The sequence below is a fragment of the Ochlerotatus camptorhynchus genome, unplaced genomic scaffold (assembly GCF_037179485.1).
Source record: "Ochlerotatus camptorhynchus isolate MF236.1 unplaced genomic scaffold, CSIRO-AGI_Acam_v1.1 ptg000307l, whole genome shotgun sequence".
In the NCBI taxonomy this organism is placed as follows: domain Eukaryota; kingdom Metazoa; phylum Arthropoda; class Insecta; order Diptera; family Culicidae; genus Ochlerotatus; species Ochlerotatus camptorhynchus.
Genome location: NW_027040795.1, coordinates 1693085 through 1765173, shown reverse-complemented (window position 1 = coordinate 1765173; position 72089 = coordinate 1693085).

Here is a 72089-nt window from a genome sequence, read left to right as displayed (position 1 = left end):
GTGTATTTGGGCTCACTGGTGACCGCAGAAAATGATACCAGCAGAGAAATTCAAAGACGCATTATGACAGGGAATCGTGCCTGGACTATGCTCGTGAAGGACCAACGCGCCCCTTGGTGTTTGTTTGTTTGGTGGTGTGAACGGAAAATGTTGGTTACCATACACGTGGAGTGTAGATAGATGACGGAAAGTGGAGGAGGCGAATGAACCACGAATTGCACCAGCTGCTGGGAGAACCATCCATTGTCCACATTGCAAAAATTGGGCGACTATGGTGGGCTGGGCACGTCGTAAGAATGCCGCACGACGACCCAGTGAAAATAGTTCGAGTAGAGTGGAGACGACTTCTTCGGGCAGCAGAGGACAACAAGGCCTTAGCCTGATTGGTAAGGTAAGTATCAACAGGCTCGTGGCCCCAATGATGTTTAGTTTACACTACTGACTGTCATGTACATAAAAAGACATATAGGAAAATCTAAAAACTACTCATTACGATTTGTTCTCCAAGAAAATAGAGCGGTAAATTTCCGTCGCAGTGACGTGTGAAAGTCAAAAACAGATGCAACTCGGTTGAACAATCTTTGAAGACCGATGATAGCGCTATGCAAGCCGTAGTTACTTTTTTTTTATAATTACTTTATTTGTACAGGCTCAATCGAATAAACTTTACAGAGCCGAGTTATCCTTTGCGTTATACATTATTACTGTCTTAAATTTAAAGTTAAAGGAACTGGACCGAGTACTCGCGGTTGTCTCGAGGTTAGTGGAGATTTACAATTTTTTGGATGGGAAAAGGGAAGAAGGAGGTTTGAAATGTGGTTTACGATACAACTATTTAATTAATCCTAAAGCATGAAATTATTTCTATTCATCTTGAAAACAAACATTGAAAAAAAAACCCACACGTACAAAATACAAACTAAACACAAGGTTAATCAAACTTACAATCTAAGGTTAATATCCTTAAAGTAAACATATATGAGTTTCATAAACTCCAGATCGCGTCTAGCCAAAATATCCCGAACTGGAACATTAGGTTGTCTACCTCGAGCCCGAAGGGAATCATAAAAATGTGATCTGACTCCACGATACTCCGCACAAGACCAAAGGATGTGATCAGCGTCCTGGTAACCTTGTCCACATTCACAGAGATTGCTGTCTCCCAACCCCACACGGAACAAGTGAGCGTTTAGACAATAGTGATTGGACATGAGACGAGACATCACGCGTATGAAGTCTCGACTCAAGTCCAACCCTTTGAACCATGCAAACTTCGACACCTTAGGGATAATTGAATGTAGCCATCGTCCCAAGCTCCCTTCACTCCATTGATGTTGCCAGCTAACGACCGACTGCTGACGATAAATAGAGAAAAATTCACTATAGGCGATCTGTCGATCATAAATGTCGCCTTCCATAGCGCCCACCTTCGCAAGTGAATCCGCCTTCTCATTGCCCAAAATTGAGCAATGCGAAGGGACCCACGCGAAGGTGATGATGAAATAGCGCACGGATAAAGCACTAAGCAGTTCTCGTATTTTCAAGAGAAAATACGAGAAGTGCTTTACCGGCCTAATGGAACGGATAGCCTCGACAGAACTGAGACTATCCGTAAAAATAAAGTAGTGGGCTGGAAGAAGTGAAGCAATAGTTTCCAAAGTGTAGTGAATTGCTGCCAGTTCAGCCACATACACAGAACAAGGAGCTTCAAGTTTTCGAGAGGCGCTATGAAATTCATTAAATACACCAAAACCAGCGGACTCCTCTATTAGAGATCCATCTGTGAAAAACGTTCTTGCAGAATCAATATGGCCAAACTTTGCAGCGTATAATGACGGAGCAATCATAGGACGATGATGCTCTGGAATTCCGCGGATTTCCTGTGTCATAGATAAATCAAAATTCACTGAATTGCCGAAATCGGAGAAGATTACACGATTGGGAATATTTCTTGAAGGGCTGACATCCTGTGTTAAATATAGGTAGTATAAAGTCATAAAACATGTTTGAGGATTTAGCTCCAAAAGCTTCTCAAAATTTTCGATCACCAGTGGGTTCATTACTTCGCAACGGGTGAGGAGCCTCAGAGATAACTCTGAAAAACGGACGGTGGCAACATGCCCGCCAGCACTTCGAGACTCATAGTATGAGTCGAGTGCATGCATCCTAACGCGATACGAAGACAACGATACTGGATCCGTTCCAGCTTGATGATGTGCGTTTTAGCTGCCGACTGGAAGCAAAAACTACCGTACTCTAAAACCGATAAAATCGTTGTCCGGTACAACGTCAGAAGATCTTGTGGATGGGCTCCCCACCACGTTCCGGTAATTGATCGAATGAAATTGATCCTTAGTTGGCATTTTCGTCTCAGATACTCAATGTGGGATCTCCAGGTGCATTTGGAATCGAACCAGACCCCGAGATATTTAAAAGACATGGAATGAGTGATCGGTTTACCCAAAAGTTGAAGCTTCGGTTGTGCTGGGCTATGCTTCCTAGAAAAAACGACCAACTCAGTTTTCTCCGTGGAGAATTCGATACCTAGCTGAATAGCCCAAGTAGACAAATTGTCCAAGGTATCCTGTAAGGGTCCTTGCAGGTCAACCTCTTTTGGCCCTGTGATAGACACTACGCCGTCATCTGCAAGTTGTCTCAACGTGCAATTGTCACTAAGACAGACATCAATTTCTCTAACGTAGAAATTGTACAAAAGGGGGCTTAAACATGAGCCTTGGGGGAGACCCATGTAGCTAAATCGAAAAGCTGTAGAGTTTCCATGAGAAAAGCTCATATGTTTTTCTGACAGCAAATTGTACAAAAAATTATTCATTAATGGAGACAATCCACAAGCGTGGAGTTTCTCTGAAAGAACTTCAACGGATACTGAATCAAAAGCCCCCTTGATATCCAAGAACACAGAAGCCATTTGCTCTTTCTTAGCAAAAGCTAACTGAATTTCCGAGGAAAGCAACGCGAGACAGTCGTTCGTTCCCTTACCCCTACGGAAACCAAATTGAGTATCTGAAAGAAGGTGGTTCGTCTCAACCCATTTGTCGAGGCGAAAAAGGATCATTTTCTCCATCAATTTCCGAATACACGACAGCATCGCGATGGGCCGATACGAATTGTGATCTGACGCGGGTTTATCAGGCTTTTTAATGGCTATCACCCTCACTTGTCTCCAATCGTCGGGAACAATATTGAGCTCCAAGAACTGATTGTACAAGTTCAACATGCGCCTCTTAGCGACGTCTGGGAGGTTTTTCAGCAAGTTGAACTTGATTCTATCAGATCCCGGGGCAGAATTGCCACACGAAAGGAGAGCGAGTGAAAGTTCGACCATTGAAAAAGGGTGACTGATTTCGTCTACCGAATTCGCGGTTTCGCGAGGAATCAACTTCGACGACACGGAATCCGGACACACTTTTCGCGCGAATTTAAGAATCCATTGATCCGAGCATTCCTCGCTTTCGTTGTTAGTAGACCGGTTACGCATTCTTCGCGCCGTACTCCAAAGCGTATTCATAGACGTTTCGCGCGACAATCCGTCTACAAACTGCCGCCAGTAACCCCGTTTTTTGGCCTTGATGAGGCTCTTGAGTTCGCGTTCAAGAGATGTGTATGCGTTGAAATGCTCGCGTGTTCCGCGTTTCCGAAAAAGTTTAAACGCATCGGACTTTTTACGGTAAACCTCCGTGCATTGTTGATCCCACCAGAGCGATGGTGTTTTCTTACGAATAGACGATCGCGGCACCGGTCGTGTTTGAGCTTGAAGTGCGCTGTCGACGATGAGATTAGAGAGGAAATTATATTCCTCCAACGGCGGAAGCTCTTCCACTGACGATACTGTATCGTCTATCGCGGATTGGAACTTAGTCCAATCAATGTTACGGGTTAGATCATACGCGACGTTAACGGATTCTGACGAGTTGAACCCACTGGCAATCGAAATTTTGATCGGCAGATGATCACTACCGTGCGGATCCTGGATTACATGCCAAGTGCAATCCAACGATAGTGAATTAGAGCAAAAGGTGAGGTCTAATCTGCTACCATTCGAGGATGGACCAGCCAAACGTGTTACTTCTCCATTGTTAAGTATTGTCATGTTGAAGTTGTCGCAGAGATCATAAATCAAAGTAGAACGGTTATCATCGTACAGCTCCCCCCAGCCTGTACCGTGGGAGTTAAAATCTCCCATGATCAACCATGGAGCGGGAAGTACCGCACATATGTCGAAAAGTTGTTTGCGATTAACAGAGACTCTAGGAGCAATATATACAGAAGCAATACAAAGGCTCTTACCTTTAATGGTAGCCTGACATGCGACAACTTCAATACCGGGGAATTCGGGAAGATTCACTCTATAGAAGGAATGGCACTTTTTGATCCCCAAAAGTACCCCTCCTCCACGTGAATCCTCACGATCCAATCGAATAATGTTAAAATCAAAAAAAGGGAGATCAATTTCTGAAGAGAGCCATGTTTCACAGAGGGCAAATGCATCGCAATTATTGTTATGGACTAAATACTTGAACGAATCTAATTTCGGAATAAGACTTCGACAATTCCACTGTAGAACAGTGATCAAATCCCCGACCTCGTTTGGAAAATTATCCATCGAAGGAGATGATAGCTGCAAGAAGGGGCCATTTTGAAGTCAATTGCTTCAAGAAGGATTTCACAGTGGGAAGCAATGTGAGGACAATGCTTTTCAGAGGATCAGAAATGTTGAGGTATTTGAGAATACCGTCCACAATGTCATCAAATGAGAACAGCCCAGATGAAGAAGGGGTTTCTGTTCTTAAAATTGGGGCATCAGGGGTTTTGGATGTCCCCGGAAGAGGTGGAAAATCCTGGGTATAATCAGTTCTGCGGAATCCAGGAGGAGTAGAAGTCTCCTTTTTTCCACCACTCCTTGATTTGGGCAAGCTGATTTGGGGTTCTTGATCTGCAACTTTCCGCGAACGGATGCGTTTTCGTTTCCGGGCAGAACCTTCCGGAAAACTGAAAGAAACTCCCTCCTCAGCCAAGTCAGAGCCAGACTCGTCATCTGACAAAAGAGCGAAGGGATTTGTTTCGTTGGTCGATGGCTTGGCTGTCTTAAGCATTTCTGCAAAAGACCGCCTGGAACGTTCCTTAAGGGAGCGTTTCATTTTGTCCCCGAGCTGTTTGTACGCCGGGCACGACGAGAGAGCATGAGGAGGAGTTCCGTTGCAGTACACGCATTTTGGTGCAGTAGCTGCGCAGGCGCCATCCTCATGTTTCTCCCCGCATGTGGAGCAGCGTGCCTTGTTGCCGCAGTGGGAGGCCGTATGTCCCAACCGCTTACAATTCTGGCAGTTCATGACCCGAGGTACAAACAACCGCACAGGAAGACGAAGTTTTCCCAGCTCGATGTATTGAGGAAGGGCAGATCCAGAAAAGGTCACCCGAAACGAGTCTGTGGGGGTAAAACTCTTTTTACCCTCGCTGAGCGATACTGACTTCATTCTATGAACGGCCAGTATCTTTACCGGAGGAAGCAAGGGGTTCTTGAATCGGCCAACCGCTTGCTTCTCCAGTATCTCGGGGTTCAGGCTCGCCTCAGTGACCACGCCTTCGATCTCCACATCAGAGGCTGGAATGTACACCCTATATTCCAGTGTGAAAAACTGGGAAACAGCAATTTCATTAGCCTGTTTCAGGTTAGCGACGGTCACACGAAGTTTGTTGTGCCTAACCTTCGTTATTTCGGTCACGGCAGAGAATCGCTTTGTCAGATCATCAGATATCTGAACAACATTCAAGGGTTTGTTTTTGGGCTGAAAATAGACAACCCATGGGCCAGTCGAGTCATTCGGGTAGGCCCGCAATCTGGAGTTTTTCTCAGCCTGCCCATTGACAGACTGAGACGACGAACCAGGGATGACATCATCATTTTTCTTAGATGAATGGTCATCCATGTCGTCTTCTGATAAAACGTCCATTTTGTTCAACTAGTGGGAGCGCAAAACGCTCTCCCACTGAACGCACAGACACAATACACAATACAATGTGGTGCACTTGATCGAGGCTCGGTACTCAGCGCACACAGGCGCACGATGATTGATGAACGATGTAGATGTAGAAACGGGTGCTCACACTCGATGATGATGATACGTAAGCGGGTATGCGTGAGCGCGTATGCGTGACCACGCAACGATGATGCCGAAATTGGTTTGTGAATTACCAATAGCACGGATTAATCGTTCCGAAAATAACACTTTCTACTTAAAAAAAAAACTCACTTTTCGATCAATTTACCGGGAACTAGGCCAGGAGTCACTTAGTGAGAAAAAACTGATAATTTATATCAAGCGAATACCGAGAAAACTTCCAAAACAACGGAGCGCGAAACAAGTCGACCGTACTTCTTGCTAGGACGCAGTGGTATGATGTAGTTACTTTTAATAAGTGGCAATCGAAGCATCTGGTTGTTTCTCAAGGACCTAGGCTGCACATTGATGTTTATTTTTTCCAATAAAGCTGAACAATCAACTCGATACTGCAGAACATCAGCGACAAACATAGCTCTTAGAATGTCGCAACTGGTGTTGAGAGGTTCTAGGTGTTTTAATGAACAATGTTCCTTGTAGGGGTTGGATTAAAAGGATTACGCCATGGTAATCGCCGAAGTGCGTAGCGAATGAATCTGCGTTGAACTTACTCGATTCGCTAAACCCTATTGTAATAAAAAAGGGTTCCAAACAGCTACACCATATTCTAATGTAGATCGTACTCGGGAACAGTTTAACGATTTAAGGCAGTACGCGTCAGTGAAATCCTTAGCTGTCCTAAAGATAAACCCCAAAGATCTAGAGGCTTCGATTTTTCGATCTTTTCGTGAACAAAGAATTGATCCGAAAAATCGGAAATCTGGATGAAAAAGATCGATCTCCAAAGATAGATCAAAGATCGCCCAATCCTACATCGCACTCATGTTGCATCGTGAAGACTGGTAGAAACATAGCATCTGCATGCGTTTGAATCTTGAGAAAAATCTTAAGATCATCAGCGAATGACAAACCAGGTGTCTCTAGCACAAAGTTCACATCGTTGAAATAAATTAAGAAAATTATTGGCCCGAGTTGACTTCCTTGAGGAATACCTGAAGTTGCTGGTACTTCATCAGCTCGGTTAGTCTCAGTTCAATTGAGGCTATTCGGTCCATGAAGCCAGGTAGGCACTCATCTTATTTCCTTTCAAAGGTAAGGGAGTAGACAAAAGATCATATATGATTACCATTGTAAGGGTCTCAATCAATCCCAGGCGATGAGAAGGCGGACTCTCTCTCAAAGGTGGGTGCGCAGGAAGGAGAATTTTACCATTTAGTGCGTCTGAGTACCCTTTCGAGTTGGCAAACCGATTCAACTATTTCTTCGAGAGCGTGGTTTAAAGGCTTGGGCTTAAGTCGTGACTTCATTTGCGTGATGAGTAGACTTATGTCCAAGCACTACTCGCTACAACATCTGTCGGTATGGAAACGGTTACGATGACATCGATCACGCAGTTTGTCAATGTGTCCATCTTACCCTTCAAAGTGTCCGTCTTACTCATACGTTATGTCCATCTTTCCCGACCATGTGTAGAAACTACGATTTTGAGACATTTTTTAATTATCATAGAAAATAGAAAACTTGTTAAAAAATCACCGGTGTATGTGAGTATAATGACAAAATGTGACCTTAAATCTCGAATTGTACGATAAGTGCGAAAAATATATTATTATTTGAACAGATTTTGCAACTTAACCTTAAGGTGTCCGTCTTTACCTACTTTCCCCTACGCATAATGACGCCGCCAGAGAGCAACTTTTGAATACCCTTGAGGCCCAAGGAAGACAACCCTATATCTTCATCAGATACGTGTTGGGAACCCGCGATTCCTGCTATATGTAGTCGATTTATGTGTTTCTGCAAATGACTAGTATAAGAATTTAATTCCTTTGTCTTTTGTCTGTCTTTAATAGTTTCGTTTGTCTTGTCCCCCCGTCTCGACGAGTCTCATCGTCGCCCACTGATCATCATAGCCGGTTGAACTCCAGACGAGACTAGAACCGCACTACCGTTCATACTGGCGCCAACGCTCTGATGAGACAACGAAACCTTACCCCCAAGCTCCTTGCCTGATCCTATCCTTCAACAATGTACCTCTCTAACCTCGAGTAAGCCGCGAGTTTACGGCCTGCTACTAGACATAGAATTAAGTGAATTTTGTTGAACAATTAACAATGAATTATCGGCTCCGTAAAGCTAACGAACTAGGTAAAAAAAAAACTTTGTCGAAGACTACAATACGATATGATCTTTGTACAAAAAGTTACTGATATTTCACTTTAGACCACACGTAGCTACAAGCTTATATATACGAGGAGCAGTAGGTCTAAATTCATATCAACATATTTTTTTCAAGAAGTCTTATAGTTTTTCAGTCGTTGAAAAAGTTGTTCTGCAAATTTGAGAAATATTTGAATTTTTGACAAGCAAACATATATTTTCCCATGCAAAATTTAAAATTCTCCCACAAATCCAGATCATAAATAAATTCGTTCAAATTTGACACCTTTGTTCGGGACCGCAATACACATCGGACGAGCAGTAGAAAACAGGGGGTTGTGATCCACCATACAAACTTGACCCACCCTAGTTCCCGCGTATAATTTATTCAGCGATTTCAATTCAACATAGGCAGAAGCGCTAACTTCGTAAAATTATTAGAGGAGGCAAGATTTTTTTGATAATAGTTTATTTTATAAAACGGTTGAAGCTACACTACCGATGATAAGTTTAAGGACACCCCAAAAAACCATGCAAATATGTTTTGTTCAATTTTCGATCTCCAAAGGTTATTTGAATGGTATGAATGGCATAGCATAAGGGAAGGTCCATTAATTATGTCATGCAAATTGGGCCTATTTTCAACCCCCCCCCCCCGCTCCCCCTGTTGTCACATTTTTTATATGGACCTTAATTGTTTTTTGTAAGGCTCATCACAGTTTCCAAAACCCCCCTAATAGCGTGACATAATTAATGGACGATCCCTAAGTGTTCTACTACTACTTTTATTCCAAAATTTGGCCAACCCAATTCTGAGAAAATCAGTCACGATTCTTCAGAGTAAATTTTGAAAAATATTGTAATTTGGGTGAACTTTTAGCATACAAAATTCGAAAATTATATTGAACAATTTGCCTACGAGGAAATTTCCATTCAATACCTTTCAAATGATCTAAAGAGAACGAAAATTGGACGTAACATGACATAGATATGAACATAGCTAATTTGTCTTGTTTTTTTTTTTTTTTTTGAGGTGTGCTTAAACTTATGCTCGGGAGTGTAGTTAGAACCGATGATTGTGATGTTCTTGATCACTTTAAAAGGGTTACTACCTTTTTTTTCATTTCTGTAACTGAAAATCAGTTCGTGATTGACGTAGTGACTGAATTAGTAGAGTGAAGACATCTCATACTATCGTCGATGCGGGTTTCTTTGAATTCTTTTTAGGATAGTCGAAACAGCGGCGCCGGTGGTGTAGTGATAAGCGTGATTACCTCTCACCCCAGCAGGGTTCAATCCCAGTCGGCGCCGCCGGGATGATGTGAGGCATAACATCTCTGATCACGCCTTCCTTCCGAAGGGAAGTAAAGCCGTTGGTCCCCGGTTCATGAGTTGATAGGTCGATAGGTAGGGTCCAGGTGTGGGAGCTGCCTTCCTGGCGTCGGTAGCATTGGTGCTCAGCACGGAAAACAAGATCGACGGAAAACAAATCAAGGAAAAAAAAAGGATTATCGAAATAATCTATGTACTTATATTTTTATATAGTCGATATGTTAGGCAGTTATTATAAGCATAACTCTATAATGAGGAAATTTACATTTACTGCGTATGTACTCAGATTTACTGTCCCTTCCATTTTTTTTTAGTTAGAGGAGTGGAGCGACGGACAAGCGTCTATAATAAATTTCTGAAAAAAAGATTCTAAAGAAAATGCTTATAGACGCTTTTTAAGAAGATTCTAAAAGATGAATCTATTGGCAGCTCATTTTAGACACTTGCCTGTTACTCCGTTCCTCTGATTATAAAAAAAATATCTAAATAGCTTCGCAGTAAATGCGCATTTTTCCAACGTTTAAGGAGCATTTCATCGTTTTAATATTACTATTCCATAGTTGCCATTCCATAATATCATACAACATTGTTTTATGCTAAATGAATGCAAGTAACCCTGACTCCAATTGACACATACAAGAGGCAAAAACCGATCCGGAAGTTCCTCATGACAACTGTTTACAAGTTCATTTTGGGACTACTCTCGCCTTACACATCTGCTGGCCATCCGAGACTGGCGTTTGTCGGTCATCTACTCACGTTACTTCTAGGAAAACACCAATGCACGATTTCTTTATATAATCTTCGCATCACATCGCTCGTCATGGGTTCGCAGCACGTGCCACTTCTCCAGACGGCTAAACTCACGGAAGGAAAGCTTTTTCCATTTCACCCAAACTCGTGAGTGTGTATGTGTGTATGACTCGATCAGGGCAGCTGTGCGCTGCACTAAAAAAATAAAGATGCGAATAACCGGTAATACCTACATTATTTTTTGATTAGCCTAATTGGCATTATGTTTCTTTCGGCATCGTGCTGTGAATGAAGTAGACGAAGGCCGTCAATCTCATGGCCTAACATTTCGTAAACATGCAACGGTGATATAGGATCGCATTTCACATTCGGAACACAATCGCTCCTGCTGTTGGTACAGACCGTTGACGAGTGCTGCACTCCGTGGCCATCCATTCGTTGCTCATGTAGAATACAGTCGAATATACGAACCAAAACTTAGCTACTGCGAGGGGATACTCATAGTCCATCTTCTATCTCCGCCTTTGCACAACATGACACTACACATGAGATATTAGCGTGGGACACCGTGACCCGCTGGCATAGTCGTCTTTACTGGTTGGGAATCTAAATGCCAGACCTTCTATCTCGCAAATGAATGCTTAGGTTAAGAAAATAACAAATGCTTGAAACGCAGCAGAAAATTAACGTATTCTGACAAAGTACATTTTGCCTCGGGATGTGCGAATTGCTATCTTTATTTATTCCAAATTTAAATTAAATTACATATCATTTTAATCTACGTTCTCAAGCTACTACTGTCACTTACCATTATTAGTTGTTATGATATATATCTAAGTGTGTTTAGATTGTTTCTGCTTTGGAAATTCAGTGTTTTAAACAGGTTTTCTATACCTGCATGTCAGTATAAAAATGGTCATCTTAAAACTAAAAACTAAAACTTAATCTTATCTAAAGTCGTTGCAGGACTCTTTTGCCCGAAAATATTAATTATTTTGTTGGTCATTTGTTCTAAAGCCTCAACATTCTAAATTCTATATACCTCGGTAGTACTGTACCAGGGAGACAACTTCAAAATCATCTTCAGAGGAAGCTCTAGGCTTACGTGCGAATATTATAAGTTGAGTCTTGGAGGCTTATGAAGACATCTTCAATTTTCGTTAATAAGAAGTGAAAATATTTAACTTTTTCTGTAATCTGCTGCAAATAACACGAAGACTTCTTCCTTTAGCGGAAATGCCTGTGTCATCGGCGAACAAATATTTGTGGCAACCTTGGAGGTCCTAAGTGAAAATGTTATACAATATAGTCCCAAGAATGCTACCCTGAGGAACTCCAGCTCTATCAGGTAATCGTTCAGATTTGGAATTTTGTTAATGTATCTGCAGATTCCTGTCAGTTAAATAATGTTGATCTTATTTCAAAATATAGAGAGGAAAAATAAACATTTTAAATTAAGCAATCAAACCTTCATGCCAAACACTGTCGAATACTTTTTCTATGCCTAGAAGAGCAACTCCAGTTGAGCAGATTTGTTTGAACGAATTTAATTGGTAGCTCTTAAATGTTGATGCGTAGTTTAATGCCCTTGGCGAAATCCAAACTTCTCATCTGAGAAAATTGAGTTCGTATTGATGTGAAGCATCATTCGATTTAAAATTATCTTTTCAAAAAGTTTACTTATTGAAGAAAGCAAACTTATTGGACGGTAGCTAGAAGCTTCAGCTGGATTTTTATCCGGCTTCAAAATTAGAACAACTTTTGCATTTTTCCATTTATCAGGAAACTATGCCAAATGGAATAATCTGTTAAAAAATTTTAACAAGAAAGACAAGCTACTCTCTGGAAGTTTTTTGATGAGGATATGGAAAATTCCATCATCACATGGAGCTTTAATATTGTGAAACCTTTTACACATAGATCATACTTTTTCAAAATCAGTCCCCCAGGAATCAGCAAACATATTTTCCCGAGAAAAAATATCCATATAATCCTGAGCAACCTGTTTCTCAATAGGACTAGTAAGACCCAAACTGAAATTATGGGAAATCTCGAGTTGCTTAACAAGTTTCTGAGCTTTTTTTTCGAATTTCTCATTTCGTAACATTATGTTCAAAAGTTTTGTTCCTCAGGGCAGAGAATCGCTTTTTATTTTGTTTTTGAAAATCCCGCCCGATAATTTTCATTGCAGGATCGCGTGTTCTTTGATATTGCCTCCTATGGGCAATCAAGAACTGTCTGTCTGTCTGTCTGTCTGTCTGTCTGTCTGTCTGTCTGTCTGTCTGTCTGTCTGTCTGTCTGTCTGTCTGTCTGTCTGTCTGTCTGTCTGTCTGTCTGTCTGTCTGTCTGTCTGTCTGTCTGTCTGTCTGTCTGTCTGTCTGTCTGTCTGTCTGTCTGTCTGTCTGTCTGTCTGTCTGTCTGTCTGTCTGTCTGTCTGTCTGTCTGTCTGTCTGTCTGTCTGTCTGTCTGTCTGTCTGTCTGTCTGTCTGTCTGTCTGTCTGTCTGTCTGTCTGTCTGTCTGTCTGTCTGTCTGTCTGTCTGTCTGTCTGTCTGTCTGTCTGTCTGTCTGTCTGTCTGTCTGTCTGTCTGTCTGTCTGTCTGTCTGTCTGTCTGTCTGTCTGTCTGTCTGTCTGTCTGTCTGTCTGTCTGTCTGTCTGTCTGTCTGTCTGTCTGTCTGTCTGTCTGTCTGTCTGTCTGTCTGTCTGTCTGTCTGTCTGTCTGTCTGTCTGTCTGTCTGTCTGTCTGTCTGTCTGTCTGTCTGTCTGTCTGTCTGTCTGTCTGTCTGTCTGTCTGTCTGTCTGTCTGTCTGTCTGTCTGTCTGTCTGTCTGTCTGTCTGTCTGTCTGTCTGTCTGTCTGTCTGTCTGTCTGTCTGTCTGTCTGTCTGTCTGTCTGTCTGTCTGTCTGTCTGTCTGTCTGTCTGTCTGTCTGTCTGTCTGTCTGTCTGTCTGTCTGTCTGTCTGTCTGTCTGTCTGTCTGTCTGTCTGTCTGTCTGTCTGTCTGTCTGTCTGTCTGTCTGTCTGTCTGTCTGTCTGTCTGTCTGTCTGTCTGTCTGTCTGTCTGTCTGTCTGTCTGTCTGTCTGTCTGTCTGTCTGTCTGTCTGTCTGTCTGTCTGTCTGTCTGTCTGTCTGTCTGTCTGTCTGTCTGTCTGTCTGTCTGTCTGTCTGTCTGTCTGTCTGTCTGTCTGTCTGTCTGTCTGTCTGTCTGTCTGTCTGTCTGTCTGTCTGTCTGTCTGTCTGTCTGTCTGTCTGTCTGTCTGTCTGTCTGTCTGTCTGTCTGTCTGTCTGTCTGTCTGTCTGTCTGTCTGTCTGTCTGTCTGTCTGTCTGTCTGTCTGTCTGTCTGTCTGTCTGTCTGTCTGTCTGTCTGTCTGTCTGTCTGTCTGTCTGTCTGTCTGTCTGTCTGTCTGTCTGTCTGTCTGTCTGTCTGTCTGTCTGTCTGTCTGTCTGTCTGTCTGTCTGTCTGTCTGTCTGTCTGTCTGTCTGTCTGTCTGTCTGTCTGTCTGTCTGTCTGTCTGTCTGTCTGTCTGTCTGTCTGTCTGTCTGTCTGTCTGTCTGTCTGTCTGTCTGTCTGTCTGTCTGTCTGTCTGTCTGTCTGTCTGTCTGTCTGTCTGTCTGTCTGTCTGTCTGTCTGTCTGTCTGTCTGTCTGTCTGTCTGTCTGTCTGTCTGTCTGTCTGTCTGTCTGTCTGTCTGTCTGTCTGTCTGTCTGTCTGTCTGTCTGTCTGTCTGTCTGTCTGTCTGTCTGTCTGTCTGTCTGTCTGTCTGTCTGTCTGTCTGTCTGTCTGTCTGTCTGTCTGTCTGTCTGTCTGTCTGTCTGTCTGTCTGTCTGTCTGTCTGTCTGTCTGTCTGTCTGTCTGTCTGTCTGTCTGTCTGTCTGTCTGTCTGTCTGTATGTCTACTGAACCAATCGGCGTGAAAATTTGTATGCAGGGGTTTTTGGGGCAGGGAAAGCTTCTTATGATAGTTCGAGACCCCTCCCCTCTCTGTAAAGGGGGGCTCCCATACAAATGATACAAAAATTTCTGCATAACTCGAGAACTAATCAAGCAAATGGAACCAAATATGGCATGTGGAGGTCATAGCGGGTAGCCCCTTAGACCGAGTATTCTAATTCAAAATATTTAATGATTTAAAATCCATTGCTGAATTTCAATGCCATGACTATATTATTCGCAAATTTTCTCCAGTTTGAAAACCATCAAACATGGAGCTAGTTTTTAGCAGATCAGTATTAATGTCAATAAATGATTTCTGTAAAATTTCATTTTAGGAGCAGTAATGCTTCCTACGATAAAATTTTCAAAATTTCCGTTTAATTATTTTGGCTAGTATTTTGATTTCAACCCGCTACAACAGAAGTAAAGGTAGCTCCATTTACTCGTTGAACATTGTTAGCAGCAGTGATGGAAAAGTTCACGAAAACTCACTATGACTCGCGAACTTTTCCCTTGGTGAACTACGTGAAATATCGCGAACATTTCCAACACTGGTTAGCAGTGAGGAGAGCAAATATAGATGAAGAATTTGAAGCAGGGGTGATATTTGTATCTATGGGTACGAATGGTACGAATATGGAGCATAAGGCTAGCTTTTTTCAAGGCCTTTAGGTTGTTTGGTTCACTAGACTTGAAGTGAACTAAATAATCCCGTTGCGTGAATCGCCAGGACGAGATTTCATTTTTATTTTTGTTACTTGAAGTGGCACATTTCCAAGTAACTTTGCCAGTTCATCTTTGAATCCAGGGATTCATCACTGGGCAGACCTTTCATGACAACCTTGAACACACGTTCAGTTTTGGTGTCGTAGGTGAAAAATTGGTGCTGCTACTGAGTAAGATTCTTGAGAAGACGTTTGAACCCGTCCAAGGTTTTATTCAATACACGGCATTCACCACAACGGCCAATTTTCAGTGAAAACTTAAATTTCTCGAAGTTCAAAAGTTCTGTGCGAAGAGCATGCAAATCGGAAGTGGTTATCACAATAGGGGGAATCTTTCCCATCGTGGCATTAAGCCGGGAAAGTTTACTAGAATTTTTCCTGGATGATGGATAATTCTCATCATCCGTGAGCAATTCAAATTAATGTCATCAAAAGGGATATCAAGAGATTGCCCTTTTCTTTTGCACTTAGGCGCCATGACGGCAGTAGCTAAATGTATCCAAATCGAAAAGTGCTATTTAAATTTGTTGTAGCTTTAGGTAGTAGTAACACTTCGCATTTTGCCCACCATGTTCTGAATCATGGAGAGGACACGAGAGAAAGCACAGGTACATCGTTCATGCTTTTAGCCCAGTCAGCAACCTTTTTCTATTTTTTTTTTCGACATGATTCATTTCACTCACTAATACACTCCAAATTTTTCTTCCTCCATTTTCTTGCAATGGGCCACAGGTCGGTATATCTCATCCTTCGTTCATGCGGTCCCCACGTACATCCTGCGATGATGAATCCCTCAGTATTGTAAGCAAATCTTCGGGCCTAGCCTTTCCTCAGTCTCTAAAGGCGCAGCTACAAAGTAAGACCATGCTGGAGGTGACTGGGTGGAGTTTTTCGGGTTGAAGAATTTCTCGACTTCCCTGGGCATTGAGTATGATTGTACTTGGCACACAATTAAATTAATGCAAAAATGGTACAGGCATCGAAAGCTCTCAATTAATAACTGTGGAAGTGCATCTAGAGCACTAATAGCGAATTCGTTTATTGTTCAGTTCCAACCTGGATCGGGTATCAAGATTGGGTCTGCTTGTTTTCTGACAAACGTCAGTTTGCTCGTTTGTTTTCAAAACCTAGCTCAGGTTGAGGTTCACACTGACAAAAAGTTCGGTTTCGCACTGGGTTGGAACTGGTGTTAACCCCGATAATAAACGAATTCGCTATAAGTTGAGAGCACGCAATAAGGTAAAGTGCGATAAGCAATAAGCTTTAAATGCGAAGAAGAAGAAGAAGAATGTAAGCAAATCGCACATCCTTCGGTTGGGTGTAGTGTTGTTGGTACACGCAAACCAAAAATCTATTACAATGATTGTTAGTTCCGTGTCCTATCATCTTCTGTTCATGAACATCGCAACGAATGTTAGAAGTTGACCTTACAGGCGATGTAATGGTTTTTTATCTTTTTTTATTATTTTGTGTTCTATCTACGCTTTCGACTATACCAGTAAGCTTGTAGAACGACGCACATTGTAGAACATTGTAGAACGACGCACACACTTGCCTCGAATCTATCTAGCAGAAAAAGCATACGAAGTCGAGTATGCGAGAATATGAGCGCTTCATAATCGCAACGTTCGTGGTTCGAGTCCAGTCGGCAACCTTTTTCCTAATACACTCTACATTTTTCGGTCTCCAATTTTCTTGCATTGGACCGCAGCTAGGTATATCGCATCCTCGGTACATGCGGTCTCCACTAACATCCTCTGATGATGAATCCCACATAATTGTAAGCGAATCTTACATCCCCCGGTTGCGTAGACGAGCTCCATGAGAAAAGGCCGCAACAAGTTTTGTTTACAAAAGTTGATGAGGCCTTTTTAATTGTTAATTTTGAATTTAACATTTTTCTACACTCCACATGCTCCCCTATTACGTTACGTAATTTGTGAACATACCCGAAGCAGGCCCCCCTTCAGTAGGTTTTCTCCTGACTATGAAAATCAAACACATTTTTCGTAAATGAATGGCAAAAATATACTTTACTTAAGATTCAAGTTTCAGCCTCCTTTTGAATGAGCGACAAAATCAATGTGTTTGATTTAAAAAAAAAATCAATCGCTAGAAGCACTTATTGTCACGGTTGGCGTGAAATTGCAGTTTGAAAAATAAAATTCAAAGATCCATTTCTAAACTTTTCTCGGCCTAGAAGCAGTCCACGACCTCCATTCACGCGCTTGCTGCTAAACTTTATCCCGGCCGGTGCACACTCACGCACACGTCAAATATAAATATTAGAAGTCACAGAAGGAAGATGTGTCCACAGCCAACTGGCCTCCTAGGGCACAGCGGCGGGTTTGTGTATTCTCAGCCAGTCGGAAAAAGCTTGCGTGAATCTCTCGACACTTCAACTTACCGGTCGCCGTTTGTTGAACGGTATGGTATCATGTGACTAAGTTGACAATGTGTGCGGTGTGTGGTATTTGCGGCTCCGCCATCGCATTGTCTGACCTCTAGCGAATCCGTGTGCTAAGTTTTGCCGACACTATATAGTTTAGCTTGTGTGCTAGAAACTGGGGAAACGCTATACATGCATACCTACACCCAACCGAGAAATGTAGGATTCTATTACAGATTCGTATAAAAAAATGCAAAATTTGTAAAGTTTCACCGCATGAATAGATTCTGTACTGTGGTCGTCGAAAGGTTTTTAATCAAAGTTTGTTCCGCAAATGCACTGTGGTTAGTAAATCATTTCGTGAGGGTTAAATACAAAAATATGCATCCTGAAATAAAAACTTACTTGCACGCTACTGTCCATTGTCAGAACTGACATTTGTTGTAAGAAAATTTTCAGAGAGTTGATGCTTATGCCATTTGTTTTGCGTGTATACGACTAGTGACCAGTCCATTGTTCAACAGTGGAACGAAAATCTGTGCCAGCTGGTCGTCTAAAGTGGACGAGAATGCTTGCAAAACGATACTAATTTCACCAAGGGACCATAAAAGCATACAAAATGTGGCAGCCTTTAAAACGTTCTGCGCCAGCCCCGCAATAATTTTTCGCTTTTAACGGCAAATTATGCCCTTGCTGCATCGAAGAACGTCGACGATAACGTCCGTTGATGACAGTGGGGACAACTTGATGTGTTCATTTCAACGAACTGCTTCATTCTACTCACCTTTAGAGTACATGCATAGTTTATCATTCATGTAGTGAAGGATAACACTGTAAATCTTTAAACAAATGTGAAAATTTTATGCAAATTGTTCTCTTGTCGACCATTTGAATATACAGTAATGAACCGATTTTGTCTGCCCCTCCACACATCAAACCTTAATTTTTCAATAATTTCGCATAATCGTAACACAGAGAACAGACATCCAAGCTTAAATATTTTTTTAGAAAAATTATGTGCAAGAATTCAAATTAAAATACGTTAGAAACACTAGCGACTCGAGTTATCACTTTTTCGATTAATGAGTTAAATGAACTAAAATTTGGGTTGATCTTATTGACCATGCATCCAAATGAACTGTAAAATCATTTCAAAACAAACAAGACAAAACAAACAAGACAAATCAAACGAAAATCAATCGAGTTATTATTTTCATTATTTTCGAATAAAAAAACTTTAAAGTTTCATGTAGATCTACAACCATTTTGACGTAGACTACGTCTTACGCGAAAATACTTGGGGTAAATCGAAAATCTAAAATTGCGATCGTCACGAAAAGGTGTAAGGTTTTGAACGCTTATAACTTTGTCATTTATAAATGAAATTAAAATCTCTTGTAAGCTGTTACAATCAACGCTTTTTCAATTTTTCATAAAAAAAAACTGTTTTAAAAATGTACAAATAAAAAGTGATAATTTTATCACTGTTTTCATGAAATAAACGTTCTCCCCAAACCCAGTCGTGATAATTGAGTACCATTTGGTTGCACATCGTGCTGCTTGAATCTGAAAAGTTATAAAACAGCGCTGCTAATGTGCCTCAACTCATGTTCGCTTCGGACGGCGGGTAGGAAGGCGGTTCCTGTCAAGCGCGCAGCGTTCGAGTTTTGCACCTCGAACTTTGCCCATCATTCCCGTTGAGATCACTGGCTGCTGATAGCGGCGTCGCCTCGATGGTGCAAGCGCTCCTTGCCTGAATGATAACTACAAATCTCGATTACTTTTTCGATAGGACATATCAGCTTTTGTAAACAACGCTTTTTATAGTCGGTTTGGCATAACTGATAGCTCGTCTCACTTACCAACACCACTATATCAGGTAGGGGAAAATTTCCTCTATCTGATGATAGTGCTAGCATGCGTGGGTGAGCTACCAGTTACGCCAAATCGACAATCAAATGCGTTGTTCACAAAAGCTGATACGTCCCTTCGAAAAAGTAATCAACAAATACTTCTTGGGCTGTGTATCAATTGCCGAGTTAAATTTAACTTGCGGTTAAACGTGACATTTCGAACGTTATTTTCAATATTCGAAAATGCCAAAAATTGATCAGTTTTCAAACATAACTCAGCCACGGTTACCAAAATTTAACTTCTAGTCGGTCGAAAATAACCACGATCGTATAGCAGGGTTATTCGATAACTCATCTATCACTTTCTACCACGAGTTAAATATAACTCGCCCACAGCGACACAGCCTTGGAAGTAAAATTAGGTCCATCGATAAATTACGTATACTTTTTTTGGCCAACTAACCCCCCCTTCCCCCTTAGAGCGTGTTTTGCAATACACCTAATACATGGTCAGTCCCAACTTTTGAAACCCCTCTCCTCCCTCAACTACTACGTTATGTTGAAAGTTCCCTAATCATTGGGCTACAGTGAAAATCAGCAGCACACACCACACAAAATGGGTTGAACATTTAGGTGAAATTTCGGTATTGATCACCAATATCTCGCGATCAGAACATTTTAGCTTGAAATCCTTCCATTTAATTCTCGGTACATCTTTAATCTATTGATTGAATAAAAAAATACTAATTTTTTTTTTTAAGATTTCGTGCATTTTATGAACGCACATCCATTATTTAGCGGGATGTTTCTGTCAAGGTTTCTGTGGTAAAAAAAAAAGGTTTTCCCTGCACAGATTACAGACTCCTGTGCCAAGCATTGAAATTATCAGACGGTACCTTAAATTATGCATTTAGATTAGCTATGAAAGTTTATCCTACTTGGAAAATTATGCCATAGAACGGTTTATAAAATCCCAGATTTTTTGCTGATGGGGGCGAGGCATAGCAATCCGTTCGATTGCATAATTTTCCAAGTAGGAGGGACTTACAATGCTTATCTCTTAGCAGTACTGTCGAGTTTTGTTTAGTGCTAGGTACTGAAATTTGGCAGTGAGCGTTCAAAAGGGCCTACTTTAGGATTGGGCGATCTTCAGAGAAAGATATATTTGGCTCTAGAATCGACCCACTGAATAAATCGGTCCCGAAGAATCGATCTTTGGTAGATCGATCTTTTGATTGTTTTCAATACGCTTCTTTACGTTGGTATTCAAAGAAATCTTTTTCTTTATAATATTCAATTAAATCACCGACCAGAAATTTGTCTTGAATAAAATGCGCGCAAAGCAACGAGCAAACGAAAACAAAGAGGAAATGAACGTCACACTTGCTCACTGTCAATATGTGTGTCAGTTTAGTTCGGTTGCCAACAAAGTACTCGGAGGAACATAATGATACATTAATTGATCAAATTGAATCCTTTTCGATAAAAATAGGAATAAATTTAGCACAGGAGGCAGGTAGCCCAAACCTTCAAATGTTGCTGTGTTCGTAAATATTGCAAACGCAAATAGTGACATAATTGTAATCCAGCTAATATTTAACATTGGAAGCGATACCGATGTTGGCGTTGTTTTCGTTAAATACCACGCAGTCTGGGGTGAGAGTAAATCGTTTTTTCGATGTAAACACACTTAAAAAATTTAACACCTATTTTTTTGAAGATCGAAAAGATCGAAAGAAAAAATCGATTTTTTCGATCTTTCCGTGGGCAAAGAATAGATCCGAAAATCGAAAATCGGGATGAAAAAGATCGATCTTCCAAAGATCGCCCAATCCTAGCCTACTTGTAATGGTCAATTCTCTTCATCAATTTTCTCTTTACATTGCTACAGCTAAGCGAAACAACTCAAGCTAAATATTGCATTAGGTCCTAAGAAACATTGACAAGATTTTTTTCGTTGACTTTCTCCGTGAATCCACTCGGCCCAGGTATTTTCAGCACAAATATCCGAAGAACTTCAAGATTAGGGCGTAATTGATTTTGTAAACAAACACGCTAATCACCGATTTCTCGCGAATTTAAGCTCAAGTTAAAAAGTTATCCACACAAACAGTTAGAGGAATGATTCTTCTATCATTTGGTATAGTTTGTTGGCGAGATTGACCTTTAATTCGCGAGAAATCGGCGATTAACGTGTTTGTTTACAAAAGCAATTACGCCCTACTATTGAAGCTCTTCGGATATCTATTAAAGAAATTTTTATCTAACATCTAATACGACAAATAAAGAAACAGTTTTGTGCTCAAGTTATTAACGGAATAAAAAGTCGACGAAGAGAATCGATCAATGCTACTTAGGACCTAATGCAATGTTCAGCTTGAATATTATCTGAAATTTGTTCATTGTAGTGCTGTTACAGGTTGTATTGCCCAAGTAACCAACAAGCCCGTTAATCGCCCTTTCTGCTATATAAGGCTGCTATACGACTGATATAAAGTTCGGAAACCCTTTATTTACCTTATATCACAAAAAGGGCCATTATCGGGTAGTTAGCGGGCTCGGTGGTTACTTGGGCGGTTATCAAAAGTAACAGCAAACGCACCGAGAAATGTTAATCCAAGCGAGTTATTAACAAAAGAGAAAATCGATCACGGTTTCGTTCTTATGTATGCTCACTGTAGAATTTGTAATCTGTGATAGATATGGAAGTCACTTTTTTTTCACCACAGAAACACCCCATGTCTTATGACAAATTATATAGGGGAAATGACGGCTTCGGCATGCCAGACTATTTTCGGCAACCCAAATTGAAACACTATTTTCACTGGATTTTCTTACGAAAACACTTCGCTGAATGCATGCAAACGATTGTTTATGCTTTCAGCTTCAATTTGACTATATTTTTACCACTGAGAAAAAGCAATCTAGCAAGGTTTTCTTGAAATGAAACACACGCACTACAAATTGTAGCTGATTTCGAGTTGCCGATAATAGAACAGCAGATTTACATGCAGTTCAAATGGAATGGTTGCCGAAGAAAAACTGGTTGCCGACAATACTCGCTCTCACTAGAGAAGATTGGAGCTTTGTAAAAGCGTTTCAAAACAGTTTTTGACAATTCTTTCGACTGAAATTGTTAGAGCAGCTGGCAGCAAAAGATTGTAAACAAACCAATACTGAATATGTGTGCGTTCCTTAGAGAAAAAGGCTATAGAAAGAAGGTCGCTGCTTAGGTTGCCGAGAATACGTAAATTCCCCTATGTGCGTCTACAAAACGCGAACGAAATCTTAAAAAACAGCAATATTTAGTATTTTTTTTTTGTTGCTCAATCGGTAGATAAAAGATGTACCTAGAACTTATTGGAGGGATTTATGCCTAATCGAGATCATCCCGATCAACTCCGGAGTAATTTGAGATTTGGGCGTTATTGCTTTTGTGAACAAACACTTCAATCACCGATTTCTCGCGAATAAAAACTCAGCCTAGAAAACTAACAAAATACTAATGTAGAGGAATGATTCCTCTGCGATTTGGAATAGTTTGTTCGCGAGATTGAGCTTTTATTCGCAAGAAATCAGCGATTGACATATTTGTTTACAATAGCAATTACGCCCAAATCTCGAAGTTCTCCGGAACTACGAAATGTTGCATAACATTGATGTAAAATTGTGCACTCCGTTTTTGTGTGTGCATTCTGTTTTTAGCGTTTTGAAGTTGAATCGCTGAGGAAACATTATTTCTGATAAATCTCAGCACCACATAAAAATTTCAAGAGCACAATAATCAGCTCTCACAAAACTTATAACAAAAAAACTGGAACTTCACGTTTGCTGCAGTGCATTACACAAGGAATTTCAATGTCATGAGTTAAGTCAGAACCGTCCAAGATTTATGCTCTAAAAATCTTGAAGTGATAAGGAATATCAGCCATCATGACGGCCATTGTTGGACGCTTCAATGAATCACCTTTAGAAAGTCCTACCTTCATAGCTGATTGTAATTTAGGAATCAAATGTAATAGAATATGTATTCGCTTTTTTATGAGGTCCTGAATTTAACCATGTTTTACTTTGTAGGAAATCCAAAATATGAACACAGGACATGATGTCGGTTACTTCTACTGTATTTTAAATCAATATCTAGATAAATGCACGAGAATTTCACTACACAGCTTAACGTAATCTACGTCAACCATGTGGTCGTGTCTTGTACACAAACCCACCAATTGTTTTCGTTCCAATTTTAACTGGGCATAGTCGATGGCATAGAAGTCAGGAGCAAAAATGACTTTTTTTGAGTTCACTGGTGGCGTATCATCAAATGATTCAGTGAGGGTGAGTAAGATTTGAACACTGCTTACCCTGCATCCGTTCATCCAGGAGGTCGAATAGCCTCTGGAGGGAACTGGTCGGAACATAATTTTTTCGTTGCAAGCGCTTGGACTCCACATGAGAAGAAAATCTCCTGTAGTTCGAACAATTTAGCATCCTTACCCAAGTAACATTGCAGGTTTTAGCGCGGTTTTATAGCATTCTACAAGTCTAAATCATGATCAACAGAACCCTCAAAAAACAAAATTGTTACTTGGGTAGGCAAATTGTGAAAAAAAAATTTGCTTGGTAACACCTTGTTTATTTGCACACCAATGAAACTCGCACTGCGGCCCATGTTTTGATCGGTTTTAAACAAACAATGTTTTGCTCACAACGATTTTGAAATTTATGTTAAGATGACGTCTACCGGTCATCGACGTCAATGGGAAGCGACACTAGCGCCACCACGATATTGCTAGTTTCAAATGTCTATTCAAAATGGCAGTTAAATTTCTTATACACTTTAGAAATTTGACTTGGATGTCTGTTCTCTGTGATCGTAATTCAAAATATTTCCCAAAATTCTTCTTCAAGGTGGATGTTTAAGGTATGTTTTGGGGCAATAAGATCACTGAAAAATTGCATGGGTTTCGTATAACATTAAAGAAGACTGTACAATACCGTGTAGGTCTCTCGTAGAATGAGTAAAATATTATCAAATGTGGGTGACTTTTACTCATATATAAAGGACATTTCCTCATATTTGAGTAAAAATTTATTTGTATTATGAATGACCTACGCTTTTGCGAATTTGAGTGAACGGGATTTAATTATGAGTACGATTCATAAACCGTGTATGTCCATCGAAAATGCATCAGGTCCTTAACATTGATCGATTCTCTTCGTCAATTTTCTCTTCCTTTAATAACTTGGCTACAAAACCTTTAAACCCTTTTTACAAGTGCTTTTTCAACAACGAAACAACCTGTACTCAGCTAATTAACTGTGCTAGTGATACTTTGGAAGCATTTTTACAGTCAACTAGGTTTATTTTTAGACGTGTGCAGTTCTACAGCTTTTACTCTGCTCCTTTACAAAGCTGAAGTAACTAGTCGAGAAAAGTGATTCATGTGCACTATTATAAAGCCTCTACTCAACGGTTTTATTGTAGAAAGTCATGTATATTTGTTTACGTCAGTTCAACGTGTTGGCGTAGCGAAGATGGTAGTGTCAAGGTCGGGTTCGATTCCAGGTTCTGGTGCAGGGTAAATAATTTGGTGGTGTGCTTATAACTAATTTCGAATAATTTGATTTCAGCAAAATAAACTCAATTCCTCCAACAAAAAAAGCGTAGATAATATTTAACTCGACTTCAAGAGAAAACTGTGTAGTGATTATTGCATAATCGGGTAAAGGTTGAGTAAACGCCTTTCAAGTTCACACACAACTAAACAGCAGGATAACAGCTGTAAATAGATATGCAATAAGAGCTTGTTGCAACCGTCACAACAGCTAGAAGTAGCTGACTAAGTTCGCCAGATTTGCTTGTATAGAGGTTGAGTAAAGGTTTCCTCATATCGTATAACATTTGAATACAGCTTGAGGTTGTATACATGAAATGAGTAAAGCTTTTACCACAGACAAACAGACGTAACTCTTCATTGTGTATCTTCGTTGGTGCATTTAACGGTTGATTTGAATATTATCAGTTCCGCGAACTACTCGCCGCAGCGCTGGCATCGGATCACTTTGACGTTTCTATATATTCTATAGAACTTTTATGCAATATTGTTTACGAGCTAGCGAGCAAGCTTGTTTTCCGCGAGAAGCCAGAGAGATGTCGTTACTGAGGTTATATGTTTTGAGATACAATGTTTTCAAGAACAAGTTTTTCAAAGAGTTACGTCTGTTTGTCTGTGCTTTTACATTGCGAAAATTGTTAGTTGGGCTCCCAAGAGCTATTTTATTTTGAATTTTCTGATCTTTCGGAAAAAAATGTTGGAACAGGAGAACCACGCAATACATTCCAAAATGGTCAAAAACTACCAATATTAAAAAAAAACTACAAGGGACAGCCCAAAGGGGTTGTACGAACAGTTGACGTAGGACTACGCTCACATAAGTTATCTTATGATCGAACATTATTTAAAATTTCCGATATTATTATGACATCACTTGGTTTCTCGAGATGTGTAATAATTGATCAGTGTCCATTTTCCGTTTATTACTAATAAGATTCCTTTTCAGTTCATGTGTAATTATTCTTGTGTTAGAAAATATTCTAAACTAACTCTTTCTTTGAAAATTGTGGTGGCCCTGAAAAGGCCCGTTCCGATGGTTTGTGGCTGAGAAAAGAACCGTTTAATGGCCCTTAACAGAACAGTTTTGGTGATGTGGTTGGCATAGGGAGAATTATTTTTGTCGCCCTGAAAAGGACGTTTTTGGTTTGTTGTTCATGGTCGTCTGTCGAGCGACAAGTAAATTTCCCGGCTATTGTCCCTAGACAAAAGTGTCGCATTGATAGTAGACGGATCTACACTTTACGATGAACAACACGCACTATATCGTGACGCCACTTATCACAGGTTCGTATTCCCCAAGTAACACAAATTCATTTAATTATGTTGAGTAAACTGCTACACAACCAAAACCAGTCATATAAAGGTTATATTAACTATTACAGAACATTTATGTTGCTTGGATCTTCTGGCGGCAGCGGGTTTGATGCACGGTACCGAGTTGTTCGATCTTTGTCGTGGTTGAGGAAATCTGAGATCTGTAAACAGTTTCGCCACGGATACCGTGAGCTAGTTTGATGTTCTTCGGCATGACGATGACGCGCTTGATGAAGATGGCCCACATTGGAGTTTCTCACGATGAGCAACTGTACCCGAACCGTGGCGGTGTGGCTTCTTTACTACTTCTCTGGCTGGAGCGCTCTTGCAGGCAGCGTTGGTAGCAAGTTGCTTGAGGGGAGCCTGTCCGCATGTCGAGTGATGGGTGATCGATATTATCACGTTCGATGTTCCAAAGGAAATGCGGCTTCGGCTTTTTCGTTTGGGACTAACTATGTGATGGCTGCGTTAGGAAAGACACCTTGTGGTCTAAGCATACACGAAAATCTTAAATTTATTCAATGAATGTTAGTTCCATTTCCTATTATCCTCTGTTCATGAACATCGCAGCGAATGTTTTTTTGGTTTTTTGTCTTTTTTATTTCGTGTTCTACATACGCTTTCAACTATACCAGTAAGCTTTTAATTTATAACATTGTAGAACGACACACACACTTGCCTCGAATCTATCCAGCAGAAAAAGCATGCGAAGTCGAGTGTGAGAGGAAATGAGCGCTTCTTGTTTGCTTTTAGCCTATCCATTTTCAGAAGCATGAAGACAATGGAGAAAGCACAGGTCTGATAATCGCAACGGTCGTGGTTCGAGTCCCTCAGACCGACAACCTTTTTTTTTTTTCGTTATGATTCATTTCACTCACAAATACACTCTTCATTTTTCTTTTTCCATTTTCTTCATTGGACCGTAGCTAGCTATATTGCATCTTCGGTTTATGCGGTCTCCACTAACATCCTCTGATGATGAATCCCACATTATTGTAAGCGAATCTTACATCCTCCGATTGGGTGTAAGTATGGGCAATTTGGATGCTACCAATTTTAGTTAAATTTCTAAGCTGTTTAACTTTTTTCATTTCTCTCATCCAAGCAGGCCTGGGTTCAATCGGGATGTCCTGAGGCATAACAGCTCTGATCACGCCTTCCTACGGATGGGAAGTAAATGGGGAAAAAAATCAAGGAAAAAAACTGTTTTCATTATTTGAACTCATCGTGTGTGCTTCTCCGACTTCGGCAATTCAGTTAGTTTTGATTTATCTATGACGCGGGAGATTCGTGAGATCCCAGAACATCATCGTTCCACGATTTTTCCGTCAATTTATGTTGCAACGTTTGGCCAAGTTGATTCCGCAAGATCGTTCTTCACAGATGGATCATTTATAGAGGCGTCCGCTTGTTTTGGTATATATTGCTGAGCTGGCGGCTATATACTATACGCTAGAAACGATCGCCTCACTTCCACCAGATCAGTTCTGTCGAGGCTATTCGCTCCATGAGGCCGGTAAAGCACTCCTCGTATTTTCTCATGAAAATACGAGAGCTTCTAAGTGCTTTATCTTTAAGATCTTTTGTCATCACCTTTACATGGGTTCCATCTCATTGCTCGATTCCGGGCAATGAGATGGTGGACTCACTTGCTAAGGTGGGCGCTATGGAAGGCGATATTTACGATCGACAAAACACCAACGATGAATTTTTCTTCATTTATGATGTGGGTCGAGACTTGATTCGTATAATGTCTCGCCTGATGTACAATCACTACTCGACTCGTTAAACGCTCACTAGTTGCGTGTTGGGCTGAGGGACAGCAATCTCTGTGAATGTGGACAAGGTTACCAGGACGCAGATCACATTATTTGGTCTTGTGCTGAGCATCGCGGAGTCAGATTTGAACTGTACGATTCCCTTCGGGCTCGAGGTAGACAACCTAAGGTTCCAGTTCGAGATATTTTGGGTAGACGCGATCTGGAGTCTATGAAACTTATATATGTTTTCTTTAAGAATATTACCCTTAGATTGTAAGTTTGACTAATCTTGTGTTCAGTTTTTGTTTTGTTTGTGTGGGTTTTTTTTAATGTTTGTTTCTTTAATAATTGTATAATTACACTGTGGATACCAAATTGAATAAGAATAAGTTCATGTTTTAGGAATAATGAAAAATTTGTATCGTAAATCATAACTCAAACCTCCTCCTCCCTCTCCTCATCCATAAAACTGTAAATCTCTACTAACCTGGAGATGACCGCGAGTAATCGGTTCAGTTCCTTTAAATCTAGATTTAAGACATCAATTATGTATAACGCAAATTTTTCGATTGAGCCTGTCCAAATAAATTAATATATAAAAAAAAAAATATTTGAACTATATGCCACAAAATTGTTGTATGAAGCTTACGTTGAATAGCATACTGGATGACATATTTCACATTTATACTTTGGAGAAATATGCGTTCAAAACCTGATCCTTGCCGTTACATGTTCATTTTTTGTACCCACAAAATGTACCCCCATATAGAAAACAAAGTTGTAATCCTACGTCAAAAAACCTATGTTCAAACCGCTACATCTCGAAAATGGTGTGACTTAGCAAAATTTTATGTGAGCGCGTTTTTATTGTAAAATTGGTGTACTTTCAATATATTGAGTCGAAAAAGTAATTGAACAAAGTTTTTGATATTTTCCAAAAACCATAACTTTATTGTCCATCATTTTTCTATATGAACCTAGTGCAATAGGTGGCATTTATTGTTCCACATATACACATCAACAATTAAAAAAAAATCTAAAAAAAAAGATAAAAACGATTTTAAATTTTTATTTTAAATTAAAAAAAAATAGTTAAATTTTTTAGCGGGCATTTTTTTTAAATAGTTCCTGATGTTCCCTACAATATTGCCAAATATACCAAACCGACTGGACAAACATTTTTCGAGTAACAGTTTTCTGAAGATAGGCTGAACATTTTTCGTTCAGCCCTGTTCAAAATTAAGACTCGCTTTCAAATCGTGATCTGAAAATGCAAAATGGTATTGTTGGTCATAAAGAACGTTTCTGAAAATTTTCAGCCAAATCAAACAATAGAAAAATTTATAGATTTGCGAATTCGTCTGAAATCGCTCCTGAATATTTTTTTCCCATGTTGGTACGTTTTACCCCATGTTCCCCTAATTGGAGAAATCAAAAATAAATTAATTTAATTTAATTAAAAAACGGATAGGTAATGCGAGGATCAGCGTGGTTTGTAAATGAAGTAAAACTACTCATGAAAGTACAGCGGCGCCGGTGGTGTAGTGGTAAGCGTGATTACCTCTCACCCCAGCAGGTCTGGATTCAATCCCAGTCGGCGCCCCCGGGATGTTCTGAGGCAAAACATCTCTGATTACGCCTTCCTTCGGGAAGTAAAGCCGTTGGTCCCCGGTTCATGAGTTGATGGGTCGATAGGTAGGGTCCAGGTGTGGGAGCTGCCTTCCTGGCGTCGGTAGCATTGGTGCTCAGCACGGAAAACAAGATCGACGGAAAACAAACCAAAGGAAAAAAAATACTCATGTAAGTGTAGATAGATTGAGTATGCTAGACTGTAATCACCTGTTTATAAATACAATATATTTTTGAGTTGCATACGCTACAATTTGCGGTGAAAATAAGTTTCTTTCGGGATCCAAAGTTAAAATACAAGGTAAGATGAATATGAATAATGCGAGAAAGGCAATTTTTACTGATAGCTGGATTAATCTGGTTTCTTTTTCCGTATTTTTCCTATTTCCTTTACAACAGAATCCAACGACTGAGAATGGTATGACTATGAGTGTGTAGGTAAATTAATTATACGACAGGGTGTGAAAAGTGGATGGGTGAGAAGTAGGTGAGTGATAAGTAACTGAGTGAGTAGTAAGAAGTGGGTTATCATACAAATGCCTCAAATTTTTCCAAGCAATGCCAGAGGTATTCAACTGAGTTTAAAATAAAATTTTCCCAGAAATTATATACAATGGAAAAGTTATGTTTGTTACTTTACCAAAACAAGCAGCTAAGCTTGCTTTCAAAGAATCTTTGGCAAAAGGTCAAAATATAAAACGTCACACGGCAAAAGGAAGAATTAGTTTTAGTCACATCACACTCCCTGCTGTCGAAGTTTGGTTTCAAAATAATGAATATTGTTGCACAATCTCAATGGCAAAAACGGTGACATTTTTAGTTCAGGCACGATGAATACTGAAATAAATCACAACGAATTTATTATTTGGCGCTCAACTTTGATAATCTGGCTGCCACAAAAAGCCAATGCTTTCGAGCTTGTTGATTCATGGAAGCCCGCCAGATTATTATTCGCCGGTGAAAAAAACAGGTGTGCAAACTTCTTCAAACGTCTGCCCGGCTTACGTTTGGAGGTTTTATCCGGCACTGGCACCCTGCGCTTCCATCGACCAGCGATGGCAGCGAAAGAAGATGTATTACCAACCGTCCCTCACCGTGGCCAACTTGGCAATGAACCATCTTGATCTTATTTCGTGTGAGCAACCGCATCAGGAGCGATGATGTTATTAGTGAGGTTTATTCATAATTCATAACCGCACAAAACTCTGCTCAGACATGGACGACTCTGGCTTCCACTCCATCCGTTGCCATGAAAAGAACACACGGCAAAATGAAAGCAAAGTGACAAATTAGAGAGCTTCATGACCGAAGGCAGTGAGGGAAAAAAAATGTATCCATCATGCGCGTAAGCAGACGGGCGTTAATTTAATTAAATCTTGTCTTAATTTTAGCTTGGTTCAGAAAAATATGAGGATTTTTCCAGACGAGTGGTTTTATTATGATTGAACTGAGCATGCTGTCTTCCTTTTCAAGTTCGAGATATTTTGGAGCAACTTTTAATATTGTGTTAATGCCAACGAGTTCCAAACTGTGACTATAATTTGTGATTTGATTTAATTTTTCAGACTTAATGTTTCTTAATCATTCTATTTAAAAAAAGTTAAGAAAGAAGCAGACAATTGCGCTGACAGATAAAATAAAATCGAACCATGGATTAAATCCTGTTCAGCTAACGTCTTCCCAATCAAGCAGGCAACATGAATCCAGTACACCGCACAGCTGATAGTCAACATCGGCAATGAACTTTCCCTTAGCTTTTTTTTTTCTCGAAGGATGTCATAATTCACAGAAATAAAAATAACAATGGTCATAATTTACGAGACGAGAAGCGATAAATCTTGCTTTGCCTCCAACCTTTTCCTTTGCCGGTACACAATAACGGAAACAGCCGATCGACTAACTAGCCTGGTGGGCTGGTTGAAGGAAAATTCCTTCTCTCTTTATGCGACAGCCGCATCGATATGCCATCCATGGAAGGAAAATGAAACGAACTGGATAAGTACCACGATGATGCTAGTCAGTCAGTGCTGGAAGTATGTAGTCCTACAGCTACATCAGTGACAAAAATGATAAATACAGTAAGCGTTCGGTAGGATGGATGCAATATTTTATACACTTGCCTTCCAGGGAACGGTGGCAGGGGGCGGATTTTTTGATGAAAAGAAACGTAGCTTTCCGCATTGTGTCAGTTTTCTTTTTACGATCCAGCTCAGCCCAAAATGAATTGCTCGTAAAGTGAAATATGCTCTGTTCGGCAGACATCGAAAAATATGAAAATGATTTGATACAGTCAAGTGCGGGTGAAATGATTCACTGGAAGCAATTGGAAGCAGAATATTGTGCGATAAGATTTTACACTTTCATCAAGCAATATAATTGGGAAATGATATTTCAAATCTGTTTGCCTGGTTTTGAAAATGGAACGTTTGTGTTTGGAAATTCAGTCCGGGGTACAATTTGAAGACTGATCAATGTTTATATTCGACCTTGCATTAATGAACTAAATATTTATCCCATTTTAACTCTTAATTACCTTCCTATTCATAGGCCGATTTGACAAGATTTCAAACAAGCTTGCATCCCGGTTCAACCGGCAATACAAACAGGCGTAATGCATCAGCAAAGTGTAATTGATATGACGACTTCTGGCTACGATTTTGCTTTCGTACGATTCACGTCTAAACATTGTCTGTGATCATTGTTCCAAGCTCTGCATGATGTTTATTTCCAATTGCTGGGCTTATGTCCATCGTGGACCAGAATGTATGTCGTGTCACCGATTTTTCAGAAATCCTCTCGCCACCGAGCATCTATTGCCCACGTCGCACTAAGGCCTGTACTCGAAAAAATGCACCAGACAAAAGTGTTCGCCAAAAATTTATTTTAAGACGGATTTTCTTAAAACTTTCAGGGAATGAACTAATACATATGGATTATGTTACGGCATAATTACTTTATTCAGTTTCCTTTCCATAGCTGAAAGCCCGCACCTTTCCCTTAAGACTCCTCATTACATTTTGTGCAATGGAAGAGCTGACCTTTTTGGTCCCTTTCATCCATTCATTCTTCAACTCCAGCTCGTTCTTAAACACCTTGGACGATTTTCGAACTTTGGCCTTCATTATGGCCCAAAATCTTTCCACCGGACGAATCTCTGGTGAATTTGGGGGGTTGGCGGTTTTTCGTACAAAAACAACGTTATTGTCTCTGTACCAATCCAACGTCGATCGCGCGTAATGGCATGATGCCCATTGTGATGTACGGTTTACTCAGTTTACCGCATTGGCATAAGCAGGGTTACTTCCACTCACTTGCTATAAAAAAATGTTTTTCAGAATTATGAAATCATGATATGCACTATACCATGCACTATACTATAATTAGTACTTGTAAGTTACAAGATGAGGACGTGAAGTATGTGTTTGACACATAACATCTGTCAATATTGCTTTCAGTGCGTCACAATCAGCGATTTTACGACTCGTGAGCGCTCCGCTGATTGTGACGCTCTGAAAGCGAAATTGACAGGTTTTATGAGTCAAACACATACTTTACACCCTCTTCTCGTTAGTTACAAGTAAAACATATTATTATATCATCTAATGATTGTATAATTCCGAAAAATATGTATTTATAGCAAGTGAGTGGAAGCAACCCTGGGCATAAGGCTTGGCAGAGCAAGTATTTTTTTGGCGAATTTGTCCACTTTCTTCTTCCTTATGTCTTCCGGAACATCAAATCGTGATTTGGCAACGTAGAACTCCAGCCCCGGTATCTGCTTTGCGTCTGCCTTGATGTAGGTTTCGTCATCCATAACCACACACATAACGGCACCGGTGGTGTAGTGGTAAGCGTGATTACCTCTCACCCCAGCAGGCCTGGGTTCAATCCCAGTCGGCGCCGCCGGGATGTTCTGAGGCATAACATCTCTGATCACGCCTTCCTTCGGATGGGAAGTAAAGCCGTTGGTCCCCGGTTCATGAGTTGATGGGTCGATAGGTAGGGTCCAGGTGTGGGAGCTGCCTTCCTGGCACGTCGGTAGCATTGGTGCTCAGCACGGAAAACAAGATCGACGGAAAAAAACAAACCAAAGGAAAAAAAAAAAAAATAACCACACACATCGGTTTCGTTAACCACTCTCGATACAGTTTCCTTGCGCGGGATTTGGCCGCCGTGTTTTGTTGATCACGCCGGTTCGGTGCCTTCCGGACCTTGAATACACGAAACCCAGCTCGTTTCATGGTTTGTTGAACGAACCAGGCGGAACACTTTGCCTTCAGAGCCGCGTCACGAATCGAAAGGTTCGGATTACGCTTGAAATAATCCAACACCTTCTGGGTCTTCACAGGGTCAGCTGTCTTCGATTTACAGCACGCCGCTTGGTCGTCTGGAACTTCTTAAACGATTTTACCACCCGAGACACAGTTTTATGGGTGATTCCCAGTTGTTTTCCGATCCATCTCATGGTCGCAGTCGGATTTTCCATGACGGCGCGCTAAATTCTCCGGCGATTTTCTTCTTGTTTCGATGACATCTCAATAACCACTGAACCGATTGTTATGAAATTTTGCTCATGTAAACAATTCACTCCAAACTAGTTATACCCAGATTTTCATCAATTTTTACCCACGGATAAAAAAGTTACACACGGATAAAAATTGTGCATTTTTTCGAGTACAAGCCTTATCAGATATCTGGCGGACGAAAATTAAAAAAAAATCAACTTTCAACAATCTCTTTTACGAAATATTAAGTCGATAGTTATTGTTTACACTAAAAAAATCATAGTTTTAAAATTTATATAATTTCCAGTTCTTGAGATATCAATCGTCAAAGTAAAAAAACGAGTGCGTCAAAACACGCGCTTCAATTAAAAACAATTTTAGACCATTATTTAAAAACAACTACAAGATTGTTGAACCTCGTTCGAAAGCTACTTGAATAAGCTTTATAACGATAATAACAAAATTGTAATTTGTAAACAAAATAAATTTAAAAAATATTAAAAAAATCACACACGAAATCAAAAAAAATAAAAAATTAACGTTTCTTGGGTTTTTTTTTAAACTCTTTATTTGTTACAAATTCAAAATAAATTACATTCCATTTTTAACCTAGGTGCTCCAATTACTACAGTAACTTACCAGCCTTAATTGTTATGATATATATCTAAGTGTTATTACATTGTTCCTGTCTTGGCAATTCAGTATTTTAAACAGGTTTTTTAAACCTGCATGTCAGTATAACAATTGATAGCTTAAAACTAAATAACTAAAACTAAATCTTATCTAAGTATAAAGGGAATTAATCGTTGCAATTGAGGATTGTAACGATTTTTGCCGGAAATTATTAATTATTTTGTTGGACATTTGTGCTAAAGTCTCAACATTCGAAATTCTATGTACTTCGGTAGTACTGTACCAGGGAGGCAACTTCAAAATCATCTTCAGAATTTTGTTCTGAATCCTTTGAAGTGCTTTTTTGCTGGTAGTGCAACAACAAAACCATATCGGCACAGCGTAAAGCATATTAGAAGTTTATTCGTCAGGCAAAGTTTGGATTTCCTGTTTATAAGAGGATACAAACATTTTATATATTTGTTACATTTGGCTTGAATGCCCTCAATGTGATCTTTAAAAGTTAATTTTTGGTCAAGTATTAATCCAAGATATTTCACTTGGTTTGACCAGGAAATTGGAACTCCGTTCATAGTGACTATGTGACTACTACTAGGTTTCAAAAACGAAGCTCTGGGCTTGTGTGGAAATATTATAAGTTGAGTTTTGGAAGCGTTGGGAGAAATCTTCCATTTTTGTAAATAAGAAGAGAAAATATCTAAACTTTTCTGAAGTCTGCTGCAAATAACACGAAGACTTCTTCCTTTAGCGGAAATGCCTGTGTCATCAGCGAACAAAGATTTGTGGCAACCCTGAGGCAAATCAGGGAGGTCCGAAGTGAAAATGTTATACAATATAGGCCCAAGAATGCTACCCTGAGGAACTCCTGCTCTAACAGGTAGTCGATTAGATTTGGAATTTTGATAATTTACCTGCAGAGTTCTGTCAGTTAAATAATTTTGAACTAATTTCATAATGTAAAGTGGAAAATTAAACTTTTTCAATTTAGCAATCAAACCTTCATGCCAAACACTGTCGAATGCTTTTTCTATGTCTAGAAGAGCAACTCCAGTTGAGTGGCCTTCAGATTTGTTTGAACGAATTAAATTGGTAACTCTTAAGAGTTGATGAGTAGTTGAATGCCCATGGCGAAATCCAAACTGCTCATCTGCAAAAATTGAGTTCGTATTGATGTGAAGCATCATTTTATTCAAAATTATCTTTTCAAAAAGTTTACTTATTGAAGAAAGCAAACTTATTGGACGGTAGCTAGAAGCTTCAGCTGGATTTTTATCCGGCTTCAAAATTGGAACAACTTTTGCATTTTTCCATTTATCAGGAAAGTATGCCAAATGGAAACATCTGTTAAATAATTTTACCAAGAAAGACAAGGTACTCTCTGGGAGTTTTTTGATGAGGATATAGAAAATTCCATCATCACCTGGAGCTTTCATATTTTGAATTTTTTTAGTTATAGACCTTACTTCGTCCAAATCAGTCCCCCAGGAATCATCAAAAATATTTTCCCGAGAGAAAATATTCCGAAAATCCCGAGCAACCTGATTCTCAATAGGACTAGTAAGACCCAAACTGAAATTATGGGAACTCTCGAATTGCTTAGTAAGTTTCTGAGCTTTTTCCAAATTTGTGATCAAAATTTTACCACCTTCTTTAAGCGCTGGAATTGGCTTTTGAGGTTTTTTCAAAATTTTTGTGAGTTTCCAAAAGGGTTTGGAACTTGGGTCTAATTTAGAAACATTATTTTCAAAAGTTTTGTTCCTAAGGGCAGAGAATCGCTTTTTAATTTGTTTTTGCAAATCCCGCCAGATAACCTTCATGGCAGGATCGCGTGTTCTTTGATATTGTCTCCTACGGACATTTTTAAGACGGATCAAGAGCTGAAGATCATCGTCTATTATAATTGAATCGAATTTAACCTCGCATTTTGGTACTGAGGCAGCTCTTGCTTCAACTATAGAGGTAGTCAGAGATTCAAGAGCATAATTAATTTCATCTTTGGTTTGCAAAGGAATGTTTGGATCGAAGTTATATTCCATAAATGTTCGATACTGCTCCCAATCAGCCCTACGGTAATTGAAAGTAGAGCTGTTGGGATTAACGTTTCTAGGTTAATTTTCAGCTGTGGGGAATGTTCTCACAAGATTTATACTTTAATTCACCATCTGCTGAATCTCCTAACTTGCTGAAGAACAGAGCCGTATCAAAATTTGATTTGAGTTTCTGCGACATCTTGCATCCCACTGAAAGCTATGAATCAATTGATTCAGACTCCACCTGATTTAAACAATTGAAATAGGCGGAACAACCAACCTTTATATCACGCGTTCTCATTGACTTCGTTCGTTAGCTTATTAACTAAAATATCGTACCGAACGCATAATTGACTTGCTAACTCTGAAATCATGGATTTATTTGAAGTTTTCTGCTCGATAGGCCCAAAATGGGCGATTAGGCCGAAGTAGTTCTCTACCCTACATAGATACTAGGTTTTCCCTCGTAAGCGATATAATTTCGTTTATCCACTCATAAAGCACTTAGCGGAAAAAACGATCAAAGATTTTTGTGACTGAGTTTGAGCAACCCAAAAAGGGGTCCCCCAAGTTAAAAAAAAAAACATCAGTCTCTCAAAATGGTACGTACTCCGGGAATGGTCCTATAGTACTGTATGAATGTATTGTTGGGTAACATAATATTGAATGGAAGAACCGTGCATCAATCTAAGGCCGAATGCATAACGAAGCACACCGTTTCACCGAGTCCATCCCGAAGTTCAAAATGTTGTTTGGTGAGCAGAGCCGATGTAAATCACGCCTCACCCAAGAACGAATCCCGCATCACTCATCGAGATGCGTGTTTGTGGAAGTCCAGCTTGAGCATCAATCTGAGCTCGAGCTCTTTTGCGCTCTTTGGATTTTACATCATTACTCTTTATATGTGAGGGATGAACTAGCTCACGATGAATGAGCATCTATACGGCATAATCTGAGTTCGAGGAGTTTAGGCAAGCCTGGTTTTGGTGGAGAAACAGAAACGTCTGATTAATATACTCGCCACTAAATACAAACAAAAGTGGCTTGAAGTTAATAGCATTTAGCAGCAATTTGAGACACATTTTGGAGATTGGCTTGATGGTGACTTTGGCATCGAAGAATTCATCGAACAGGAGCAATTCGTTGCATCAACCTCGGCCTCAGAAACAAAACGTGGAAGACCTTCAAAACCTTTCTCGGATTTGAGCGAAAAAGGAAAACGTCACATCATTGATAATGAAGCAGGTGATCCTTAAGTCAATACCGTCAAAAAAGCATTGTTATTAGCAAGACTGACCGCTGATAACCGAAAGGTTTTGAATCTAGTTAAACTTATTGGGCACATTTTGAAAAACTAAAATAGTTCTAAAGCAATGCTGGTTGAAATAACTTATCAACGGGGAATGATGTCAGCAGAAGAAGCTATTAGTTTACTTATCGAAGGTGGATTGAGTAGATTTAAATATGAACTAATGCATAGAGAAGCGCCTTAAAGATTTCCGCCTTACGATGTGATCGGAGCAGTGAAAAAAAGTGCCCCTCCTAGTGAATTCATCGAAGAAAGAGCATCGACAATAAGAGTGAAACTCCAGGTGCTGATGGAAAATACAGTGGAAAAAATCGTTGAAATAATTGATGAAGAGCTCAACCAGCATATGGATTGCAACGATATAAATTATACAGACTAGTTCTTCTATGTTCCTGGAGTACGGACGGATCAAGTGGATATTCGCAATATAATTAAGCGCTACCAGAAGGAAGTAAGGATGATTCAGATATATTCTCGTCAACCTTAACACCAATTCAGTTGTTCATGTGCAACAATCTAAAGGATATTTTATGGTTCAATCTTATTCTTCAAAGTATTTGATTCTGCAGACCATTCATACTTGAAATTATCAAGGAGAGAAAAGAAGTAATTCTTGCTACTAAACAAGATTTAGAATAGGAAATGAGTGAATTAACGCCAGTGAAAGTTGAACATTCGAACAACAAGTTTATATTTGTTGTTTTCGATTTTGTGCTTAGTATGATAAACGGAATATTCCTAACTTATATTACTGGAAATTCGTCTATGCAGAATTGTCCAATATGTGGAGCATCTCCAAATATAATGAATGATATAGATAAATTTGAGGAAGGACTTACATCAAACGAAGAAGCACTGCATTACGGCATATCTCCACTTCATGGTTGGATACGATTTTTTAAATGTCTTTTGCATTTTGCATGTAGGATGGATGTGAATAAATAGAAGGTCACGAAACAATTCAAGGAACTCTAAGTAGAAAAAATGTAACGACACAACTTTACGAACAAATAAAAGTAAGAGTAGATCAACCAAGATCGGGTGGAGCAGGTACCAGTACGACAGGAAACGTTTGTCGACGAGCATTCACAAATCCTACGCTTGGAAGCTCTGTGTTGAACATTGATGAATTAATTGTCAACCCATCAGGCAAAAAAAGTGTTTCTGGATTATCCCGACATCGTGAAAAGTTTCATGATTTTTTTAAATGTTGTAAGCTGTTCAATAACTGCATTTTTATGCATTGGGGGAACTTATGAAAGCAGTCGAGGAAATTTTATTTTATTTTATTTATTTATCACCGTCTTCGACTAGTCGTACAGACTGAACTATTTTACTTATAAACTAGAAATTACTACTAATCCTATTTCTAAAAACGTTTTTAGTCAAGTTAAAATCGAATTGGTCACAGACAACATTGAACAAGCCAAGGCACGAATCGAAAGGGTTGTTGTAGCCGTAGTTTGTTCAGTGATATGGGACTGCTATTAAAGCTGAGCTCCGAAACCGTCGAGGAGGAATGTTGAGCGGGATCTGTGCGAGAAGTTCAGGGCAATCTATAGATCCTCCAATGACATCGAAAATAAATAGCCGCTGCATCGTTACTCGTCTGACAGATAGTGGTTCCAATCCTAAGAGCTTGCATCGGTCAGAATAAGGAGGAAGATTTGTCGGATCGTTCCAAGGAAGTTGTCTCAGTGCAAACCGTAAGAACCTTTTCTGCACCCGTTCAGTCGTGAGAACATGAGCTACATAATAAGGGGACCAAATCGGAGCAGCGTACTCCAGAATGCTACGAACCAACGAGCAATAGAGAGTTTTTAAAGCGTGGATGTCGGTGAACTCAGAAGCGTGGCGACGGATGAATCCCAGCACAGAAAAAGCTTTGGCAGTGATAATGCTCACGTGTTCGTTGAATCTGAGCCTCGAATCGATGGTAACGCCAAGATCACCATTGAAGAAGATTTTGTGCATGGTGATATTGTAACATCGCTTGTTTATCGTGTGTTTTGTGATACTTAACATCGTCGTGAACGTCACCGTCGGGGCCGGTTTTGAATAGTTGCAATAACAAAGCGGTCGTAGCTTGTATGATGTGATATGAGGTTCTTTGTGGCCTTAGAGCGATCAGCTTAGATTAATGGGTAGAAAATCATGAGTTTAATCTCAAGCCCCTCCACATTCACGATTCGTTATTCGCTTTGTTTGTTTATGTTACTTACTTACTTACTTATCCTGGTCTGACATCCATTGGCGTAGCTAACCCTCCAGAATTATCTAGCCCCCCTCCAGAATTATCTAGGCCCCCTCCAGATAAATTGTCTAGCTACGTCAATGCCGACATCCCTCAGGATTGCACCTGCATCACAATGTTACGCCAATTCACTCGGTCCGTGGCTACTTGTCTTCAATTTCTTGACCGTCCCACACTTCCAAGATCCTGCTCCACTTGGTCTAACCACCTTGCTCGCTGTGCACCTTTTCGTCTTGTACCGGCCGGATTCGAGGCAAACACCATTTTTGCGGGATTGTTGTCCGGCATTCTTAAAACGTGTCCCGCCCATCGTACCCGTCCAGCTTTCGCAACTTTCTGGATACAGGGTTTGCCATAGAGTTGCGCCAGCTCGTGGTTCATCCTTCGCCTCCATACACCGTTCTCACATACCCCGCCAAAGATGGTCCTAAGCACTCGTCGTTCGAAAACACCCAGTGCTTGCAGGTCCTCCTCAAGCATCGTCCACGTCTCGTGCCCGTAGAGAACTATCGGTCTTATCAGCGTCTTGTACATGGTATATTTAGTACGGAGGTGAAGTTTACCCGAACTCAGGGTCTTGTGGAGTCCGTAGTAAGCACGACTTCCGGCAATAATACTTCGACGAATTTCTTTACTTTAGTTGTTATCCGACGTCATCAATGATCCGAAGTACACAAATTCATCCACCACTTCGAACTCATCCCCGTCGATTGTCACGCTTATACCTATGCGAGCCCTATACCACCCGGTTCTTCAGCTAACAGATACTTTGTCTTCGACGTATTCACCTTTAATCCAACCTTCTTTGCTTCACGTTTCAGCCTGGTGTACTGCTCCACCACGGCCTGAAACGTTCTTCCAACAAGGTCCACGTCGTCAGCGAAGCAGATGAACTGGCTGGTCTTATTGAAGATCGTGCCCACTTGTTAAAGCCCGCACGTTTCATAACACCTTCTAGCGCAATGTTGAACAGGAGGCAGGAAAGACCATCGCCATGTCTAAGTTCTTTGCGAGTTTCAAACGAGTCCGATAACGCACCCGATATCTTCACGCAGCACTGTACACCATCCATCGTAGCCCTGATCAGTCTGGTCAGCTTCCCGGGAAAACTGTTCTCGTCCATAATCTTCCTTAGCTCTTCACGGTCAACAGTATCATATAATTTTCATGATAACTTTCCACAAATCTGCTTGCTAGCGGCGATAAACGGCGAAAGATGATCTGGGAAAGCACTTTGTAAGTCACGTTAAGAATAGTGATCGCTCGATAGTTATCACATCCTAGTTTGTCACCTTTTTATATACTTGGCTTATTACTCCCTCTTTCCACCCCTCCGGTAGCTGTTTTGTATCCCAGATCCTGACTATCAGTCGGTGCAGACAAGTGGCTAACTTATCCGGACCCATTTTGATAAGTTCCGCTCCGATACCATCTTGCCCAGCTGCTTTGTTGTTCTTAAGCTGTCGGATAGCATCCTTAACTTCATCTATGGTGGAAGCTGGCATGTCTTCCTCATCCGCTGTACCGACGAAGTCATTCCTCCTGCCACCTTGGTCCTCCGCCTCTGCGCCGTTCAGATGTTCATCGTAGTGCTATCTTTCAATCACCTCACGTTCGTCCGTTAAGATACCCCCTTCCTTATCCCGACACATTTCGGCTCGCGGCACACTTGTATAACTTGCGTGTTTCTTGAGAACGATACAGCTGCTCCATTTCTTCGCACTCCAGCTCTTCCAGGCGGCGCTTTTTATCCCGGAAAAGATGGGTTTGCTTCTTCGCTTCTGTTTATATCGCTCCTTAATATGACGGGTTTCTTGCTTCAGCATCGCCGCCCGCGCTGCGTTCTTCTCGTCCAAAACCGTCTGACACTCATCATCGAACCAATCGTTCCGTCGATTCCGCTCCACGAACCCAACAGCGCCTTCAGTAGCGCTGTTAATGGCTGCTTTCACGTTGCTCCAGCAGTCCTCAAGAGGAGCTTCGGTGAGATCTCCCTCATCAGGCAACGCTGCGTCGAGGCATTGCAAATACTCAGTTGTGACTTCGGGCAGCTTCAGTCGCTCCAGATTGTACCGTGGCGGACGTCGGTACCGAATGTTGTTGGCAACGCAAAGTTTTTGGCGCACCTTAACCATTATAAGGTAGTGGTCTGAATCGATATTTGCGCCGCGATAGGTCCTGACGTCGATAATGTCCGAGAAGTGCTTTCCGGCGATCAAAACGTGGTCAATTTGCGATTCTGTCTGCTGCGTTGATCTCCAGGTGTACCGATATGGGAGGCTATGCTGGAAGTAGGTACTACGTATGGCAATGTTCTTAGAGCGGCGAAATCGATGAGTCTAAGACCGTTGGCGTTCGTTATCTGGTGAGCGCTGAACTTTCATATAACCGGTCTTAATTCCTCTTCCTGGCCGACCTGAGCGTTAAGATCAACGATGACGAGTTTGACGTCATGGCTTGGGCAGCTGTCGTATTCCCGTTCCAGCTGCGCGTAAAAAGCGTCTTTATCGTCATCGTCACTTGCTAACTGAGGGCTGTGCACGTTGATTAGGCTGACATTGCAGAAACGGCCTTTGATCCTCAACTTGCACATTCTGCTATCGATTGGTCACCAATTCGCCCATCACGATGAAAGCTGTACCCAGCTCATGTGTATTGCCGCAGCTCTGGTAGTTGGTATCACCATCCCTATACGTATGTACCGACGATCCCTTCCAGCGAACCTCCTGCAGCGCTACGATGTCGAACTTGCGGACCCTCAATAAATCGGAAAGAATTCGGGTACTTCCTAAGAAATTGAGAGACTTGCAGTTCCATGTTCCGAGTTTCCAATCGTTAGTCCGTTTCCGTTGCTTGGGTCTACATTTACATTACTTGCTTCCTGTACTTTTATTTTTTACGGCTGGCTTGTAGGGCCTGCACCAACCATAATTGTCTCGCCGGAGGACCATCGTGCACATCACTGTTTAGAGTCCCACGCTGGTACCAGAACGTTGATCAGCCGTTCCTAACATGGAGAACAGACGCCGTTTGAGCCGTATCTCCATGGTGAACAAACGCTCAAAGACTGCACTCTCCGGAGAGAAGAGTCCCCCCTTCCCTGTCAGCATACGACCAAGGTCCCACCGCAGTTGGTTACCTGATTTTCCCTATGGTTACTCGTACCTCAGCCGGCACCGCGGGAAGGTAGCGATAGGAGTTACTGGACAAGAGGCTAAGGACCGCTAGTGGGGTCTATTTTATACCTGCAGACACGCGAAGTATCAATGGTATGCATTGTCCAGTCTTTATTGTTTATGTGAATACATTGAAATTTGTTTGCCTTGTAACGTTTTTGCTTACTGAGCAGTAGACCGCCCAAGTAACATTACAAGCTTTATGGAGGTTATTTAGCATTTTACAAGTCAAAACCATGATCTACAGAACCCTTATACAACCAAAATTATTACTTGGGCGTGGTTCAATTCCAAGCTCCTTCGCGTTAGAGGATCGTTAGGATATAAATTCAGTTTATCGTTTACCAAAACGAATCCTGCTGTAAACCCCACTCTTTTATCCAACATCCCAGTGATTTCTCGTAGAAGTGCAGAGGATTTCTCGGCTTCCTACATAGCGGGTCTCACGTTAACACATTCCTAGTCCTACCATTTCCTTTCTTGACCTGCGTTCGGGCGCGGCCGGCGATGGTATTGCCTAGTTTGAGATCACCAGTTTTTACACATTGAGGATGAATGCTAGTCTCAAGCATCGTCTATTGGTTCTCTGAGTAATTATAGCTGATCTGGCAATAACAGAGTAGCATCCACGGGCGGTCAATCTTGCTCATACTCATGCTCTTCATTGGCCTTTTCTTATTATACTTAAAAATGTAATATCTATGCAACGTATTAATGTTCCTAAACGTCAAATCCCATAGAACTAGAATGTCAAAACTGAAGACACTTTGGACTCAACCTCAATTGTAACCTCTAACCTTGCTACATATATCTACACCCCATGCATCAATCTTTCCCATGATTTTCAGAGTGAAACTGCATCAACTAGGTGCAACCAGTTTGTTTATTGTTCTAACCAAACCATCATTGTGCATAGCCCGGATCAACGTTCAAGGTGATGGCGAGTGTTGAGTTATTAAATTTCAAGAAAATTTATTTTTTTAACCAGCCGAATGGAAGTTTCCACGATCCGCAGCAGACGTGTTTATTGATATTAAGATACATGGAATGACTGTTTGTTTCACGAAATGTAGCAATGTGGTTTGGTATGAAATGTTTATCATACGTCTGGTTTTGCGTTTTGACTTCACCATCGAGCGAGTCAGTATGATGATGATCTTGGAGATGCTCTGTTTACCATTATTCATCGCTGAAAGCATTCTTGCCCATCGTTTGTAGACTTTCCCAGTCTAGTGCATGGTGATGCTGATACTTGCAAAATGACAAAAGTTTCAATAGCGACCATAAATCTTCGTTGCCTAACCACCTACCGGCAGCAGTGAGCAGTAGTGAATTAATTGTAATTAGCGTCGTTAATTATGTATACAGATTTTTGGGATGCTGATTGAAGCAGCTGTCGAATAAGCGGTGGTACACGCCAATAAAGCCATCCATCTATTTTATATGATGAGTACAAAAAAAGTTTAAATAATAGCATCAGGTGCAAATAACAATTTTCTGAGCCATAAAACTGAATCCCAAACGAGCAGAATGGGTTCGGCATATATCTGCTTGTGCGTTCTGATGTAAATTTGGAGCAACATTGTTTACTGGTGGTTACTTTTTATTGCCATCGTTTTGACAATGAATAATTCATCAATTTCCATTCCCCGCTACGGGATCTGTATGCATCATGGAAGCGGAAAGTTATGATGTGCCCGTTCAAGTGACTAATTAGATATGTTGAAAAGCAATCGATTTAAATTTTAAAGTGTTGCTTTTGTTTATGCTGTTTTTATTTAATTTTTTGCTAGAGGTAAATACCGGAACACATTACAACTCCTCATGATACAGAAAGCGTTTTAGTGGTATGAACCCTGTTGTGAATAGTTTAGTTTCAAGTGGCTTAATTTGGTCACATCCCTGTCCCTTTAAAAACCTAACATGGAAAATCAAGCTTGGGTTGTGTATTTGGCGACTAAGCGCCTTTCCCACAGTGGGAAACTTTCCAAAACCACAGTGTCACTCGAAAAGTTGATCCTTCCAGGAATCCACTCACTCGTATCGTATGAAGCGACAAGATTGCTTTCGTAAGCCGAAATAGAATGTGATAATTTCTTCTTTGCTTTCCGCTTTGTTGATCCAGAAGAGTGTTTAGATTCTTAAGCTATGTTGCGTGTTGAACGAGATGATGGAAAATTAATATGATAAGGTGGGGGAAGAGTAGTCTGAATGTATGATTGATGTTTCTCTTTAATTTGTATCAACGTCAATACAATGACAGGGCGGAAGTGGTTAATGCTCTAAAAAATAGTGACTGGGTGAGAAAAAAAATTAATTATTCGATGATTGTCTGGCGACTAGATTTGAATTTGAGTTCAACGTTGTTTTGGTTCTGGCAGTGTAAATAACAGATAAAACGGTTTCGCTTCTACATATTAAGGTTTCCTTAACATTCCTAATGCATTGGAAAAAAATGAAACAGTGTTTCCAGGCCATGAATGACCCCAATGCTCTAGGAAGGATAAAAATATAACAGACTCCATCAGCATTTCTAATCGACAATAACATTAACAAGAACAATTACTTTTCGTTAAATTTTGAACTTTTTGTTTGAAAATGATTCAAAATGTCACAAGTATTGGTTTCTAAACATAAATTACATTCAAATATACTCTAACAAAAAAGGACGGCGCAGGTGGTGTAGTGGTAAGCGTGACTGTCTTTCACTCTAAAGGGCATGGGTTCAATCGGGTTTTTCTGAGACATAAAATCTCTGCTCAGGGCTTCCTTCGGAAGGGGAGTAAATCCGTTGATCCCCAATCCATGAGTTGATGGGTCAATAGGTAGGGTAAGTGTCCATCATTTTGAACATTTCTAACGTGTTTTTTTTTTAGCTTTTTTTATATATAAAAAATCGGAAAAGTTGAGATGTTTAAGTTAAATATTTTTTATTTAATTTTTTAATTAGTTTAATTTTACTTGAAACCACTAAAAAATTGAATATTTTTCATAATGTTTCTATACTACTTTGTCTCAGACGCCATTTCCATCAGAAATGCCGTTCCTGGGCTAAAAATTAAAGATGCCATTTTGAAGATTTCACAAGATCCAAAATGGCCAAAGTTCAACAAAAATGTGAATCATTGCCCATAAAAACAATTACGCAAAGTTTCATGCATGCATATCGGAATGAAATGGAATTGCTCCTCTCTGTTAATTTCATTAACCTTCGCATAATTGTTCGCTTAGGGCAATGAAACGCACCCAATTTTTCAAAACCGCGTATTAGATATTTTAAAATAAATCGTAGCACGAAAACAGTTAATCTAATCGATATTACGTCTGAGACAAAGTTGAAGTATGCTAGAATGTCGTTTTATAAAAAAAATACACTGAAATCCCAAATTATCGTAAAAAATGAAACCCAATCTGTTTACAACTTCAAAAACACAAAAGGAATATTTTAAAGATTTTTAAGCCTCTGTTTATTTGAAAGCTTACCAGAAATTCTAACTTTTCTGAAAAGGATTATTTTGAAAATTGACACAATATTTCAGGCTATTATTACTATGGTTATAAAATTGTTACAGTTACGTTAGTTAGTAGCATGAGCAAACAACAGAATAGGTAATTACCAGTTACCGTGTAGCCAAGATAAACAAATAGAACGCAGCCAGTAACACATTTGCAAGAAAATGCCAGAAAGGGAGATTCGTTGCCTGTCGCTGCCGTCCTGTTAACAGTTCCGAACGATTTCCGCTTGGCGAAGACTGACATAGCACGGGCAAGACATCATTTCGGTTTGGTTCGTCGCAGTGAAACGTGGTGTTTGATTCTCCGGCACTCCATCCACGTAAAAAGTGACGGCACGTGTGCGAATTTGGGAGCGAGATTGGCGGATCACCCGCCGCTGAAAGACCACTCCGATCAGTGAAGTGAACGGCGCGAGTGCAAGTCAAAGCATTTTGGGAAACCGTCGTCCTTGTCGGACTAACGCAGAACCAACCACAGCACCATCGGATACGTCACGTCCGTCGCTGACAGCAAATATCCGGCGTTAACTCTTTTGGTGTTTGTTAGTTTCCTGTAAATTGCGTATGATGACGATTCCCTGATGACTAGAATATCGAGAAATGCGAGTTTCCCGTCTTTTTCAACCCCATGAGTAAATTTGATATCCTTGTGAATTCTGTTGATGCCATCTAAAATTTGTGGAAGGGCTTCCCTCCACCAACGGTTTGATAATAATCCTTTTTCCTTCAGAATTGTCTCCTGAAAAGTTCACATAGGAAGGAGGATAGAGGGTTTCCCATTGGGGCTCTTTTCGTCTGCTTGTAGATGTTACCTCGAAAAGAGAAGTAGTTCTCTTGTACACAAAGGCGGGTCAGTTTAAGGTACGTCCGTACCTTGTTTCTCCATGCTGCATCCTCTCGTTGTGCCAGTCCTCAAAATGGTTGATCGCTTCCTTGACCGGTACCTACCTGAGTACCTGATGGGCGAAGTAACCGTCTCCATTGGTCTCGGTCCTGAGCCAAACGCTTCCAGTCGCCTTGGACGTTCAAGGACCTAATGTTCTCCTCAACTGCACAAAGCCAACGCGTACGTGGCCTACCCCGAAGCCGACGTCCTCTTCCGGGTTTCCTGCTGAATATTGACTTTGCCTGACGCTCTTCCGGCATTCGTGCCACATGCCCAGCTACTGTAGCCTGCCGTGTTTTATAAGCTTCACAATATCAATGCCGTTATATACTTGGTACAACTCGTAATTCATGCGACGCCGCCAGATGCCATTTTCCAGTTTACCACCGAGTATTGTTCGCAGCACTTTACGCTCGAAGACACCGAAAGCTCTCCGTTCGGCCTCTTTCAATGCCCACGATTCGTGGCCATAAAGGGCTACCGGCAGAATCAACGTCTTGTACAGCGCGAATTTCGTTTTCGTACGCAAGCTGCGGGACTTCAGCTGGCTACGCAACCCGTAGAAAGCCCTGTTCACGGCTGCAATACGCCTTTTCACCTCGCGGGTAACATCATTATCGCACGTCACTAAAGTACCAAGATAAACAAATTCGTCCACAACTTCAAATTTTTCGCCATCTAGCACCACTTCACTACCAACACCACTCTTGCTCCCAAGCTTTCTACCGGCGACCATGTACTTCGTTTTGGTAGAATTTATCGTGAGACCAATCCTCGCTGTCTCCCTCTTAAAAGGCGCGAACGCCTCTTCTACTGCTCTACGGTCGATTCCGATGATGTCGATGTCATCCGCAAAACCAAGGAGCAAGTGATGATGGTACCGTTCCTCTGCACGCCAGCTCTCCTTATCGCTCCTTCGAGGGCGATGTTGAATAGCAAGTTCGAAAGATCATCTCCCTGCTTCAACCCATCTAAGGTCACGAACGAGGCCGAAATCTCGTCTGCAACCCGTACACATGATTTCGAACCATCCAGCGTTGCATGAATCAGCCTAATTACTTTCGTCGGAAAACCGTTTTCTTGCATTATCTGCCATAGCTCGTTTCTCTTTACTGAATCGTACGCTGCCTTGAAATCTATGAACAGATGATGAGTCTGCAAAATGTATTCCCGGAACTTCTCAAGCGTTCGACGCAGGGCAAACATTTGATCCGTCGTTGATCGACCCTCACGAAAACCAGCCTGGTATTCGCCGACGAAGGATTCCTCAAGCGGTCTCAATCTGTTGAACAGAACACGTGATAATATTTTGTACGCCGAATTCAGAAGCGTGATTCTTCTGTAATTGGCGCACTCCACTCTGTGTCCCTTTTTGTAGAGGGGACAAACGAGAACATCCAACCAACTAGCGGGCAATTCTTCCTCCTCCCATATCTTGAGCAGTATACGGTGGATCATCTGGTGCAGCTGCTCACTTCCGTGTTTGAGAAGTTCGACCGGGAGCTCGTCCTTCCCCGCAGCCTTACTGTTTTTCAGCTCTCGTATCGCCTTTTCACCTCTTCTAGCGTTGGTGGTTCCACAGCTTGACCATCGTCGTCGATGTGTGTTCTGTTTGTAGATGCTCTCTCGTTCTCTCCGTTCAGCAACGTCTCGAAATACTCCTTCCACCTGGCAGCCACCATCGTTTTATTTGTCAGCAGATTACCTTCACGGTCATAGCACATGGCGGGAGACAGCGCTGTCTTACTCCTCACGCCATTGACAGTTGCGTAAAACCTTCGCATATCATTCTGCTCCATACTTTCTTGCGTCTCAGCAATAACGCGTTCCTCGTACTGCCTTTTTTTTCCTGCGATGGGTTCGTTTCTCGGCTGACCTTGCTACCCTGTACCGCTCTCTGTTCTGACGGGTACCAGACACCAACATCCGGCTTCTGGTGACGGCGACGTTCTTCTCCTCTGTCACTCGCTGGCACTCCTCGTCAAACCACCCGTTCCGGGGGCGCCTCTAAGCTGTACCTATCACCTCTTGACCGGTACGCTGGGAAAAAGAACTGTGAGGTCGAAAGGTACCATTATATCGTCCTCGTTGATGTGTCCTGAAGATTGTAGTTGCTGGGCGAACTCCTGGGTGTTACTAACTACTTTACTCTGAAACTGATTCGGCACACTCTGGAACTCTGTGAATAGCCACTGCGCTAGTTTGTGGGTGGGGGAACCAACTGCAGACACGATCTCTTGCAAATTATTCCCCGGTTTTTGCACTTTGGGGAGACCTTTGATCGTTAGCTTCTGGTCGCACAACTTCCGAGCACAGCTTTTTTTCTGTTTCTTGTCACGGTTTGGGGACTTCTGAACCTTAAACGCACGTAGTCCAGTTTGAGCTTTGGTATTCTGGACGAAAGTCTTGCTCACATGCAACTTTTGAGCCACATGTCGAACTGAGGCGTTCGGTTTTCGTTTAAAGGCCCCAACCACGTGTTTGTGATCGTTCCCGTTGATAGCTTTTTTTTCCGGATCTTCGCTTCCGATCAACCTTGGAATTCGCGATTCCCAACTTTTTTTTTCCCATGGCACGATGCGACAGTTCCTTATTCTAAAAGTACTCGGGCAAAACTTTTTCGCGCTTGCACTGTTATTTCGTTACCATTTTGAAAACGTTTGCGCACCTGATGAAATTAACTAACAGAGTGTAAGCAATACAAATTAAACTATATCTACTGAAAAGTTCAAATTATTTTCCCAACAGATCAAAAGTTAGAGCAATTTGAGTATGTGTGCATAGTAGCATAGTATACCATAAACATTGAAAGATCAAAACTGCAGGTAGCTAACAAAGTCTTTAAAGTAGTATCAAGCATTGTAGCTAGTTTTTAGGGGCTGTTTATAAACTTCTATTAGACGCTTTAGGGGGCAGCATTGGATTGGCGAGTGTCTACGGTCCATTCAAATTTATACTAATTTGTATGGACGATTGCCAACGCGGGGGGAGGGGGTTTAAAACCTCTCAAAATTGGTCTACGTAGTTTATGAATAGCCCCATAGAGGCATATTGTCTTCACCAAGCTGTATGTTGCTTAAAAAAAATTAACTCCACTTGAACATGATACGCATCGTTCCTAGAAGTCTGGACTGCTCTATAGAACCATATAACTCATAAAAACGCCACTTAACAGCATGTCCTACAGCACATCCTCTGTTTTTCTAGTCTTGTTCAATGCAGGACTTACGCTGGAGATGAGATGCCGTCATATCCACCGCTCACTCTAGGTACACGTTTTATAAATGTTTGTTGATAATGATAGTGACGATGATGATGACGACGACGAAGGGAACAACAACGATGGCACCAGCAAACATCAACAATTTCCATGTACCTATGTATGCTCTCCCCATAAGACACTTAACATCAGACGTTGCTTGCAACCATTCGGAAAAGAAACAAATATTCAACCATTCGTTGCCAGCTGTGTACATTTCCGACACTCCAGTCAAGATTCAAGCCTCTGCCTTTCCGGAAGCAGAACACAACCACAAGGTGTGTCCTTTTCAATGCATACCTGTGTATATATTGGATGAAACAACAGCATCCAACCGAACAGGGGGTGGAAAACCTTCTGATGATTTTCTGTCTTTCACTGATTTATGTGTACACGGTTTGTGCTGTGTTGGTGAATCATTTCCATCATGAGGCCTTTTGTTGCCTGTTTTTCTTCATCTAGGTCGCACAAACCTTCCGGCTATTTCAGAGTTATATCTTCTCTTTAGGAAAAAACCGTCCCCAGATACGACCCAAACAGTGGTGTACCCTGGTTGTTGGTTACAGTCTTCATGTTTTGGGGCTGAATTTAGCCCGTCGATAACATTCTTGGATGTTTTGCTACAGTAGATCATCCCATTTTAATATAGTTTTGAATTTGTCAAAGATAAATACAACTCACACCGGATTTAGACGCAAGGACGTACATCATACAAAATAAATCGGAACAGATTGAGTTCAACCTGAGGGAAGGAAAAATCTCATCGCAGCATGATAAGGTTTATTTTTCTAGTAACACAGATGGAATGTCAAGGTCAGAAAATAAAAACACACCCTTGGTCATGTTCTCTTCCGACCGCAGCTGCAGCAGCAAGTTGTTTATTTGATGTCATTAACACTACGTCACAACACACCACGTTCATGAGCAGAGAGATAATCATATTTAGCGAAAGGAAACATTGCCAAACGGATAAAGTGGACCCTACACGATTGCTGTTGTTGAAACATAATACATTCTACATATTGGCGTCAATATGTAATATTTCTGAAGTGGCTAAAAATGACCCTCATAAAGCTTTAAAAAAAATGCATTCACATGATCCATATTATTGTCCATAAATCCCCTTCGCGTCTATATGTTGATATTTGTGGGGTTCGCTTGAGAGAGGTGTGTAAACCTGCAACGTGAAGAGAAAAAACAAGTGTCAAAGCTATGATGAAAACTTTGAATCCACTCACACTCGACGTCCACCTCCACTCCAACGAAACCCATCATATGGGAAGTCGCTTATGGGTGTTTGCACAACTGAACAACTTCCGGCAGGCTTTTTGTTGTGTTAGCACGGACATGTGTCAAAAGGATTCTATTTCTGAAACGGGATGCTTTAAACTATCTTTTCGAAGAACAGAAAACACTCAAAATGGATGATAGCAGGTAAAAGATACTTGCAGGAATAATTAATTTATGATCCAAAAGAATATCGCTATTCTTTTACAAGTAGATTAAAATTTAGATAATATACAGACCTTAATTTACAGCTTCGAAAGTGCTAAAAGAACAGTGAAAGTTTTCGTTCAAATAGAAACAAAAGATAGCAGAAGCTAAATGGATCAAACAAATCTTATGTTATCGCTCGCCACCTGTTTTCAACCAGATAATTTCATCGATTCTTTGAAGCATAAAGGGGTTTTCCTTCGAAATAAAAGAAACATAGTTATTTCCCTGGTCTTCTCATATATTTTCCCTTCCAATGTCTTTCCAATCAGCAGAGCACCGACAATGGGATTCGTATTTTGTTTTGCTCTCTGGATTGAATCAGCTCCGCTTGACTGACTCGAACTCGAAAGTAAACATCAACACCCTCGTTGATGCTCATACCGTGGGAACCACATTACGATTTCCAGCCGCAACGCAGTCATATGAATGGTGTTGGTTTACAGAAAATAATGCCAATAAGCAACTTTATTACGTTTAATTAACACTCCCACAACGGTTCAGAAACCCCCAGTGTGTATGGTGAAAATTTTCCATTACGGTCTGCGCTTCATAACGCATATCCCAAAAAAAAATCCCGGCGATGTTTTCTTATTTGCTTCAGACCATGCATTTGCGGTTTCAAGCTAAACAAAAAACCACCCACATTTAAGGAAGAAGACTATTATGAAGATTTCTATGAATTTTTACAGCTGCCCTGCTTCCAAGATTGCGAAAATAGACATGATATGGAAAGTATATACAGTGTGTACACACGTGCGAGCAGTGAATCAGACGGCATTCAGTTGATTTTGTTTTGCTGCTTATGGATAGCATAGGTGGGTACAGCCGGCACCGGTGGTGTAGTGGTAAGCGTAACTGCTTTCTAACACCCCAATGGGTCTGGGTTCAATCCCAGCCGAGGTCGGTGGGATTTTTCTGAGGCATAAAAATCTCTGGTCACGTCTTCCTTCGGAAGGGAAGTAAAGCCGTTGGTCCCAGCCCATATGTGTGTTGAATGGATGCGATATCCTACGCAGGTGTGGAAGCTGCCTTCCTGCTGCACATACGATTGCCGTCAATGGATGGCAATCGATGTCCGTCGGTGATTAGCACTAGATTGCGGAACAGAGACCGACGTTAAATAAAGGGAAAAAAAAAATAGGTGGGTACCGTAAAATAAGGTGAAGTTGATCACTACACCGGTCAATTTTCGATTCTGAACACACTTTGTTCAAGATATTGTTATGAGATAATTAGTTTATTATTATTGGCCATTTATTGATGGATTTCAATTCTTTTCACACCATTTGATTCTGATTTGATGAAAGATTTGTTTGGTATAAAATTTAGCAATCTATCATTGATCAAACTTGTTGACCACAATCAATCAAGCCCGTTCTTGTTTGCTATTACTATCGAGAGAACAGTGAGAGAAACGAGCCGATTGCGAGGTGGTAAAGAGCTTACATGTATGTACGTTTTGTTTCCGTTCAGCTGTGATGTGACGGTTGTCACCAGCGTTGCCAGATTGTTTTAAAGCTTATCGGTATCAAATATTTCAAAAAGGATCGGTATTTATCAGTATTTACTATTTAATTAATTTTATATTTTGCCGTTTTTGAAAGCGAAAATTTTAACGATGGTGATGACTTGAGGCGGGACTTGAGGGAAATTGCATTGTTTAACGGCTTTCTCAGTCTTAAACCAATCGTTAATATTTTTAATTTAATTGTTTAATTATCGTTGTTCAGTGATGTTAAAAATTGTGACCAAGTAGCTTTTTTTTCAATTAAATATCATTAAATGAGACCAGCGGCACCGGTAAGCGTGATTTCCTCTCACCCCAGCAGGCCTGGGTTCAATCCCAGTCGGTGCCGCCGGTATGTTCTGAGGTATAATATCTCTGATATAAAGCCGTTGGTCCCCGGTTCATGAGTTGATGGGTCGATAGGTAGGGTCTAGGTGTGGGAGCTGCCTCCCTGGCGTCGGTACACCCAACCGGTGGATGTAAGATTCGCTTACAATTATGTGGGATTCATCATCAGAGGATGTAAGTGGAGACCGCATGAACCGAGGATGCGATATACCTAGCTGCGGTCCGATGTAAGAAAATTGGAGACCGAAAAATGTGGAGTGTATTAGTGAGTGAAATTAATTATGTCGAAAAAAATAGAAAAAAGGTTGCCGACTGGACTCGAACCACGGACGTTGCGGCTATCAGACCTGTGCTTTTTCCACTGCTCTCTATGCTTCTGAATATGGTCAGCCTAAAAGCAAAGATGAAGCGCTCATTTTCTCGCATGCTCGACTTCGTGTGCTTTTTCTGCAGGAGAGATTCGAGATAAGTGTGTGCGTCGTTCTACAATGTTCTACAATGTGCGTCGTTCTACAAGCTTACTGGTATAGTCGAAAGCGTAGATGCAACACGAAATAAAAATGCTCGTTTTCGTATGCTTTTTCTGCTGGAGAATTCGAGACAAGTGTGTGCGTCGTTCTACAATGTTCTACAATGTGCGTCGTTCTACAAGCTTACTGGTATAGTCGAAAGCGTAGATGCAACACGAAATAAAAAAAGACAAAAAACCATTACATCGCCTGCATGGTCAATTGCTAACATTCGTTGCGATGTTCATGAACAGAGGATGATAGGAAACGGAACTAACATTCATTGTAATAGATTTTTGGTTTGCGTGTAGCATTGGTGCTCAGCACGGAAAACAAGATTGACGGAAAACAAATCAAGGAAAAAAAATTAAATGAAAACAAAATATGGAAAATCAGCCACAACAATGACTTAACTTTTGACAATAACGACAAACAATATTTTCCCTTGAAAAAGGCCACAACCGACGGCCGATATGTCGGGCAGATTACATCGTAGTCGTTGCAGTGTTTTAAGACTGAAAAGCCGTTAGCTTTTGAACTATGATCGGAAAACTCCATGGAATGTTTGAATTAGCTTTTGAAAGAAGCTGAAAAAAATATCCAGAGAAATACGAAAAAAGCTTTCTTGGATGAAGTTCGAGGAAAGTTCTAAGAGAAGTAGGAAAAACATCCGGGAAACTTCCAAGACACAAAGTGAGAAAAGTGGAATAAATTTAAATAAACTATCGAAAAAAGTCGGATGTCACATCGAAAAAAAGCCAGAAAAGTCTCAGAAATATGAAGTAAATTTCCAGAAATTGCTATTTCCAGGGCAAACCAGAAAAAGTTCGGAAAAACCATCCAATAGAAGTCGAAAAAAAACCTCTGGCTTATGGTCAAACTTCCAGAAGAAGACGAAAGAAATTTCTGCGAGAATTAATTGAACTTTCTGGAGACGCTGGCAGAAAGTTCCTAAGGTAGATTCGAAGAAACATCTGAAGGAAGTGGGAAGCCAGAGCGTTTACGGAACAGTCTAAAGAAACAAGGACACATAATTCATAAAACATCCCTGCAGACTACGTAATTTCGCTGAAGTTTGCGGAACATGCACTTAGGAATATTCCATAATTCCGCCAAATTCCTTAAAAGTACATGTAATTTTCCTGAAATTAGGGGCTGTTTTGGAGTTCTCTGTTCATCCTCCAAGCGCTCGGAATTTCCCTAATTATAATGAGAATACCTGAAAAGAGATATTTGAAGGTATCTGGACTTTCTTGAGGATTACGAGCTTCCAAGGTAAGGGGAAGAAAATTATAGGGAAAGTTGGATGATTGTTTAGAATTTTGAAGGCTAAAAATATAAGGTGTTCAAAAAGATAATAATAATTTTGATTATTTAAAAAAAAATAAAGGGTTGTGTCCTAGACACGACCGCAGTATGACGTAGAATCACACAAAACTGATGTTTTTCTTGCATTTTTGACTATTATATTTTATCTTAAAATTTTAAAATACTTCAATGTTTCGGTTATGGTTCATTCAAAACAATTTACACATTTTTCTTGACAAATATCCATGTGAAATTCCACATGATTTTCATTTGACCACACATAAACAGAATCCACTCAGAAGTACACATGAAATTTATACGCAAATGAATAGTATGCGTGGTCATACATGGTTTTTATATGTACACATATTAAGTATGTGGCCGACACATAGATATCATTTGTTTATCACGTTGCAACAATTCATGTGTGGGACACATAAAAACCATATTGGTAGAGAAAATACGAGAAGTGCTTTACCGGCCTAATGGAACGGATAGCCTCGACAGAACTGAGACTATCCGTAAAAATAAAGTAGTGGTCTGGAAGAAGTGAAGCAATAGTTTCCAAAGTGTAGTGAATTGCTGCCAGTTCAGCCACATACACAGAACAAGGAGCTTCAAGTGTCAAGTGTCCCCCACCCCTCACCGTCCCTCTCCAAAGGGGGAGTTTGATAAAGAGAGATGAAAAAACCCGATTTGTACCTTCCTTAAAAGTTGTCCTAGCTCGCTATTCTAATATCTATATGAAATCTTCACACTGCCGTACTCTAACGGAACTATCAACTCTATGCTTTCATCTACTCCATCTATCGTATAAAAATTACCACTACAGTCTGTTATTTGAAATTAGCATCTTCAACTATGTAATCAGGACTTATTTTTAAGCAGGATGCAGTAAACAATCATCGCAATATCTTGATAAAATTATGCATCGATTTTTATTTAAAAATCCGGCTTGAGGAATATGCCAAAAACTTTTGAAGCATTAAAAATTCCGTCCGCAAAAAAACTTACAAAATTGATTATAATTCGCGATGAGAAGCAGTTTTGCTAGGTGATGAGGAACATTTTGTAAATCCATTAAAAATTGAAGAAATAGAGGAAATGGATGTAATGTCGGCCTAAATGCCCTTTTTTTCAATTCTGACAATGAAGGACTGGTATCCTGCCGAAGTAGCAATTTCGGTTTTATGAGGGCTCTGAAGACCATGATTTAGACTTGTAGAACACTTTAAAACTTGAAATGTTACTTGGGTGGTGCGCTAGGACGCATCTTCAACTGAAACCGAATATATTTCCCTTTCGTCATGTTGTTGTGGTTGAACAAATTACTAAATGAACTAGTAGAAGAAGTAGTAGAACCGATTAAAATATTTCAAGACACTCAAAGTTGTTTCAAACAATTGAAACAGAAAGCCCTAACCAAGAGGTCAAAACATATCGATACAAAATTCCATTTCAGGGAGAGTAGCCGTTCAATACTGTCCTTCAGAAGAAATGCTTTCAAACTTACTTACAAAGCCATTATCAAGATTAAAGCTTGAAAATCTACATGAGAAAATAAGATTAAGACGTGCTGAGGTAGAGTGAATGAGTATGCCAACCAAAAGCTATAGCAGCCAACATGTTCTATAACAGTTTATATAACCTTTATGTGACCGGTTTTGGTTGTATAGCAGTTTAATCAACATAATTCTATGAATGTGTGTTCCGGACTAATCAATAGCATGGTAGCCCTTGAACAATCTTAGCCAACTTTTCTAAAAGCTTTAGAAATAAAAACTATCATGATTTGTTCAACCTTTAAACTGAGTAGATCACTCCAAGAGAAGCAAAATCGATACAGAATACATAATATTCCACGTGGATGACGGTTTTAAGCACCGTCGTTGGATACATTAGTCAGGAAAGGAAAAAATATTTTCCTCTTCCTATATTTCACGGCCAAAATTCCAGCCCTTATCACTTTTTTACACTCTATTCACCATCTTGTCTGAAACGATCACTTAGTTTTTATTCGATTTGTTTATTGATGACAGAGTTCATCGAATGAAGATCGGGATTTAATTCAAACGGTAAAACAATTTTTTTCACTCACATCATTTATTATTTATCAAAATAACGAGATCACCAAATCTCAACTTTACTGAACCAGTTCAGTAAAAACAGTTCCTTAAACTCCATGAAAAACAATCCTTCGCCGAACAAAAATGTACCCTTGACCTTTAAAGTTTCTTGCAGCGTGGTCCAAAGTGCGCAAGGTGCCTTTCAATTCCATTTCCAGAATAAATTTCTCATCAGAACAAACCAAACCGAAGCACCGTGGATGGGTATGTCGAATGACGAGAGCTGCGTCAAATTGTTTTTCAAATATTTGCCATATCAAAACATCCCTTTTCCAAGCAAACAAATGATAACAATGTTGTTGGAAAATGTGTACCACCGGTACCGCCGGATACTTTTGTTAACCAGCTTTCGTGGAAGTATATCTTGCCCATACGCGTCGAAAAAAATTGTCGGAAAGCGAGAAAAACCACGACGGTGATGCTGTAGTAAGGATGATACTGGCGGTAGTGCAATGAAGAATTATAGTATAAGTTAGCGAACAAGTCTAACTTGGAAGTGGAGAAAATATGTACCCAAATGCTTCGTTGAACATAGATCCTGAGAGATTTATTTACTGTTGTTTGAAATACTTCCCACAATTGTCAAAACACTGTTGCAATTCCGGGAGCTTTTTTGGTGAATCGGATTGAACCAAGTCAGTGATTGCAACAATTGCTGCAATTTGATTAGGCTTGTTATCTGTATCAACTTTCCTGGAACTCAATTTTCCCCGGATGCCTAGCAAGCAGAACATGACGCTATTATGGTAATATTGATAATGCTGCATCTGGTACACTACCGCTTTGGCAGCTGCTGCTCACGATGATTTGGACAAACTCGTTAAGTATATGTGTATAAATCTACATTTTCATGAATCAGCAACTTAGAGCTAAGGTCACTTATTGCCTGGGGGAGCGATGATCCACATGTAATGTCATTCTCGTGTGGTGTCGACACCGGGGAGCTATGACAATGTTATATTGTTGAATATCACTTCATTACGAATGGTATCCAGACATTTCGGATCAATTACCAGAAAGCGGCCCTTTGGGTCAGGTATAATTTTTTATGAGCTCGTGTAACAGTTTTGCAGAGATAACAAATAGTATAATGTGAAGGAGGCAATCAATATTTATCGTTTTGCTAGAAAATTACATTTGCCATTAGAGCTAAGTGCTACAATGCTTTACACAATCCCAAGCTTCTTCGAATAACAGTAATAACCCGTTGCACAGCATCAATCCAAATATTACAACTGAAAATGTATATCGTTATCACCTACTATCAGTGCAATCAGATTCTACTGAAAATCATTCCCCCAGCGCCACCGATGCAGAAACCTCAATGTCCTAAATGTCTACCAACTATTTGCTGATCCGCAGAATATATAGATAGCGAACGGCACAAGAAACCACTGGCAAATACCGAAACCACAAATGGATGTCGATCCTTGCCTGCCTTGTCTGTGATGGCAAATTCCAGTAGTTTCACCGACACCGTCAGAACTCACCGACTTGCACCGACTTGTGGTGGAAAAGCAAATCTATGTAGTGCATACGATCAGTTTCTGTCGTGTCACTTAGTTCAAATGTAAACACTATGAATTTGCTTCCCTATTCTTGCGCAACCCGGTTTCCCATCGCTTGCTCACGTTGACACGTTCCGGACGGCTGTAAAGAGCATTTAGGTACATAAATGATGCAACCTCAGTATCGCCAGCCAGCATGCGAGAGTGCATAGTTGTTATGTGAACTGAGTGTGGGACCAAAATGGGATATGCTGCACCGGAGTTGCCGCAGTCGTCTATCCCACTACTGTTTGCCATCTCAACTGTTTTGGTCATTCATGTTGACTGTGAGGGAGCGCATGAGTGCGTATAAAAGGCTTGGTCAAGCCTCACCACAAATTCCAGTAATGGATATTGCGTCTACGTCGAATAGCAAATCATTCTCCAATCGGAAAATTAAGCGGTAGGTTCATAATATGATTGGTTTCTGATTTGGTATAGTGCGATTGTAAACTGTATGGTACGATGAAAAAAATTGCACAAATGCTCAGGATACCATTCAAGAAAATGTATACACATTTTAGCTCAAAATTTACACTTTTTTTTACACCTCCATTTCCCACCCTTTCATAATTTAGATAAACTCCGTACGTTATAAAATGACTGGAACATTTGATGCAATAATTTTCTTACTCACTCCTCACTACATACTCAGTCACTAGTTACTCACTTATCTCTCCTTTTGTTATATTTTTTTTGTTATATTAGCTGTTTATTCAACCACAATGATAACATGTTCAGCAATAAAATCTCGATAACCGGGTATTAGAACTTGGTATCCATTTGGTATAATGCGGGTTGCCTGCCAAACCAAAAACTATTTGGTGAATTTGTCCACCTTCTTCTTCCTTACCTCCTCAGAAACGGCGAACCGTGATGTGGCAACGTAAAACTCCTGCCCGGCAACAGCTTTGTGTCCGCCTTGATTTAAGTCTCGTTGTGCATCACGACACGGTGCACCTTGGTTTCGTCAGCCACTCCCGGTACAGCTTCTTGGCGTGGGTTTTGGCCACTGTGTTTCTTCGCCGCATCGCGGATCAAAAGATTCAGCAGACGTTTAAGCAGACTCAACACCTTATTGGCCTTCACCGGGTCAGTTGTCTTTGGGTTTCTTCCGCAGCCTGCCCACCACTGGGTCGTCTGGGTGTTCTTGAATGACTTCACTACCCGGGAAATTGTCCAATGATGGATTCCCAGGTGTTTCCCGATCCATTTGTGGGACGCAGTCGGATTTTCCACAACGGCGCACAAGATTTTGCCATTTCGATGCTATTTTTAAAACCACTTGACAGATTGTGATGAAATTTTGCCAGCGTAAACATTACACTCTTAACTAGTTTCAGGCAAATTTTTTAAACACGTGCGAAAAAGTTACAAACTAATCAATGTGTGTCACTTTTTTCCAGTACGGTCTTTAGAACTAGAAACTATCCATTTGGTTAAAACCATTAGAATTTCTCGAGCGTTCGGTGAAGGCGGCTCAGTTTGTTCACAATAATCCGTTTAAAAAATGCTCAATTCCAAGTGATCAAGTGCTACTGCTTCATGCAGCCAACGACGCTCTTCAAGGGAAACAGCCGTTCACAGCTGCATCGCATTGTTGTGTTTTCACCAGCGTTGCCAGATATACAGATTTAGCGGTATTTATACCGGTTTTGAAACTTGATACTGATGTACAGATAAGGTTTCTCAGAATACCGATTTTTTTGATAATCAAAATGATAACTGCTCGCCCGTACTGAATCTATTGTGAGAGGCTTTTATCTCTTTAAACATTTAAATTTTTGAGCCAGCACTAAAAAAAATTTCTTCTTTAAAAAATGTATTATGCTTGATACTCTTGCGACTAATGCTTCCATTTCCTTTTTTGGCTACCAAGGGGTCGAGAAACAGCTGATGGCGCGTCCCGGTATTTCCTGTAAATCGGGAAATACTTTTATTCAATGCACAAATAAATCCATCAAAATGTTAATACTTCAACTTCCTGAAATTTCTCTAATCTTCCTTTCGAAGTTTCTTCCAACTTTCCCTATGAATTTTCGTCCACCTTACCTATTTACAATTCCTTCCGGAAATCAATTTCAACTTCCCCTGGAAGCTTCTCCTGGCTTTCCTTGAAAGGTTATTTTGTCTTCTCCCATACCTTACCAATCACGCCTTGTTGTCCTCTGCAGTCCGAAGAAGTCGTCTCCGCTCTACTCGATCCATGGCCACACGTCGTCAGCCTCGTAGTCTACGAAGGGTCTGCCGGTCGCCTTCTACTTCATCTTCTCCCGTTAGTTTTTTCAATTTCCCTGGAGCTTCAGAAATGCTTCCAGAGATTTATTGCGGTTCCATTAGCTTCAGGAGACCTGCAGGATCTTTTCAGAAGTTCTGAAAGAAGTTCGGACTTTTGGGCAAGTTTAAAGATAGCTGCAGTTAAAATTCGAGAACCCGGGAATTTCAGGAAAGTCCAGAGAACTCCAGAGAACTAATGGAAACATATTTTGAAAACTTCATAAGCCCAAAGAACTTCATAGAAATTTAATGATTTTCATGACACTTCCATTTGTTTCAGCAGAATTGAGATAACTTTAGGCAAGCTCTGAGAACATCAGAACACATCAATTCATGAAAATTTCTGAACCTTTAAATGAGTTCCGAAAAACTCAAGGAATTTCCAAAAAACATCAGCAAAGTTCCAAAAGGTTCATGAAAATTTTGTAAACTTCAAAACAGCCCCATTAAAGGGTGATACGGTCAAAATTTGGTCAAGGGAAAACGCGTGTAAATCGGTGAAATCGTTTATTTAAAAAATCAAATTAAATTTCTTTTTCAAGTTCAATTAGTATAAAATTTAGGAAAAATATTCAGTTAGGCTTTCGCTTTTCCAAATCCGAATTGCCGGGCCTTACGCTTGACCCCTGCCATCAGATTTTGTACAGCCACCTTGTCCACCTTCTTCGCCGCAGAAAGCCAGTTTGCCTTGAACTGCTGCTCGCCCTTAGCAGTTTTTTTGGTCTTCTTTAGGTTCCGCTTGACAATAGCCCAGTATTTCTCAATTGGGCGGAGCTCTGGCGTGTTGGGAGGGTTCTTGTCCTTGGGAACCACCTGCACGTTGTTGGCGGCGTACCACTCCATGGCCTTTTTACCGTAATGGCAAGATGCCAAATCCGGCCAAAACAGTACGGAACAACCGTGTTTCTTCAGGAAAGGCAGCAGACGTTTATTCAAACACTCTTTCACGTAAATTTCTTGGTTGACAGTCCCGGAAGCTATGAAAATGCTGCTTTTCAAGCCACAGGTACAGATGGCTTGCCAAACCAGATATTTCTTTGCGAACTTTGACAGTTTCATGTGCTTGAAAACATCTGTTACCTTTCCCCTTCCTTTTGCCGTATAAAACTCCTGTCCCGGAAGCTGCTTGTAGTCGGCTTTGACGTAGGTTTCGTCGTCCATTACCACGCAGTCAAACTTCGTCAGCATCGTCGTGTACAGCCTCCGGGATCGCGCTTTGGCCGTCGTATTTTGTTTATCATCGCGATTTGGAGTCACTACCTTCTTGTAAGTCAATAGTCCGGCTCGTTTTTTGGCTCGATGCACGGTTGTAGACGATACACCCAGCTTATTTGCGGCATCTCGGAGAGAGAGGTTAGGGTTTCGCTTGAAACTACCGGCAACTCTCTTTGTCGTCTCAGCGACTTCCGGTTTTCGATTTCCCCCCGATCCAGACTTCCTGGCTGTCGACAAACGTTCCCCAAACACTTTAATTACATTTGTAACGGTTGATTTGGCAACTTTTAGCGATTTTGCCAACTTTGCGTGCGAGTAGCTCGGATTTTCGCGATGCGCGAGCAAAATTTTGATACGCTGCTCTTCTTGCTTGGACGGCATTTTGACAACTGAAGAGTGAATTCCAAAATCAAAATAGGAGCAACATTCTACACACACACACCCTCAAAATGAGGGGTGTTCAGGTTTTTTAAATGCAAAATTGAAAGAAATACGTCAAGTTGATATTGACCAAATTTTGACCGTATAACCCTTTAATTTCAGGAAAATTGCAAAGAACTTTCAAGGAGTTCCAAGGAATTGAGGGATATTCCGAAGTGCATTTCAGAAATGTTCTGAAAACTTCAGAGAAATTGAGGGGTTTCAGGGATATTTTATAAGTATCAGGAATAATGCTGAATCATTTGAGCATGTAAGGAACTTCAGGGAATGTTGCAAACATCGCCCAGAAATCTACTTCTTCAGGATTTTTCCCCAACTTCTCCTCTCTAGCTTCCGTCTTTTTTCCAGAAGTTTCTTCCAATCTACCTTAGAAAGTTTCTCCCAGCGCCTCAAAAAGTTTCTTCCATCTTCTACAGGAAGTTCTCCCAGAAGTTTCTTTCATCCTCTGGAAGTTTCTCCATAAGTCATTCTCCGTAGTTTTTTTTTCCGACTTCCATTGGAAGATTTTTCCGAGCTTCTTATGACTCGAGTCATCTTGAAGGAACCAGGAAGTAACGGTAATGTTTCATAAGCCCCTTCACCGGGTTTCCAGCTTCTTCCAAGACTCCGGATATTCCAGTTTCACAGTCAAGACAACATACAGCCATGTTCACGTTTTCTGGAATTGTAGATGGCATTCTCGAAATATTGAATGTGTCCTCAAGGAGTCACATTATTGTTTTGATTTTTTTTTTTTTTGTTTATTGAGGACATTTTACATCTCCGCGATGCATGCATGTCCGTATTATTGTTTTGATGATTCCAATGTTGAATACTCTTTTGAAGCAACAAGCTTCTAAATAGCCAATGCTATAGTCGATCATCAACTTTGACATTTCAAATTACTAGAGTTTGAGAGTGTGATAGTGATTTGTCTGTTCGTGTATCAATTTTAGGTTCTGTTTTCTCATCGTTGTCCCTTCCCAAGCCCCTTTTTTTATGTTTCGTTGCAGTTGTAAACAACCACCAGTCATCTCTAGAAAGATCAAGAGCACTTTCCCGTCACCTCACTGCATCTCCCATGGTCAATCGTCGAAAAACAGCCAGTAAACGGCGGTGGAGATAAATATATCAATCGCATCCTTGCGTACCTTTTCTTTGATCCCTTCCCTACCTTTTAATAGATTGTAGCCCACAACCTCGGACACCTTTTGTACTAACTCTATGTTTAAGAAACATTTTAAAAAGATAAATGAATTTCGGCTCCGTAAAGTTTCCACATTTGAGCCTTAATAAATAAATGAGTTAACAAAAAAATCAGAATTTTCCACTGAATTTCATACCATTAGGGATGATATACATAGGGTGACCTAACTGCCTCACTTTCCCCTCTATTGCAAGCATCTAAATCCATCCGAAATCCCCTGGATTGTAAGCAAATCCACACACAAACCGGTATAGCACAAGCTCCGTCCCAAATGCAGAGCATCAACAGCTCAGTCGATTAACGGTGCCGTTGGTAGTATTAATTTTCCAGATGAAGCAATTTAATTTTGGAAAAGTGTTATGCTTCTTTCCATTGTTGCTGGTAGGGTGTTGCTTTCAACTGAGCTGAGGCACTGTCGAGTGCTCGCCCCCAGAAGAAAGTTCATAGCAAGCATTAGTTCAGCAAACTAGCTCAGAGCAGCAGAGCATTTTCACCCGTTCTAATCGTTTCTCATCGCACTTATTTTCGTTCTTCATCTCTCATTTATTATTATTATTGTTATTTACTCTTTCGCTCACTCGCAAGCGTTCCTATCTGCCATCTCTCATATCATTGCGAAGCTTTTCAAGTGATAGTGAGAAGTGCTTTATTAGCATTTGCCGGTGCGGCAATGACGTTGTTAAACTAGAAAAAAAACTCAATGGCTTCAACCTAGAGAGAATCTACGAACACTGACTCTTTCACACGTTTTTCAAGAAGGACTATCCCTCGTGGTTCGGCTCCTCCGGTAGAAACGGTCGTCCTCATGTGGCACTGACGAGTACAGAAATCCTTCGAATAACATGGTGGGTGGTGCAGTCAACCCACCGCTATTTCCCGGCTGTCCACCAATCAATTGAGTTGCTCAATCTGTTGAAGGACACCCACCGTGCTATTCGGGAGATTCCTGTATCTGCGAGGGAAATTTCCCGAACAATGAAGCTTTATGTATGGCACTAGGTACATTAGCTTGAAGGTGTTTCTGTTGATTTCGGTAAGGAAAAACTGTACCGCTATACCAAGTAGCCAGAGGAAAGGCTGGACCGCATCGCATCCGCACGTGTTGGTTTGGGCAGCAGAAAATTTAGATGCTTTCGTATAGAAAGGATGTTTCTTGCGTAAACGAAGATTGGAACTATGGCGGAGTTTATTTCTGGAAATATTTTAGACTATTTGGATTCACCTTATCCTGACTTGGAGGCGATGTTTCTGGCGTTTATTATTCATCATCGTAGAAGTAAATTTTATAATGTTTAACCATAAGCTGCAGCTTCAATCACCGTCAACTGCTAGAACAAATGAATTGAGCATTTGTTTTTGAACAAAAGAGACTGCATGAGCGCAAGAAATCGGGCAGAATAGAATAGACAAAATCAATGTTGCCTGACACAGTCATTGTTTGACCAAGAAAGCAAGCAACGTTAAGATGATACGATGATACGAGTAACAAAAGCTGTCTTGCATCGCACCGGTGCCATTCAGATTTGTCTTAATTGAGCTGTTTGAGATAGAGTCCTTGCCAGGACAGTTTCGTATCACAACATAAATGGCTATGCTTTCAACGGTATCTTCTTCTTCTTCTTACTCGCATTCAAGCTTGTTGCTTATCGCATAGTAGCTTATTGCGTGCTCTCAACTTAGTGTTCTAGATGCACTTCCACAGTTATTAATTGAGAGCTTTCGATGCCTGTATCATTTTTGCATTAGTATAATTGTGTGGCAAGTACAATCATACTCTATGCTCTGGAAAGTCGGGAAATTTTCCAGCCCAGAAAAAATTCGTAGACCAAACCGGGAATCGAACGCAGCCACTTGTGCAGCATGGTCTTGCTTTGTAGCGGCGCCTTTACCTACTGAGCTAAGGAAGGCCCCTCGTTACCAAGCTTGCCCGCATTGGAATTTATTGGGTGCTATCGGATAAATAATGAATCAAATTATAATTTATAAAATGCTTGTAAGAAATGCTAGCAAATAAACGTTTGCACTGAAACGCAATAGCATGATTACTTAGAGGGGAGAAAAAAAAATGAATGATGATGAGATCTCATTTCGAAGACCACAATAAAATAAACGTTACAGAATTCCCCAAGGATGAACGATTGTGATTGAGGACATTGCAGCAAGGATCTACTCGATGGATGTACAAATGATAGACACCAGACACCAGATGATCCCAGTTGTTGTTGGTTGCGATGCTGGTAAGAAAGTAGCAATAAAACACATCAAATTCTGGATCCAGGACAAACGATGGAAGGCGGTCAGCGCTCAACGGAAGAAAACATTCTGCGATGATGAAGATGATGTTGATGATAATGATGGGTTGGATAATATATATAGGGGCGTGAGCAGAACGGAAACATGTTCAGATGGATGAAGACAGATCATGAAAACTGTAATGAAATGAATATTATCCACAATTAACCTACATTTTTGACAAACGTTTGCGATAAATTGAAGCTGTACTGCAAAGCGAAATTAAGAATGTTGATTTGTTTTTTAGGTGACGGGAGAAAACAGGTTTCATACTTATTGCCTGAAAACAACAGTTTTGAAATTAACAAATATGTGTAGAAACGATATTGACTGGCACTGTAAGAAAAAGTCACAACCACAATCAGTTTTCCTCATATTCGAGAAGTGCATGCGGAATTTGTTTAGAAAACTATGTCAAGTGTTTCTAAAATTGCAGGAGGTAGAGTCGTATGGCAAAGTGTTACAGCCTTTTCATTAAGTAAAAGAAGAGTACGTTATGTAGAGGTGGATAGTATTTTAAAGTAATCTGTTGCATAACGTAACATTTTAATGGGCCCTAGGAATTCTTTCATTTATTGAGCACTACACATTATTAATGTCTTGATAGCGATAAATTATATGCTATTATTACTTTAATTCATATTTGAATTGGCACGCATGGTAGCCATATAACTGTTTTGTTTATGTATTTGAAGATGATGTCTTTCAGATATACGTATAATCCCGCACAACTTGTAAGAGATACTGAAAAAAAAGGTCAAATATCAACGTGTCTGGTAGCGTACTGGTGGCGAGAACACACAATACCTTGTGAACCAATGCTGCCAACCAAGGATACTGCAGCTTGCTAATATTCCAAAACCATTGACTATCTCCATCTTCAACGTTATTCGGGTATGACGTAATGCGGAGAATCTATCGCTATAGATCTCGCTTATCGAGACGAAACCACTAAACTGAGATTTTTGTAGTTTGATCAGTGCACCAAAACATTATCTCGAACAACTGCGAGCAGGAGGAATAATAATAATTCATAAATTCATTCCTGTGTGGTAGATAGAGAAAGTGCGAACATACGTTATTAACAGAAGAAAAAAGGAAAAGAAACGAAATATTTGCCCATTTGTGTATTTTTCACTAATTTCCCTATATTTTGGATTTTATGGGAATGAGTAGAAATAGCTCATCAACAAATACTTTGCATGTTTTACTCAGTTCTGGCTATGTTACTCAATTAAGAGTAGAGCTGGTTTTAATTAAATTGAGTAGTTACGAACGAGCGTGCACACAAGTTCTAATTTCAATGCATTCAAGATGGAGTTTACCGAAAAGATGTTAGGGATTTTTCATCGGCGTGACATATATTTATTCGGCTGAAGAATTGCATTATAACACACCATCGACTGGAAATGCTTTCGGCAACGTGGGGCTTTAGGTAGTGATGAAACGTCGCTAGAACTATTCCACAGCCACAGACAGTAATAAGCAAAGGCGGGCGCACACTTTTTGCCTGTAGATTTGAAGACATAGGGTAGAGAACTACTTCGGCTTAATCGCACATTTTGAGCCTATCGAGCAGAAAACTTCAAATAAATCCATGATTTCAGAGATAACAAGTCTATTATGCATTTGGTACGATACTTTAGTTAATACGCTACCGAACAAAGTCAATGAGAACGCGTGATATGAAGGTTTGCACCCATTATTCCCAAAAACAAAAGAAGTGCTTCGACCGAATCAATTTTTATCTTCATCCGATAGGCCGAAGTGAATTCATTGGCGTTTCAATGGCGTTTCAATGTGTTAGACCGAGTTTGGAATCCGTAGGCCGAGTTTGGCGTCAAGAAGAAGTGTTAGACTTTTGACAATATCTCATCGATTGGTTTCTTTTTATAAAATTTTACGGTACGAACGGAAAGGTAAATAAATTTGGAAGCCATCAGTAATAATAACATTCCGTTTGGTGCTAAATTGCGCTAGATTAGGAAGGACTAATTGCGGGTTGAGCTTAATAAGCCGGAAATGGGGTATTTAACCCTACTTGAAATCTCCTCGCATATTGTTCGGGTTAAGCAAAAGGTGTGCGTTTGAATTTGTACTGTCGCATTAATGGCCCTTCGCTCATTTTCAACTTCTGTTCAATTTTCATACTGGCGTACTCTAACGGAACTATCTACCTACACTCTCCTAAAGACCATTATCTAGCTAATAAATTATCACACTAAAGCTTCATATTAGATAGCATTTCCAACCAACATTTAATTTTAATCTAGATGCTCCAGCTACTGCAATGCTCTTTATATGTCTAGAAGAGCAACTCCAGTTGAGCAGCCTTCAGATTTGCTTGAACGAATTAAATTGGTAACTCTCAAGAGTTATTTTTCTTGGTACGTTTTTCCGTCGATCTAGTTTTCCGTGCTGAGCACCAATGCCAGGGAGGCAGCTTCCACACCTGGACCCTACCTGTCGACCCATCAACTCATGAACCGGGGACCAACGACTTTACTTCCCTTCCGAAGGAAGGCGTGATCAGAGATGTTATGCCTCAGAACATCCCGGCGGCGCCGACTGGTATTGAACTCAGGCCTGCTGGGGTGAGAGGCAATCAAGCTTACCACTACACCACCGGCACCGCTTAATGCTACTCTTCAAAGGGAAAAAAATGAAATTCAGCCAGGACTCCTGAAATGGCTTGAATCATATTTATCTAACCGCCAACAAATAATTAAATTCAACGGAAAGACCTCCACCTTAGAAGGGAAGTAAAGCTGTTGGTCCCCGGTTCATGAGTTTATGGGTCGATATATAGTGTCCAGGTGCAGGAGCTGCCCTCCTGTCGTCGGTAGCATTGGTGCTCAGCACGGAAAACAAATCAAGGAAGAAGAAAAAAAATAAGCATTGGTATGTAAATTTGGTCAAATGTCTTGCTTAAGTCCGTATATAGGGCTTCTACGTAGTTTCCATTATCCATTGCATTTAATAAATAGTCTATAAATTCAAGTAAATTTGGAGAGGTCGAACGAAACAGAAGCCGTGTAGCAGGTCACCAATTCTATTTTTGGTTTGAAGTAATGATTTTTTACTTACAATTGCCTCAAAAAGCTTTGGAATGCCAGAGATAAGGGCTACTCATCGATAATTACGTACATCAGATTTCCAGACAGATTTAAAAATATATACTAAAAATTAGCTTTTCCATATTTTTGGGAAGGTTCTGGATTCCTGTGAAATATTAAAATGCCAAAACAATGGAGCAGTGAGTTCCATTACTAGACTTTTTTTTTTTTTTTTTTTTTTTTTTTTTTTTTTTTTTTTTTTTTTTTTTTTTAGAGATGAACTAGCCTAAGGCTAAAAATCTCTTAAATAAAGAATTAAAAAAAAAATAAAAAAAAAAAAAACTAGACTTTTTTAAAATATTGGAGGAATTCCGTCAGGTCCAGGATCTAATTAGGCGTCTAAATTCTTGATTACTTGATTACTTGGATAGGCTCAATTCCAAGTAATTTAGTCAATTCATCTTTGATCTGATCCAGGGATTCACCACTGGGTAGACTTTTCAAGACAACCTTCAACAGACGTTCAGTTTTGGTGTCGTAAGTAAAACTGTGTATTGCTTCTCAGTAAGATACTTAAGAAGACATTTGAATCCGTCCAAGATGACAGTCAATACACGACATTCACCCGACGGCCTACGAGGAGCATGGAAATTGGAAGTGGTTATCACAATAGGGGGAATCTTTTCCTTCTTGGCATTAAGCCGGGAAAGCTTATTAGAATTTTTCCTGGGTGATGGATCATTCTCAACATCTGTGAGCAAATCGAAATGATTGTTCAAATAAATTTCATCAGCATGGGGATCAAGAGATTGCCCTTCTCTTTTGCGTTTAAGTGCCATGGCGGCAGTAAACCATTTCTTCGATTCGACTTCCAAGCAGATTACTATAAGAATCTGAAGGATAGAAAAGGATTTTTCCAAATCGATATCCAAGCAGAATTACCTCGAGTAGGGTACGCGAACATGGATCGAAGAGGAGTAAGCTAGAACATTTGCAGGTAATATTGAGCTCTGTAAAGTGTTGTTTAAATGTGTTTTCGTTTAGGTAGCAGTAACACTTCCTTCAGAAAAAAAGCAAATAGATCCGCACGGCAAGAGAGCACAATGCGGACTGGCGAGCGCTGGATTACTACAATGTTTCTGTCCACCATTCATTAAAACTGCACCCAGTTCACATGGTGGTAGTCTTTACACAGGTAGCTTCTAACCACGTTGACACCGACTTCAGCCACCACCGGTTGGTGTCGGAGCTGAGATCCTTGGGCGCTTCCGGCTTGGATAGTCCGATGTTCGACAGGAAAAATTTCCTCAATGAGTGAAGAGAGAGTATTGTACATAAATGAAGTTTTTGTGTAATTCCACGCCAAATGGCAAATCGGAAAAAAAAATCAACTTTCTCCGATTTGCATGAAACATTGCGTAATTGTTTGTTAGGGGCTGATAAAATTCAACCTTCTTGGACCTAAAAAAATCAAAATGCCCTCCTTGAAATTTGTCAAAACATTGTAGCACGGAAACGGCACTTCTGATTTTATTTTTACTGGGAAATCCACAATATGTGAAAAATATATCAAACTGTCCTTATCTATATTTTAAATGCTCATGAAAAATACA